The sequence below is a fragment of the Lissotriton helveticus genome, chromosome 11 (assembly GCF_964261635.1).
Source record: "Lissotriton helveticus chromosome 11, aLisHel1.1, whole genome shotgun sequence".
Classification (NCBI taxonomy): Eukaryota; Metazoa; Chordata; class Amphibia; order Caudata; family Salamandridae; genus Lissotriton; species Lissotriton helveticus.
In genome coordinates this window covers 802,988,778-803,060,866 of record NC_136072.1, presented here as the reverse complement: position 1 = coordinate 803,060,866, position 72,089 = coordinate 802,988,778, and the positions used below count along the sequence as shown (strand labels likewise).

General features: G+C 44.7%; 2 protein-coding genes across 2 annotated transcripts; both read left to right on the top strand.

The window, feature by feature from the left end:
- The first annotated feature begins 7,613 nt into the window (after window positions 1-7,613).
- On the top strand, window positions 7,614-9,482 carry LOC144790895 (uncharacterized). The gene is made up of 3 exons (XM_078665539.1): window positions 7,614-7,871; window positions 8,586-8,832; window positions 9,358-9,482. The coding sequence occupies exons 1-3, from the start codon at window positions 7,806-7,808 to the stop codon at window positions 9,480-9,482; spliced, it is 438 nt and encodes a 145-aa protein (XP_078521665.1). The 5' UTR covers window positions 7,614-7,805.
- A 38,536-nt stretch (window positions 9,483-48,018) lies between these two features.
- Window positions 48,019-56,985, top strand: LOC144791971 (interleukin-1 beta-like). Its single transcript, XM_078666832.1, has 7 exons — window positions 48,019-48,228; window positions 50,054-50,111; window positions 50,725-50,773; window positions 52,545-52,773; window positions 53,731-53,910; window positions 54,391-54,521; window positions 56,032-56,985. Exons 2-7 carry the CDS (start codon window positions 50,065-50,067, stop codon window positions 56,230-56,232), a joined length of 837 nt encoding a protein of 278 aa, XP_078522958.1. The 5' UTR covers window positions 48,019-48,228; window positions 50,054-50,064; the 3' UTR covers window positions 56,233-56,985.
- The last annotated feature ends 15,104 nt before the right edge of the window (window positions 56,986-72,089 follow it).

The following is a 72,089-nucleotide window of genomic DNA, read 5'->3' as shown; positions in this document are numbered from 1 at the left end:
ACACCAGGTCTCAAATGTGGCATTTTTGTGGACGCAAGTCAAAAAGGTCTTGGTGCTGTCCTTTGTCAATGGAGAGGTTCAGTAGAACATACCATTGGTTTTGCGTCAAAATCACTCAGCAATGCGGAATACAATTACAGCACCATTGAAAAAGAAGCCCTGGGTTGTGTCTGGGCTGTAGAAAAGTTTAAGATTTACATTTGGGGCTCTCAATTTTTGTTATACACTGACCACAAACCTTTAATACATCTTCTAAATGGGAATGGCACTGGTAAAGCCTCTTCAAGGTTAGTTAGAATCCTTTCCAAATTGAATGACTTCAATTTCAGCATTCACCACATTGCTGGAGGCAAAAATATGAGAGCTGATGCTCTCTCTAGATTACCATTAGAAAATAATAATGATGTACTTGGAAATGATATTGAGTGCGTTGTTGCCTCCTTGGAAGATTTAATTCTCTCTCCTCTTTCTATTTCTGAAGAGGATTGGCTCAAATACTACGCTGAAGATGAAACTCTTGTGGCAGTAAAAAACCTCATAATCTCAGGCTGGCCCAAAATTCGTTCTCTTCCGGCCTCTTTAAAATCCTTTGCACAGGTTTCTGAGGAATTGACAATTGTTAATGGAATCATTTTTAGGGATGACCGTTGCATTCCACCTTTAATTTTGCGCAAAAAGTTATTTTTCACTGCGCATCAAGGTCATTTAGGTGTAGGTGGGACCTCACGCAAATTAAAAGAGCATTTTTGGTGGCCAGCCATGGAAAAGAATGTAAATGATTGGATTGATACCTGTAGCATTTGTTTAGCTTCTGATAAGCACTGGAAGTTACGAAATGTATCATTACATAATGTTCCTATTCCTGATGACCCCTGGTTCAAATTGGCCATTGATTTTTCAGGACCCTTTGAAATTCTTCCTCAAAATCAACGTTACATTGTCTCTGTTATAGACTATTACTCCAAATGGTTTGATTTTGATTTTTGTACTAACCCTGATTCTGCTTCAGCCATAAGAATCTTACAAAGGATTTTTAGAATGGAAGGACCTCCCAAAGAAATTGTCCGCGACAATGGTTCGCATTTTTGCTCTAACGTTATGGAGGAATTCTTCAAGAAATTTGACATAAAACACTTGAGAGTAGCCCTATATTCTCCCACATCAAATGGTTTAATTGAACGAATGAATCGATTTTTAAAAGAAGGCATTCAGACTGCTTATTCGTGTAAAGAAAATGTAGAGATTTTTCTGAGAGAAAAAGTTTGGGCATACCTAATTACGCCACACTCCACCACAGGCTTATCACCTTTCAGATTACTTAGAAAAAGAAGCCCACATGGTACTGTTTGTCCTTCCTGGATTAAAAATCTAATTCCAGAGAAAACTGTTTGTTTAGCATGTTCTGACAAATTAAAATTTAAGAGTAATGTTGAGAAACAACAAGCTGTACAAACACGGAATTTTAATGCCAAAGTTGTTTCTAACCCTGAAATTTTTGCAGTAGGTGATTGGGTCATGTTTAAGTCTGTAGATAAAATTAAGAAAGGCCTTTCTAAATTTTCACTCCCTACTCAGGTACTTAAAGTGTCCAAAGGTTCTTTATTTTTAGATAAGAGAGGGTGGCGTAATAAACGTTCACTTGTCAAGTTAACTTCTGACCAAGCCAAGAGCATCCTCAGAACCAAGAGTGAAAATGAAAGTCATTCTGGATCTTTTCTTGATTTACCACAATTAGAATGTCCAACTCCTAGTGATATCTCTTCTTCTTCTCAAGTTACTCAAGTTTCTGATGAGGAAGCTTCACCTTCTATTGAGGTGTCACTTACTCTTACTGACGATGTTGAAAATGATGGTACTGCTTGTCAAGCTTCTGATAATGCATCTAGAACTCATAGAAACTGCTCTTTTCCCACTCGCTTTAGAGATTATTATTTTTGTTAAGTTTCATTTCTTGTGGTTAAGTTTTCTTTCGATTTCTTTATTTGATAAGAAGGGAGGAGATGTAGAGTTCGTAGAATTAAGTAAGTGTTTCAGATACTCACGTGCATAATATCCTTGTGTTACTCACGTGCATAGTTTCTCATGATGTACCTTATCACGCGCGTCTCTTGAAGAATGTTATCTTTCAAGAGACGCGTCTCTCGTGACAATGATTACCTGTAGGCTTCAACTGTGAGTTTGTCACTTCTACAGTTGGAGTTTACCGGGTGTGGATGTGCTCCTGTGGTGTGCGTTGGTTTATCTTAATAAACCCATTTAAAGACCTCAACAACGTCTCCTGAATATTACTTTCATCAAGGGAACCGTCTCTTTACATCATCTCCCTCTCCTCCATATGTAATATTCTGCCTGTCCCCCACCGCCTCAGTATGACAATGATCCCATCCCTCCAAATAGTGACGTCACGAGTTTTAAGAACTAGAACTCCACAAGTGACCTCGGGTGCAAGAGGACATGCCAGTAACGCCTGTTACCGACGCTGGTCCCCAGATCAGAAGGAGCGTACAGCAAGATACGGAGGAGAACCGAAGATGTCCGTGTGCGGTGGTGTTTCGGGGAAACCTTAGTTGGTGGAGTGTGCCTATCTTTGGCATAACCTCTGTATACCTTGCATTCAGTTTTTACACAATTAGAAATGGCTTAATTGTTTAATTTTCCAAATGTTCACTCTCTGCTTCCCACTCACCTTGATGCAGGAACCTAACTCACAGGTGGACTTGCACAAGCCTACGCACATCCGGTAGCGCCGGAAGTGACGTCATTGGAAGCACCAAGGAAAACCGTGAGGGAGCAATGGCGTTTTTAAGGGGTAATGTGGTGCGGCTTTGCTCTTTAATTTACCCGACTTTGCGCGCATACAACTGGAAGCAGGAAAATGACTGATTGTGACATATCGGGTAAGGAAACCGCAGGACCGGTTTAGAGCGAATTGGAACCTGGATTATTTATATGGTTACTCGCCCGTTTTTTTTCCTCATATCTGTGCTCACAAGTAGCCTAAACAATCAAGGTTTAGTGACTAAAAAAATCATGTTAACAAATGTTGAAAAGTGTGGGAAGGATTCAAAACGTTCTTTTGAACAGGTCTCTGCTCCGACGGGCCCACCGACATTAGTGACCCTGCAGATGCTAGCTAGCGCCTGGAAGGGGGTATTGCTGCTGCAGCACACCTGACGACCCACTGCTGGAGCGCCGCAGCGCTCAAAGGTGCTCAAGAATCGACAAATCATAGATTTATTTAAAGAGACTGAAAATCATCTGGGATCCCCCCCCCCCCTTCCAGGTTCTCCATGATCTCTTTTCTGGCTATTTAGGGTTCAACGTGGTAATGTTGTATCAGTAGATTATACACGTGTATACTCCCTTGTATTGTCTCTGGTTTCAGAATGTTTTCATTTTCTAGTGATGGCCTCCCCGACTGCACCAGATGGACACTGTCTGTGAAAGGCGGCCGATCATTACGTAATTTCTCCTAACATTTATCATTGCACGCCCACAGCACCGTACCCAGTACCTAAAATTCACAGGAACAATATTACACCAGGCAGTTATTTTCCATATTGCACAATAATGTTATCAATTCATTGACTTGCATATTTAAAAAAAAAGGGACGCTTAAGATGTTACATTCAGTATAAAATACACAAGGAAAGGTGAGCGAATCTTTTGAATTGGAAATGTACCCACGTGGGCCAGCTGTCTGCTACTTTGTGGTGTAAACTGCCTGTGGGAGGTATGGTAGGGTCAAAATACACGGTATACATTAGTACACACAAAAGAAGGGGAATGGATGGGTGAATGAATGGATGTTTGGCTGGAGGAACTTGATGGTATGGAAGGATGGGTGGGTGCGTAGGTTGGTGACTGATTGAACGCGTGGATGTATGATTAAGTATATTGAAATTGATGGGAGACAGAATGGATGCCTGGGTGGATGAATTCATGTTTGTCGTATGGATAAACAGGCAAATGTATGGATGGATGGGCGGACCGATGAACGGATGATTGGGTGGATGTATGTATGGATGAATGAATGCATGCCAACAGGAAGGATAGATGTCTATCTCTGTATTTAGCGGTTTCCTTTTCACTTGTTCTGTTCGGTGGTTGCCCAGCTTCAGGGCAATTTAATCCTGTCTTCATTGTGATACACAATGCACGTCTTGGCCAGCATGCTAATTTTTCGCGAAACTTTTAACAATGGTTTCCCAGTACTTTCAAACAAGAAAGGCAAGTTAGATAAAGGGCGTCAGTCTCTGTAACATAATTTTGTATGGCATTGTAGATTCACTAGCTATAAATACGTGTTGGAGAGGGACTCATACCCCCGCCCAGCCCCCCGCCTCCACCCCCTAAGTTTCAGGCTGCACAGAGACAGGGCGCAGGTCGAGGAAAGAGCGCAGCACCTCTCATGCTAATGGCTTTTAATAATAAAACAAGATAAACGCTAGTAGAACTGAAAATTAAAAGCCTTTTTTTTAAAGGTAAACACTATGGGCCTTATTTATGAAGGACTTGCGCCACCGGTGCGTCACTTTTAACATGGGAAAAAGTGACGCATCGGTGGCGCAAGGCTTTCATAAATGAGGCCCTATGTACAAGAGTAGTTCGAGGCTAAAAATTAAGTTGATATGCTGAGCTTAATTTGTCAGAGTTTTGCATTGGAGCAAACATAATTTAGTGCCGATAAATGGTGGCCTCAACACTGGTATGTACCCAGAAAATTAGGACATGGATTAGGAGCCAAAAAATCAGTGTCTGACTAAATTTTGAAACCATTACTAACAATAGGGCTCTACTTGTGAGACCTATTGCATTGCAAATGCTTGTTTATTTTAATTCCTGTGTTTGCTGAGGGAATACAATATAGGTTTTCGAATTTTGTACACTGAATTATGGAGGTTTTTAAGCCATGCTTAGACACTGCTTTATTTACACCCAAATACCCCTACAGTGTAATGAAGTCTGTAGCCGCCTTTCGGGAGTTTCCTTAGCTCTGGCTCTTAAATAAAAAGGCGATTGATGAAAGTAAGTAACACAGACCTCTCTACGTCATACCTCAGGATGAAAGGAGAGGCTAGTGATGGAGAAAGTAAATGACCAGCCACTTACAAAGGCATGAGAGGGGCTAGGCGAATGCTGATAGTGGGGTGAGGACACAAAGGAAGGTGGGCCCCCCAGGGAGAGGCAGATGGAGATAGGAGTAGACGCAGGGGAGCATAGGAGAGACTAAAGGAGACACAGAAACATAGGGAGAGTAAGACTGAGGTGACAAGAAAGTATTGCAAGACAGTAAGAGAGCAAAGTAGCCACAAGAGCATAGAGAAGGCATATGTGGGAGAGGGTAGCTAGAGTTGGCAGCGAGTCAGGGTGCCTCCATCAATGTTGCATGAACGTTGGTTTGTACTGGTTTTACTTCAATTGAAGGGGATATTCACTTCGTGTGGCCAGGTTCCCAGCGGATGTGTACATTCCAGCAATTTCCATATTCGCCAGCTGCTACTGAGGAGCTGCTACTGCAGTAGGCTGTTGTGTAGCTAAGGCAATACATAGGAGTGCAGGTCCACTCTACCATTCACCCTACGGAGGTATTTAAAATGAGTACCATTGAATTGGGTAACAATAAACATGTTATTCAGCACTAAGATACCCTTGGGTCAACGTGCACTTCTCAAATACATGTTATGTTGATGTTAACATGTGGTCGGCATATAGTGGTTTGTGTGTGGTACCACTAGGCTCAACATATCCATGCATTACTATGGCATTTGCCATACTGTCTACAATCTGATATGCTTCTTGTGAAATTGCAGAATGCTGTTACAATGACGCCAGTTGATTGACAGAGAGAGAGAGACAAAAATGTAATAAATACAAAAGGTCATGGTTAACACCAGGCCTAATTAGCAGCCCAATTAATAAAGAAAGTGTCAAAAGGGCACCCATGATATATGCAGTACAGATATACGGCTTTTGTGAATTCACAAACATTTACAGAAGTAGCCCAAGAAAAATAGTACTCCTAGAAAATATCTGTAAACTGCATTTTAGCATAAACATGCATGTGTAGATTTGTTCATGCGAAAATCTTAGTTTTGCAAGTTCACTTTCCCTCCAACCACCCTCTGGATAGAGGAAATAGTTTTTCCTCTCCTCTCCAATGATGTCTCTTTGCGGGGCATTCCTGCTGTACAATTGTGAATGGCATCGCAATCGTGCAGCAGGAATGACCCCACTAGGCACCAGGGATTCTTTTTATGTTGAAATGGAAGTGACTCCTTGGGCAAGGGTCGCTTTCAATGGTGGGAGTTTATTTGTACCTATCTTCTTCCCCCTCCCCTAGAGCCAGGGGATTGTTTTTATTGGGCATGGGGGCAATCCCTTAGGCAAGGATTGCCTCCTACTTTTTCTTGGTACTAGTGGCTGCTTTCTCCTCCTCCTCCCGGGGACAGATCAGCCCGTTTTTGTGGCCTTCTGTCCTGGGGGGAGGGAGGAGGGGCTTCACTAGAGCCAGGAATTCGTTTTTATAGTGTATTTACTCTAAATGAGTTTCATTTCCCTGCATGAATTTGTTTTTTTAATGGTGCATTAATAGCAGTATGTGTAGCTTTTGTTTTATTGAGTGTGAAAACCTTTTTTTGCATTTGTGCTCAATGTGTATTTTGTTGTCTTGTGAGTAATTGGTGTTGTTTTTTCTTTCTAGTCGGTTATTGTTGATTTTTGCTGTGTCTCTGCAGATTAGGTGCTGGTGAGTCTAGCTATCTCTGGTAAGTGAGTCGTATGGTTTAGGAGTATATAGATCTTTGTGATAAAGCCACACTTTGTTACTTGTTTTGCACAGTGTTGGTTGACTCCTTTCTTAGGGGGTCATTAGGATCGTGGATGGACTTGAGTCCCTCCACGACCCCTGAGTAGGAGGGAACGTCCGCATGGGCTGCGGCGTTCCCTCTGTGCAGATTAGGATGTGACCGCCAGGGTGGCGGTCACATCCTCTATTTTTAACATTGCGGCGGTTGCGGCTTCAAGCTGCACCCGCAGCAATGTTAAAAATGCACGTATTGCATTTGAATGTAGAAAGTGGCAGGCACCGCGCGGTGCCTGCCGCTTTCTGCATACAATGTGCACCCCCACCCCCCTTCACCTAGGGGGCCCGCAACGCAGTGAAGTTACACATGCTTTTCCACGGCGGAAAAGCCGCCGCGGAAAAGCATGTTTCTGTGCACATCCTAATGTGGCTGATGGTGTCTGAGAGACACCGTCACCATATTAGTGCTTTTCCGCCGCGGTTGTAAGCCAACCGCGGCGGGAAAGCTGCGGACGGAAACCAGGACCCACCAGCCACCCTAATGTGGCGGTGGGTCTTTGGTGGGTCCGCAGAGGATTTTTCGCATCCTCCGGGCCGGCGGTGGCTTCCGCCGGCCCGGAGGATGCGGAAAATCCTCCATCCTAATAAGCCCCGTGGTCAGGATTATGGCTAGCCACAGGATTACTGCTCAGCATGTTGTTGGTAACTTTGTGGGTCTTCCTCTGACCATGTTTCAGAGACTGATTCCCCATCACCCTGATTGTGACCGTCTTTTTAAGATTTGGCCGGTCATCCGACAACCAAGCAAATCTTAGATTGTTAGCCATGTACAAATGCCAAATTAACATCCAAAAACCATGACTTGTAATATATATATTTTTAGTATGTAACCTAACATAATGCCAAATAGGTAATAGTTGTGTTATATTGCAGACTGGTGACGTCCTGCTTTTGGACAATCCCGGGGAAGTTCTTTGTAAATGGCTGGTCGAAAATATAGATGAAGCTGGTCGGACAATCACTGAAGAGAGAGATTTTAAAGCTACGATTCTGTTCCAATCATCTGGTAAGCACAATAAGTAAACCTTTATAATAAGTTTGCAACTGCAGGATAATGGTACAAATTACCAACCTGTTTCAGTAAAAACCCAGATTTGTGATTAATTAATCCAATAATGGACAGTAAAAATGAACATGCATGTCCTCACATATGCCTTGGATTGCTCTCCAGAGACAAATGTAACACTTAAGGGCTGAAACGTTTAGCTTGTGGCACTACTACAAGGCAGCCATTTTTGGATGAACTATTTTATTTAGGCAACTTTTTTCAGGAGGTTCAAGTTCAGGCTTACAATGTGTACTGTCTATTAAGGACAACTTACTTGGTTATGGATAGATTGTACATTTGTCCTTTATTATCAATACCTCTTTATTTATATATTATGGCTAGTGTGTGAAGATATATTGCAAGTGGTCAATCTGTTTTGAAGTTTATATGTTAATATATATTTTTTCTCTTGAGTTTTTTTAGTGAAGAAACAGTGTCTAATGATTCAGGATATTTTTCAAGAGATAATTGCAAGCTATTCTGGCACTTTGAAATCTTTCTGCATGCAATGTTTTTAAATATGGCTGCTTTATACTGTTGGAGGGAACCTAGCAAATATTACATTGTTAGCCATGTATAGATGCCAACTCAAAAAACCACTCTTCCTATATATATTTTTTAATATGTAACCTAATATGATGGCAAATAGTTAATAGTTGTGTTATTTTGCAGACTGATACGCAGCAGTTGGTGAAGGACTCAAATGATCCTTCACGGTTCAAAGATGTTCTCGTTCCAAAGCGGAAATTGCACAAGCTCTTGGAGGAAGCCAAGGCAGCTCGGGACAGTGCAGGTTTTCTTCTCAATGGTATCAGCGAAATACTTTTTTCTCCAAAAGAACTTGCATCTGCAAAAGGTGTAACGAAGGCTCGTGCTGGAACAGCTGTCCTTGATGAGGAGAAGGTTGATGCATTATTTGGTAAGATATTACAAATGTTCAAAGTAACATTCATTCAATCTTGGATTGCGCAAATTCATTATTATACATGGTGCCTGGTGTTAAAGGTTGGCACGTGTGGTCTGGTATCTTATAATGTAAGATGACTCAATCATTACTCAACAGATGTCGGCAAGAAGAGCAATGGGGGTCTTGTAATTTATTAACAATTTGTGCTGAGTTTGTGCTTCAAATCTGGCACAAAGCTGTGAGTTGTGATTTTATTTCTAAATCTGTGGTCCAGGTGAGGGGCTCAAACTGGATGAATGGGTGATAGCAAACTGAACATATAAAATACTGTGCTTGCAGCTTTTATTTAGCCGCATGTGCCTCTTTGACCAAGTGCCCTTAATGTTACACTTATGAACCCTTGTAACCCTAACAATATCTCATCTGGCACTCTATATGAAATAATGGAACAAACTTTTTAAAGGAAGCTCAGCCCTATTAAAATCTAAAAATAGTCGTGGTAACATGATACTGATGTATGTTATTTTATTTTTCCAGAGTTTATGAAGTCTGTATGCAGTACCAACGGCTGGCCATCACTGGACTACAGAAGTATGAGAAGGAAGCTGGCGATAAAGATTTGCAATGCTAGGAGAGGATTAAAGAAAAAACTCAGAATCTAGAATCAAACGACTAAGTTGCTGGTTTCCGTTAAGCAATTTGTTCTGGTTGCAGTAGCCTGGCCTTTTTTCCCTCCTTTTTTTCCTGGACTTTTTCTGGATTTTTCCTCTTGTTCGGTATCCTGGCCCCCATGGGGCTAAATATGTGCTTGCGATAAATAAAATTACATGTTGACACATACCTTTTGAACATTTTTCATTTCACCACTGTTTGGTTTAGTCTTTTGCCACTGGTCACCATGTCAAACCGCTTCAAATAATGCTCTGTACCTCAAAATAAGGCAAGTCCCAGTGAGTCATGAGTATGGGAGTAGCAGCATGCATAAACAGTAGCGGCTCGTATAGGGCGTGCTGTGGGGAGGGGAAGGGTAGCAAACATGGACATACGCGGAACGGAGGAATGTAATTACTTTCCTTCGTTCTGTTGTATGTCCGTGGTTGCTACCCTGCCCCTCTCCGCCAGTGCCACCGCCCTGTTGCACGCCCTATGCAAGCCGCTACTGGTTGTTACGCTTATCTGAATGCAAAGTATAACATTCTTGCAGACCACTGTTTTTGTATGAAGGTGCTTGTGGTATTTCTGCAGCAGAAACCTAGCTAAAATTGCATTTTTCAGATTTATTTTAAACAGGTATCTACCTCTCACTGTAGAATTAAAAAGTAATCTTTCCAAAGCAGGAGAAAATTAGTCTGTGAATTAGGACCAGATTTAGAGAAGTTTTGTTTGGTTTGCTTGTTTTATAATGCAGACCTGAATCAAAATCCTTTTCAGGATTTACAAATCGAAGCAAATAGGTATTTGGTACAACACTCATCAAAAATGGGAAAGTTTCCACGAACAGTACCCTTCAGTACAAAACCCAGGCTAGACTCTCAGACAACATTGCATTCTAGTGTAGTGGTGTTAGAGAGAGGGATAGACATGCCACTTCCCTGCTCTCTCCCTGTTATGCAACACAGCCAATTAGGGTGCTGCACTACGTTCAGTGACAGTTTTATAAATCTGTGCCTTACTTTATAACTTGTGGCATTTCAAACTATTCTTGGTATTGTGTAAAAAAGGCATATTACATCAAAGTGGCCTGTTTTTGACAGGAAAGTACATCTAACAGGTGGTCTGCCAAATGTTTTTCTTACCAGCAAATCCATAGTCCTAAACTAGTAGGGAATACTGGCAGTAGGGGTAAAAAGCTGCTAACATGGAATTGTCAAGGTGTAATTCAACTGTAATAATTTATTAATGATTCTAAATTATTAATTAGATCATCTGGGAGTAATCCACTCTTAGCCTTCAGTTGGTTTAAAATAATCCAAGAGTATTTAAAGTAATCCATGCTCATTTTTGCGTTGGCATTAAATCATCCTAGCGTAATCAACACTGAAAATATAATGGGGCCAGTCTGATGTAATCAATATCCATCCTGAAGCTGTCATAGGATCATCCAGGAATAATCCACACTCATCCAGAAATTGTCATGGGATCATTCCAGAGTAATCCACTTCCATCCTGGAGCGGTTATAGGATCATCCTGGAATAATTGACAGTCATCCTTAAATTGTCTAGAGCCCATCCTGGAGTCATTATCACTCATCCTGATGCTGTCAATTAGTATTCGTGGAGTTGTAAAAGGTAATCACTCCCTGCCAGTGGAAGTCATCAGAACACCATCCTAGCGTAGTTTTTGTGATTACAGTAAGAGTCATCCCATTTAAATAATCAGCCCTGTGGGCAGATTTCAGGATGGCCTGGGATGACGTCCCCAGGAATGGCTGGCTGAAGTCATCGGATGACAGCAGAATCACTCCAGGATGATCTTCCTTTTTGACTAGGGCTAACATGGGCTCATGTTGAAATACTGCACAGCGGGCGCAGAGAGAGCAACTGGGCTTTGAAGAGAGGCCATCGAGTGAGAAGCTCCTGCAGCCGCCGGAAGTCTGGCAGGGAAAGCCTGGTTGTGGGCGGGGCTCACTTGAGGGAAAGAACAGCAAATGGAAGCCAGAGGTGACTGATCCTGGTTGTGAGTAGGCTCACTGCCACGAGAAGAGCCAGGCCGACGGAGACTTCAGTCCGTGGAGAGAGGCTCGCCCCGCCTTCCCAGCGTGGGAGGTTCTGCAGCACAAAGTGATCTGCCGAAGGCATGGGGCGAGCAACAAGTCTCACGGGCCCTGTGAAACCGTCCCCGGGGAAACCAGAGAAAGAGGGCTAGTCAGTGGCCCTAGGCAGGAGGACCATGTCGGGAAGTGAGCCCGTCCGGGTCCGGCTGCACCATGAGGAGGTCGCTTGGGTGGCAGTTCTCAGAGGAGGTGCCTCAGGCAAGTGAAAGCAGTAGCTTGATGCATCCCTTGCCCTGGATTCGGTGTGCTAGGCACCGGTGTCATTCGTTGTGGGGTTAGACCGGGGCGAGGCCTCGACGGAGGTCCCCAAGCCAGACATTCACACCCCTGTGGTAGATGGGCAGGTAGCCCAGAAGCCTACGCAGGGGGAGACAGTTGTGGCCTAATGGGAAATGTGCCTGGGTTGTGCCCTGAGGGAAGGGTACCTTGACATTCCCATTAAGGATCTTATGTAACTATGGTTACAGTGTCTGGGCTGCACCCTTAGTACCATAATGGTGGTCTGCACATGCCTAAGGTGGGCATGATATGATTAGATGATATGTGCACTCTAGAAGCGATTTATAGTGCACTGCTGATTAGGCACTGGTGTGGATATCTGTGGCAATAGGCCCACTGGCATGAGGTTTATGATATGTGTTCTACTGCAATTGTTTACTAAGGTGCACTGCTGACTAGATATATGCAAAACATGTTTTGACAAGTGCAATATTACCAGTAGCTACTGGTCTCTAACTGTAATGATTATGACAGTGGCCTGATTGGCTTAGTGATTTATGTAATCCCTGTGAAGTCATGACAAGTGCCTTGTGGCACAGTATATTATATGTGATTATGTTCTAATGTGTTTATGGATAATACTGTAGTATGGCCTGAGGCCTGCTTTGCGCCTATGTTATGGCTATTGAAGTTTAAACGCCATTTTACCTTTTGCTGCTTTTGCATACGATACTGCATAGCTGTTTTTGTACGTTAGTCTTCACGAAGGTCTATACATGAGAAAAGGTTTGTTTTCGGCATCTCTAGACTTACATCGTGCCCCTAGTCTGAACAGTGAGTGCTGAGCCGTCAAGGTTATCAAAACATGTGAGCTGTTTTTCGACATGTCCATGTAACGCTCTCTAGACACAACAGTTTGGCAGCTGTGAGCCAAGTAAGATTCTGGTGTCCTTATTATCGCACACTCGCCATGATTTCACACACTTGGAATATTCTCGTTTCCAGGGATGCAGAGAGATTATGCTGATCCAGATGTAATTTACTCTTACTGAGCGTAAAGGAAATGGGGTCCCCCAACACAAGCCCAAGAGACCTTCTTTAGTTTACAATACATAGTTCCTATATAGGGAGGGTGTTAAAACTAGGCGCTATAGGACCTGTTTTCAATATCATTGTAATATGATTCCTCCTTTTGTATTTTATGGTATTGTAACCATGCTGACCGTATTATTCTTAATCATATGTCTGCTTATGTTGGCTAAAATACTGCACATGAGATCACATTGTTAAAATAAATATTTTAACCTTACCGTGTCTCTTCTTTACTCCTGTTGTGGACTGGTATGAGAGTATAACAAAAGAGTGTTCTCACTTCCCACCATTCCTGAGATGGTCCTAAGTCACATGGTCTTGGTTGTCAAATCATTGGCTGCTTTGCTATAGGACGAAGAGCTAATGTGACACTGATGCTAGCTGGCTGGGTTTTTTTCAGGTACGAAGGTGAGTTTCTGGTACACCACAATTCACTAACGTCCTAGGTCTCTGTGCACAGTTCTGTGTATGAGCAGGATCCTTGCAACATGGCACCGCCAACGAGTGTGGTGTTATTGTGAGACAATTGAGTAGTGCTTATATCAATCTCCACCCCCTCACTATTGTTTCCGGTTGAAAGTAGTGACGGATAAAGCTACCTATAGTAACATAGGTATTTTCAAGCTTGATATTTTATAACAGTTTTCTATTGAATTACTACCCAGTTGTGCCATATATTATTGCATTGTACTTCTCTATTACTGTATCGATATGGCTGTTGATATTCCAGCACACAGTACCTGGGCTGTGCAATCTCATTTGCAGGACTACCTCGTTTCTTTAGAGGGACAGGCAGTGGTTTTTGTTGTCTCAGCTGATGCAGCATACCCGTTTGAGTTGTTCTACTCATGGGTTACTTTTCCTGCGGTAGATGCTGTGTCTGGTGTATTTTACACTTACACCCTTGCTGATGCTCCTGCAGCCTATGCTCCATATCAGACAGAAGAAATTCCGATTTCTGCTCGGCAGCATGTCGTTTGGTTTAATGGCGCCCTCCCACATATTATAACAGCGGTCAGACAAGGGCCGTTGTCGATCCCAGGTGCTACTTGGCCTGTTTTAGCTGCTTACACCCCGCATCCTCAGGCGGGTGCGTTAACAGCTCTGCAACTAAGAACCCTTTATGCCTCTGCGGTGTCAGTTATTAGGGGTCTGGTTTATTACATTACCCGCAACCTCCCGGGTGGGGCCCGAGTGGTGCGGCGCATCCAGCTGGTGGGGGCGGGCTGATGCTTAGTCCCATCATGGTTAATGCGATCATGGGCAAGCGTCCCCAGGATAAGGATGAGATGCCTTTTTGGATTGCCGAGAAATTCGACCAACTGGAAGCAGTATTCCCAAATACTACTCCTGTGGAGAAAGACAGGATTCTTACCATAAGTTTGCAGAAAGGCTTAGTGCCAGACATAAATGACTGTACAACTTGGGGTGTGATTTTTGCGGCAGTCTATACTAGGTGCTTCGGCACCCCGCAATGGCAGTCCTGCCCTCCGTCATTAAGCATGTTCAGGATGAACATGGGCCAGAGGCGGCTGTGGAGTTGGGAATGCGACTCATGGGAGCATTTGACATGGTCCACTATCTCGTCCTTGGAAATGTCAGGGGGATGCGGTTAGTTTCCAGGTGTCTAATGATTTGCGCGATGTCCCCAACGCCGACAAACCCCGTCAGTTACCAAAAATTATTACGGAGGCTTATAAGACCATAGGCCGTAATAGTTTGGGTGTTAAGCCTTTTGCTAAAAAACAAACACAGCAGCAAACTCAACAAGCATCATCTGATAAAGATGACCGCCCAAAAGTTCAGAAACAAAATTGGAGTAAGAACAAAAAACAGGGGAAACAGCAACAGAAACAGGGGTCCCGTCCTGCTTCAACTACACCTGCCTCTACTGAGCGTACATATGAGTTGCGTGACCGCAGTACTATTAAGTCACCGGATAGATTTAAGGTTCCTGAACAACGTTCTTCTCGCTCTTTGCATGAAACATCGGTCTCAAACACCGGTGGAGGAGGCGACGGCAGAGGTCGAGGTGCCCAACAGAGCCGTGAGCAGCCTCACAAGGCTGACGGAAAAGGCAAGCAAGACGAGTCACAGCGACAAAGACCCCAGATTCTAAAGAAGAAAGTTGCTGCTGTAACAGCGAGATATTCCAAATTCAAATTCAAATAATCTTTATTTCGATCATTTCAGATCATAAAAGATAAACACATAAGCATACTATAAAACATTAAGACGATTTCTGTATTACAGGTTTTTTTTTTTTTTTTAAGCCATGATTGGAATCTAAAAAAATATATGATTTAAGGTTAAGGGTTAGTAGAAAATGCCATATTGGAGTCTTTTATAATTCTTGCGCGTGCTCTCCACATTGCCGTCAGAAATTTGGCCATGGCAAAGACGGTTGTAGGTGATAAGTCTGTTTTTAGCACTCTATATGCTGGGGCATAGGTTCGGAAGCCCAAGTTCTTTAGGTATGGAGCCAACCAGTAGCTCCTAATTTTGCTGTACGCTCTACAAAAGAAAACCACGTGTAGCTCACTTTCCAGCTTGTAATTGCATGCTGGGCATGTGGCCAACTCAAGGTTACCATTCCAGGATTTGGTGAAGGCCCTCAGTGGTAGCGAGCCATATCTCCATTGCAGGAAAATCTTTCTTACATGCACAGGGGTCATGGCATCCAGAACATACTCAGGTCTGTAGGAGTCTTTTGCTTTCGTAAAAATGTCACTTAAAGACCCTTCTCTGATTGAACCCAGAGCTTTCTCGAGCATGAAATTGTAAAACAGTCTGGAGAGTTCTTTCCTTGGGAGGTTTGTGGCAGTTGTTTCAGGATTACACCACAACTCAGGGATTCCAAGTGTAGTACACATGTCCCGGATATAATTTAACCAAGGAATTTTGGACACATGTATTAGCCTGAGCAACTCCTGTAATTCGCTTCTGTAGTGGCCCAGATCCTGGCTGCTCCACAGACGTCTCCAGTAAGTCAAAGGTTTTAGGCCCAGTTCTTCAGTAATTGGGCGGAGTGCCAAGTCCATTCTCAAGGGGAGGAGGGGGCTACTCGATGGAAGAGCCGCTAGCTGTCTTATAAAATTATTTTCAGCGACCTGGATATTTTGTAGTGATGTGTGTCCCCATAGCTCTGCCCCGTAGGCAATACCTCCTCTAGCTTGCGCTTTATAGATGTGTATTGCCGGTGTCAGAGGTCGAAGATAGGATTTCTTGGCAATTCTGGAAATAGCTCCCGCCCTCTGAATTAATTTTATAGTGGCCTTTGATTTATGTTGCTGCCAGGTCAGAGACTGATTAAGTGTAATGCCCAGGTACTCGATTACTTGAACTCTTTCTAGAACTACAGATCCCAGACGGGGATTTGGGCAATTTTTGGGTTTTTTGCTGAGAATCATGAATTTGGTCTTGGAGGGGTTTATTTCTAGACCCCTTTTGTTACAGAAGTCCAAGAAACCGTCCAAAATTCTCTGCAGCCCCATTGGTGTTTTTGCCAACAGCAGGGTGTCGTCGGCGAACATAATCGCAGGCACCCTGCTGTTGTTTAATTGTGGAGCATCAACATTGGGGATCCTACTCAGATGTTCTATTACCCCATTTGTAAAAAGACAGAAAAGAGTCGGCGCCAACACGCATCCCTGCCTTACCCCTCGTTGGACAGGGAACCTATCTGTCAGCCTACCACCCTTTCCGTATCTTACACGGGCGTAATTATCTGTATGTAGCCTTATTAAAATGTGCAGAATATCGCCGGGGATACCCATATCCGCCAGTACTGCCCACAACCTGGCCCGTGGGACCAGGTCGAAGGCGGCACGGAGATCAACGAAAACCGCATACAGTGACCCCCCTTCTAGGTGTGTTGTCTTCCAGTACAGAATGTTAAGTCTAAGTAGCTGATCGACTGTTGAGACTCCCCTCCTAAATCCTGCCTGAAGAGGGCTTAAAATATCTGTCTCATCCATCCAGTTTTGGAGCCTATCAAGGATTAGTCTACCGAACAACTTTTGGGTCACATCGATGAGACTAATTGGACGGTAATTGGCTGGAAGCAGGGGCGACCCCTTTTTGAATATAGGGACCACCTCCGCTCCCAGCCAAGTGTCCGGTATTCTCATCCCCCCAGGACTGCATTAAACAATATCAACAGATAGGGTGCCCAAATATCAGGTTCTTGTTTAAAGAGATCACCCGGCACCCCATCAAGTCCTGGGGCCTTTCCAGAGGACAGCCCTGCTAATGCCACCCTTATGTCTTTAATGGTAAAAGGGACAGCACTATGCGTGTTATGAGTAGAGGGATTAATTATTGGTATCTCCTCGTTGTCTGAGGAATATAGCTGCTGGAAATGGTCCTGCCAGACGTTTGGAGCAATATTTGGTTCCACAGCCGAGGGGAGATCCCCACTTCCGTGGTTTATAATTCTCCAGAATCTACGGGAATCCCTTTCAGCTAGGGACTCCGATAGATTCTCCCAATGCTGAACGTCCCACTCAATTTTAGCGTTGGTTATGAGTGATTTGTAGGTCCTCCTTTTGAGTCGAATTTCCTCCCTTGAACCCCCCTCTTTTATCATGGTTAAGAGGTCCCGCTTTGCCAGTCTACAGGTATTATTATACCAGGTATTTTTGGGTACGCCCTGCGCTCTTGGACGTCCAATGCTTAGAAAATCAGCCTCAAGCTTCTTGGTTAGATTTAGATGTAACTGAGCTATATCCTCGCTAATATCTTTTGTAGAGTTAAGGCGCCATAACTCAAAAGCCTCATCTAGAATGGGAATAATCCCAGTATAGAGGGCGGCTAACTTTTCGGTACTGGAGGCAAGTTTTTCCCATCTTATCCGCCTTCGGTTGTTCTCCAGGAGGTGCCCCCCTCTCAATTCCTGTGCACATAGTGCAGTCTCCCCCAAGGGCGGGATGACATATTCTAACTCCAGGGCGTTATGGTCGCTGTCATCTCTATCTACTATTTTAAAATCCAATACCCTTTTCCACTCCTGCATTTGAACCAGAAGATAATCGAGTCTACTTTGCCTACCTGCCTTGTTGAATGTGCATTTAGAGGGAATGTCGGATCTGGTACGACCGTTGCACGCTCTCAGACCAAAGGTAAGGTTCAATGTATTTATTTGAACGGCCAACGGTGTCCAAGCTCTAGGTGGGGGTCCCTCTGTCTGGGGAACCTGCCAACTTGAATCCTCCTCTAGGGAGGGTCCATCAAGTAGGCCAGGTAAAGGCTCGAAATGTGAATTGAAGTCGCCCCCTATTAGATAAGACATATCCCCAGGGATGGTTTCTAAGATAGTCGACAATGACTCTATAGTTTTAGAAGTGGCCGCTCTTTGAACTGGTCTGGAATATATGTTTATAACTAATAATTTGAAAGGCCCTGGCCATTCCAATAATACTACCAGTATATCTTCTGAGTCTGCTGGGTATCTTGAGGCTGTACATCCTAGGTCTGACGCAACCCAGGTTGCCAGTCCTCCGGATGGTCGTCCTTTCCCAGCCCATAGAGCGGGGATTGAGAAAATCTGAAATCCCCTGTATGGTATCTCTTCTCTTGACCAAGTCTCTTGAAAGAGACATACGCTTTTTAGATCTACTAGCTCAGCCCATGAGTCCGATTCTATTTTGTTACTTATGCCTGCGACATTCCAGGAGAGGAATTTTAGGATTAGTGGGGCTATCTGTGTCGCTGCTTGGCTAGCCCTTAAGATGGTATTAGCTGTACGTGGGGCTGAGCCCATTTGAACTTCCTCAATTGTCGGGGCTTCTTGAGTGTTTTCCCTTTTGTTAGGTTCGTAATGGGAGTCTTGAGTCCCTCTACAGATTTTCTCCTCACTGGTAGTGAGGGATACTAGGTAGCCTTGATCAGGGCCTGCTGGACTCTCTTTTGCCCCTGCTACGGAAGCCGGCTGTCAATCCACCGTTTCTAGACAGTCATAACGGTTGGACAGTGATAAAAAAGGTGGCTGGTAAAATCTTGGGGGCCATGACTCCTCTCTCTCATAATTTCCCCTTCCCTTTCCTCTTCTCTGTACAGTTTCCCATCCCTGTGAATCACAGTATATGGGAGGGTAAATGGGGGGTGGGCGTGCATTGTCAAAGGGAATTCTCCTCCTTTCCTGGTTTCCCTCCCAGTTTCCCCTAAGGTCCGGATAGTAACCTCTCCTCTGTGCCTTAGGTGGATGATCACTAGGTGGATAGAAGAACGACAGAGGGACTGGTTGGATAGTGCTCCCTTCGTCCTCCAAAAAAGAACCACAAATGAATGGGACTGTACCTGGTTCTTTAAAACTCACCAGAATACAGTCGCCACTAATTGTTTTGGGACTCTTTCCCACCCATGAGACTCTTCTTGCCATGCCATCACTGGTCTTGCCTCTAGGAAGCGGCCTATGTGTTGAGAGCCAGTTAATTACTTTATTTTTCAACGACTCCCCTGTCTCATAAGAATCTGATTTCAATTCGGGAACCCCAATTAAAATAGCAGTATATGGTGCTACCTCCGGAGGAAGATTAACAGTGACTGTTCTTGGAGGTTTGGTTAGAAGCGTTTTTGGGTCAGGTGGATTATGGATGGTATTCAACTGAGATTTTGGGGGACTTTTGTGTTGCACATTTGTCTGAGTTATATTAGTTGCTGTTGGTACTTGATTTTGAATAACACTAGTTTGTTTATTGATAGCGCCTCCTGAAGTCACTGAAGTTGCCGAGTTAGATTTTAGTTTAGGTGATTGAATGCTAGTTGATTTAGAGTTTTTATCCCCCGCTAGAGTTGTTGTTCCTGTCTCAGCTGTTTTTGAGCTTTTGAGAGGGTCCAAATTATTCTTATGTTTCGGGTCCATGGGGCACGTTATGGAACAGGGAGCACCCGATTTCCAGCCCTCCATAACTTTTAGGGCAGTGTTCTCGATTTTAATTAATCTCGCCTCCATTTTTATCAGGCGAGCTTCTAAGGGACTTATGATTGATTTCAGGAGGTGGCCAATGTCCGCTAGTGTTATGTCCTCTTCCGTGGACTCGGAGTTATGTTCTACGGAAGAAGGTAGCAATTCAGTGGGAGTATCCCTAGACTGTACCTGGGGGGGATCAGTTGTTATCCTAGGCGGTGTTCTTTCCTGGTTATTATGATCTGTTCTAGTTGAATTTTGTGTTACCCCCGCATATTGCTTCGTTTTCTTTCCTTTCCTTTCCTTATTACTCTGTTTCCCAATCTTCCTCTTTTGTATAGCACCCTCCCTTCTCCCTCGGTCTGTGCTAGTTGACTTTGGTAGGTTAGGGGTATTGGTGGTAGTAATAGCAAGTTCATCCCCCGAAAATGGGGGACTTGAAGTGCTTATTTCAATGGCTTCCCTCGGTTCTGTGGTATTTGGAGGTTGGGTAATTTGTGTTAGGGGGAGGGACAAAAGACTCATATCATCTAAGTCACTCACTGTTCCTACAGAGAGATCTATACTGTTGGTTCGGTGCGCCCCCCCACATGCGCCAAGCTGGGAACTATCTACAGTCCGCCTATCCTCTGGGGTTTTCGACATTGCTATGATCCCCATCGAGGATCTTCTCACCCATTCAATCTCCTGCGAGATTCGTCTTTCCAAGAGGGTGATATCGTCAATCAGAAGGGAACCGGCCTTCAAAAAATAATCATCAATTTTGCCTTGGTTTGGGGCAGTTGTAGTAGGGGCATTGGCTGCCAGGGTAGCTTTACTCCTAGTCTCCATGTTACTCATAATGAGCTAGATAGCTCTTGAGGACCCAAGAAGTAGTAGAGGAATGATGAATTAAGAAGGGAGTATAACTTAGTACCTGGAGTAAGTGGGAGGACCCAGTCCAGTCTCTCCGGTCCTCGAACGGCCTCAAACGGCCCGCTCTTAGCCCGGTCTTCGCCCGCTTCTTCGTCCGCGCGCGTCCCGCGTTCGCGTTCAAGGCGGGGTTAAAATAGAGGAGGAGAGGAGGGGGCGGGAAGAGGAGCCAGGTGCGCGCGGTGGACGGCGCAAGCACTTCTGGACCTCGCAGTCCCGCTCCCTAGGCAGGTGACGTTTGTGGCTCTCCCCCAGCGATGGTGACCGAGCTGGTGTGCTCCCAGGTCACAGAAAAGGGTTCTCAAAGGGCTCCGCTGTACAAAGTGCCCCAGATACGGCCACAAGCAAGTCCACAGTCTTTTGCAAATCACGAGCGGCTCCCGCGCCAGCGGGGGCCGCGAGGAGTTTTTGAGCCTGCAGGAGGATCAGAGGGAGGAGGGGGTGGGAAGAGGAGCCAGGTGCGCGCGGTGGACGGCGCAAGTACTTCTGGACCTCGCAGTCCCGCTCCCTAGGCAGGTGACGTTTGTGGCTCTCCCCCAGCGATGGTGACCGAGCTGGTGTGCTCCCAGGTCACAGAAAAGGGTTCTCAAAGGGCTCCGCTGTACAAAGTGCCCCAGATACGGCCACAAGCAAGTCCACAGTCTTTTACAAATCACGAGCGGCACCCGCGCCAGCGGGGGCCGCGAGGAGTTTTTGAGCCTGCAGGAGGATCAGAGGGAGGAGGGGGCGGGAAGAGGAGCCAGGTGCGCGCGGTGGACGGCGCAAGCACTTCTGGACCTCGCAGTCCCGCTCCCTAGGCAGGTGACGTTTGTGGCTCTCCCCCAGCGATGGTGACCGAGCTGGTGTGCTCCCAGGTCACAGAAAAGGGTTCTCAAAGGGCTCCGCTGTACAAAGTGCCCCAGATACTGCCACAAGCAAGTCCACAGTCTTTTACAAATCACGAGCGGAGATAGTGAGAACGCAGCTTCGGAATCAGACATGGGCGCTGACACTGTTGGACAGCGCGGCGGAAATTACCATAGTGCGAGAGGCCCTGCGTTTACTACTGAAGGTGATAGCGACTGACACCTTCGTTGTACTTGAGAAAGCGGACACTAGAGTGGCTCCCCCTGACAGGCTTTATGAAAATGTCCTTGTAACTGAAGGTGACATAGAACGTACCATAAAAGGGGTATTTTGGGAAAATCTAACTACTACCTATGATATTTTGTTGGCGGAGGTCGACAGGCCCCCCTCCTTTTGTCCTAGCTGCTCCCAAAGGGGAGGAGGTAATCCTCCCTAGTTTCGCGCACACAGTGCCGAAAGCGCAGGTGCTGCATTTTGCAGAAGATTGGGCTAAGGCGCTTGCGTTGTACCATACTCACTGTGGGTGGGACAAATTTTCCCCTCGACATGAGATTCCTTTGCGGTCAATGCCACAGCCTCAACCTCAATAACCCATGCGACGTCAGGCAAAGGCTTCCGTTGCGGAAATCCTTGAACAATTGGAATATCAAGATATAATTGAAACGTCTGTGTCTCTGATGAATAACCCCCTTTTTACTGTGACCAAACCAGATGGTTCGTACCGTTTGTTATTGGATTACCGCCACTTAAACTCACATTGTCGTACGTGCGCGGTGAAGAATTCTCACAGTTCTGCTCTTGTGGGTAGTCTTGTGCGTTAAAGGTTCAAAACCTCACTTGACATATCCAATGTTTTTTTTGCCCACAATCTGTCCCCACTTAGTAGTCAATGGACAGCTTTTACCAGTGGTGGCAAACAGCGCCACTTTCGCCGTTTGGCTATGGGCTATAAGAACAGTCCGGGCGTATTTGCCGCTCGTGTTGTCTCTCTCTTGGAGGGTATCAACACGGATGCATGTTCGTATGTGGATGACATTTATCTCACAGACGACTAATTATGGCCGCATCTGTGCCGAGTGAACCGCATAATTTGCAATTTTGCAGATTTTGGCTACAAATTTTACTTTGCGAAATCACACAATGCAGAGTGCACAGTGTTGTTCCTGGGCTACGAGCTCAACAATGAAGGTCGAGGTTTGGCTCCTCACTTCCTGGAGAAATGCACACTTTTGCAAGCTCCCACAACACTAAAGAAACTACGATCATTACTGGGCTTTTTGAATTTCGGGCGTACCTACATTCCAGAATATGCCCAGCGTATCAAGCCTCTATACGCTTTGATACAACCGTCTTTTTCCAAATCGTGCTGCTGCCTGAACATTCAGCAATCTTTGCAGGCTGATCTACCTGAATCTAAATTCTTGTTAACAAGTGATAACCACACCAACCTGGTGATCAGAATCGTGGTAGGGGCGGTGGGTTTCACATACCTCACTTTTAATGAGGGTGACACAGTCCCTATTGCTTACAAGTCACACTTGTACACTTCGGCTGAGTTGCGATTTTCCACTGTGGAAAAAGTTTTGACAGCAGTGCAAATGGAAATTCTTAAAGAACGTGAACTGTCGCAGGGAAAACGCATTTTTGTTGTTACTCCGTATCCTGCCTTAGAGGCAGTGACAAAAGCCAGTGTACCAAATTCCAAAGCTTTGCACCCTCGGTGGATACAATGGGCCACGTCCTTGACATCCCCGGATGTCTAGTTCATTTTTTATTCCTCACTGCAGACTCAAGAGTACTTGCAGTATGAATTTGTTCATCCTGCTCCTCTGACTCTGCGCCCTCTTGAGGATTTCCGTTGTATCATTTACACTGGCGGAAGCGCGCAAGCGGCTACGGATTAAAAGCGTGCATTTTCTTCGGGCTGCGCAATTGTGGTTGGTGCTATGGTGGATGGTGAATTCAAGTCCGATGTCGTGCATACTCAGACATTAGGGGACTGTGCCGCCCAATGGGCAGAGCTCTGTGCTCTGATGTTTGCATTGAAGTATACGGACCCCAGTGTGACCACTCTAATTGTAAGTGACTCTTACTACTGTGTTCAATCCTACAATGACAATCTACCCTTCTGGACTCAAAATGATTATCGTGACTCCAAGGGGCGCACAATAAAACATAAAATTATCTGGGTTTGAGTGGCTCAGCTTAAAGAGCGTCTGCCACTTGCCTTTGTGATTCATACTCTGGGTCATCAGCGTGTTGGAGTTCACGCTGTTGGCAACTGTCTCACAGACGAGGCTGCGAAGACAGCAGTTGCAACATATGCAGGTCACTGTACCAGCAGGAGTATACATATCTCTGAGGCCGATCCATAGGACAGCGCCAGTGCAAGCGCCTGCATCCCTAGAAATTATCGCCATTAAGGGAAGAATCGTTTTACCCCTTGGAATCACACTTACCTGTACAAAGAGCGCCACTGTGTGCATCTCGTTCCTTCCCTCTTCTGCTACTCCTTGTTTGAGCTTACTACGGATCTATTGGACCGGCCTGTATATACACGTTTGCCTGCTTACTACACCCTTCTAAGGGCTCCTGGCTGGGACCCCTGTGAGTCTTTTTTGTTCACCTTTACTACACGGTGTCCCCACTTTTTTGCTACAAAGCAGCGCAAGCCCCCTTCAGGTGTCCCCACACTGACAAGTCCTGAGGAGACCCTACATCCACCATGGGTCAAAACGTCGTCGGCAGTTGAAAAGAGGCAGACCGTGAACAATAGTTGCTTAAACTTCCAACTGTTGTACATTATTGTTATGTTATGTTATGTTATATGATCTTCTATAGCGCACGGCTGCCCCAGCAAAGGGACGTCCCGGCGCTTTCCTGGACACATTTGACTTGGTCGTCTCTTTCTTATGAAAACCAAATGAAAAATAGAAACCTTCATTTTTCGATATGTTATCTATCTTTCACGATAGAAGTGTAGGTTCTTTCAAATACCCACTCGGGACACACCGTCACTTGGTATATTTTGTATGTAAATATTTCATATATTATGTGTAAAAAATTATTGATCTATGTTGGTATAAACTACGGAAATGTTTTGACAAAATTGACCCAATGTGTAGTCAGCTTCTTTCTTTGACATCTAACACACCACAAACATTGCCATTGTGCATAAATACTTATTATAAGTGTTTTAATATCTATCCACTGGAGCTGCTGTTGTTTTCTTAATGCAACATATGCAGTAGCAGCGACTACACGTTCCAAAAGTAAAATTGATGATGACATCTTGGCAGCTATTGCCGCAACAGAGAAAGGAGGTAATTACCCTAAGGGTTTCCCTTCTAAATACTCTTATCATTTAAGCCCTGATAAAGTTCCGTATGTGAGAATTAACAACGTTGGTGGCAGGTTAATACCCAACGCAGACCGCAGGCAGGCTTTGATTACTGCAGCCCACGCAGGGATGGCTTTGGCGCATGCCGGCGTGTCAGCTACTGTTTCTCTTCTCCAGCAGCGATATTGGTGGCGGGGTTTGTACAAACAAACGCGTGATTATGTCCTTCAATGTGGCATTTGTCAGCAAATTAAGCCTTCTTCTGCTGCACGCCCGCACCCAAACTCAGTTGTACATATCTAATAAACCACTTGTGTGTGTTTAATTAGATCACTTCGGTCCTTTCTCATCTGATACTGCTTATAAGTACATCTTAGTAGCAGTTGACTCTTGCACACGCTTTCTGTGGCTGTGGCCTCAAAGGAGTGCTGATTCCGGGACTGTCGATAGGGATTTGTGTGTCTTTGTAGGAATTTTTGTGTGTGGTACCTTCCATTTGGACCAGGGTCCAGCGTTCGCCTCTAAGGCGTACAAGGATGTCATGGCTTCATTGGGGGACCAGGTCAAATTTTCATCTCCATACCGGCCTGAGGGTAATAGTGTTGTGGAGCGGATGAACCGTGACTTAAAGCAATCCTTGACAGCGAAGGTATTAGGTACTAGCAGAGACTGGCTTAACCACCTCAATAGCGTACAAAGTGCACTAAATAATCTCCCTAGAAGGTCTCTGGGTGGGCTGACCCCACACAAAATGCTCTTTGGCATCAAAATGTTTGTTCCGGACCTTGATGGTCTAGAAATGGTGGCGGCAGCCACATCCTTTGAAGTAGATGGACATTCTAATGTTTTGCAGAACCTAAAAAAGACCAGAGACAGTCTTGCAAAGGAACACTTGCCCTCCACATCTGATGCTGCGTTGCAGATTCCGGTAGTCGGCGGGCTACCCCAAGTTGGAGAACTGGTCAGAGAGAAGATCGACAACAAGAAAGAATTTGGTCCTTCCTATCGAGCTCCAGTTGCCATGCTTGGCGTGCAGGGTACAAGAACAGTCATTTTACCTCCTCTTCCTGGGCGAAAGGGGAACAGGTACATCTCCATTGACAATGTCAAACCACACAGGGTGGCCGATTCTTTATAGTATGACGCCTGCGGGTTCGTGTCCAGCAATGGTGCGATACTCTGTTTTGATCCCGGATCCTGACATCGGGCCTGATGTTGTCATTGAAATGCGTCCACTTACGAATCCTATATTGAGTCTACCTGCTGGTGATCCTCTTAATGACACTGAATATACTTACCCCACTGACTTGTCTATGCCTGATTTGGAGACCCGTGAGGGTAATCAGTCCCATTTTTCATTTGACACTGGCTCATCCACATCTAAGTCCCCTTCAAAAATTTCAATTTTTGCTACTTGGTTTTAAAAAAAAAATTTGATTCCCCCTTGGACTTACATTTGGCTGGTACTTTTTGCAATTTTTTTATTCATGTCCATCGGACTTGTGGTGTATTTTTTCTGTTTTATTAATGGACACTACGTTCAAGAAAGAACTTCAATTAGACTGATTGATGGAACTTTGGCCCCCCACTCCTCTTCGCACAAAATGTAGAGGGACCTGACATTTGTGAATAAAACTACTTGGCCCGTTTTAGATGGGATTGTATGGGATGCTGTAAAGTTCCAGATTCATGGTCCCACAGGGGTTATTAATGTTCCCAATGTACGTGTTTCTATGGGGGATGTGTTAAAAACAGAATATTTGCTCTGATGATTGGGATGTCCAGGCCGTAGAGGCTTTGTTTTCTGATTTGAAATATTATGCTGCCTTTGATGCTGAAGATTTATATTTAGAGCCTACAAACTATGGTGATTTGTACCGTTACCACCATTTTGGCAATCACTTTCTGCATAAAACAAATTTGTTTAGAAATGTGGTTAACTACACACAGTGGTAACATTGTTCCGCACAAGTGGAAGGCAGCTCAAAAACGCTTTTGAAAAAGTTCTTTTATTTTACTGATTTTAATCAATCCAACCCTGATGCATTTTATTTTATTTCAAGTTGACTGAGAAGTCCTCTTCCAAGGTTAGACTTACCCACACTAAATTACTGTATTCAAAGTCCTTTATTGACCAGTTGGCTGTTGGAGGCTATGAATTGTGGAAAGATACAATTGATCTTAAATTGGTTTGGATTCTAAAAGTTGGCAAGTGCAAGGTACTGAGGCTTTGCATCGTGCATGTCTCATCCCAAGCCATATGTTGTTTCTGAATGCCACTATTTCACAAACCACATGCGTTGGATTGGCTACTTCCAAAAAATTCAATGCTCCTTCATTTCCTGATTTGGGTGAATTTCCCCACTGGAATAATTACACCACTGCTTCCCTTAGTGATTTACGTGATTTACGAACCCTGTTAAAAAGTTCCTCTTTTAATGTCACAAGCATTAATCCCGAAAGCTGGTTGCTATGGCAAAAAAGTGCAGATTTCTGCAAGCACCGTCTGACCCCTGGCTATACAGAGGTTAGGGTAGATCTCCGTTTTCAGACTCAACATTCAGTCACCACCTATTCTGTAGGCAAATTATGTCAGAGTTGGCTCAGACACTCGACCTTAGCATCTGTTAAGTTGCATTTGTCCAAGTTGACTCACACCGTCGACTTAAATGATTTTGTTAAAGGTCGACACAGCAGGCAGATTGAAAAGATGAATATATGCTGCTTACAACGAGGTTTGGAAACTATCACAGATTGAAGCTGCTTCTAGGCTCAGAGCTATAGATCAGATCAATTTAGAAAAAGTGCTTGCCGTTGTAGATAATAGCATTAACACCCTTTCCTCCCGCATTTACACATTGGACAATATTGTTTCATCTGTTGTTGATATTGTGCAAGAAGACGTTGCAGTACTGTATCATGGGCAGAATCAATTGCGTTCTGTTACGCAGTTTGCTTGGACTCCTCAGACGGTGAAAAATGGCAAAGTGCCATGGGATTACATGAACATGAGTTTGTTGTTCTTGCCTTTAATTTGACTGTTAAACAACAATTTATGTCAATGAAGGATGCCACGTTTTCACTGTCGCATATTGAAAAACTGGAGCCATTACCATTTTCAGTGGCCGAATCGAATTCTGCAGTTTGGCTCATCCATGGGTTAATAACTCTACCTTTTCCCCTGTTTAAATTTGAGTCTTGCATGAAACACTATGCCATAGGTATCTTTGAACCTTTAGGTAGTGCTTATCTTCATGAAGTTTGGAATCTCCCATTCACATATAGGTGCTTGAGGGAAGGAAAGGAAGTTTATTTGAAAGGTGAAGATTGCACATCCACACGAGTTCATTCATTAGAATGTAGAAATCTGCAATTGCACGGTTCTTGCAATGTCCTGGCGCCAAATCTTGCATGTGTTTTGAAAGGCACCCACACCCCAGCTATTACACCAACTTTCACACTGCTTGCAAACGGTCGTTATTTATTAATAAATAATGAAGATTGTTGTGGTATGCTTGCCGGTATTCCATATATTGTTACAGTTTCCCAGTGTGTGGTTTGCTGGTAGAATGTCTTGTTTCCTCCTCCACATGGGAGCTCCATGTTTCCATCTGGCCTTCTATTCCGACCTTGAAAGCAGAGTTCAACAAGATGAGTCGAATAAGAGCTATTTTGTCCAGAAGGAAGTCCCCCTTGCATCTGCGCGTGAGGCATTCGTCCTTAACGTTGCAAATACTCGTACTGAGGTGAATGCCTTTTTAAAAACAGACCTGCCCCTGCATTTCAGTGCTTTGATTCACACAATCTTTAATGCCTCGTTGACCACTGGCCTGGCACACTTTTTTAAAGTAGTATGTTCTGGTCTTGTGACCTCATTTCAAACTATATTTGGAGTGATCCCTGCATTTTTTCATTCGATTCTTTCGAGTGTATTCAGCGGTTTGCCGTTAGTTCTCGCATTGGCAGCAGGCATACTGCTGTTAATTTGTTTACTCCAGAATGGATGCCCAATCTGTGCCCCACGATGACCTGCCCCAGCTGCTTCAGCTTCGTAACTGGTTGCTAGAATAATAAGGATCGCTGCCTCTAGCAACTCCGAGTGTGGGGTATGGTTTATCTTTCCGGTTCTCATCTTCACTTGCGTGCAGCTTGTTTCCCATTGCCTGGATTGTGGATTTGAATAGGCCCTGGATTTGTGTTTCTGCAACACGGTGTCTCCTGACCTGGATTTTAATCTACTAATGAGTCCCTTAGTTGCACATGAAATAGATTGTTCTAGTTTCGGGATTATGGCCTGCGCAGCGGCTCATGGGGTTCTAGGCAACTGGAACATTTGGACTGCGGCCCATGACTTTCTGGCGTGCAAATATCTTGAAGTAAGCCCGAGTTGTCCTCTGATAGTGCTAGAGGCTCCGGCGAAGAGCATGTATGTTCATTTCCATTACTTAATTGGATGGCTGAAATGTTCATGGATGATGACAACGACTTCCTATTGGAGGCGGTTGCAACGTATGGTGCCTATACGCTGTTAGATTTAGGTGTGAATTTTTCTGCTTCATAAACCCGTACTGAACTCGTGAGGGATTTTTTTTCTCCACTGTTACTGCATTAATGTTTACTTAATTTTTGAGGTCTTTTTAAACACCATGCCACCTGTGATTGTTTTCACTAACATGGTTTCTTTTTAATTCGGATTTTACTCCCAATTATGAAGTTTGGCTACATTTCTCAACTTGGTTCTGTATCATTCGAACTCGAACTCTGCGTTCTATGAATCTTGCCCCCTTTATTGTGTGTTTCCCAAACAAGGCAGGGTGTAGTATGGCCTGAGGCCTGCTTTGCATGCGTGTTATGTTAGCATGGCTTATTAGAAGTTTAAACGCCATTTTATCATTTGCTGCTTTTGCACACAACACTGCATAGCTGTTTTTGTATGTTAGGCTTCACGAAGGTCTATACATGAGAAAAGGTTTGTTTTTGGCATCTCTACACTTACATCGTGCCCCTAGTCTGAACAGCGAGTGCCGAGCCGTCAAGGTTATCAAAACATGTTAGCAGTTTTTTTACATGTCTGTGTAACGCTCTCTAGACACAACCATTTGGCAGCTGTTGAGGTTCTTTAATTTTGACTCCATCTTACATTTGTCGTCATTTTTGTGTTGCCTTTACACAGGCTGCTCTATTCATGAAGTGTCTCTGCCCTTTGGACTGCAACGTGTAGAAAACCCCCTCTGTCCTTGTTTTGAAAACCAATCTCAGACACCAGCTGGCCTAACTGCATACAGACATGTCCTGCCATTACTGATTGACCTATAACAGAAGGTACTCTGTGCACAGGGATTCTGGGGATTCTCTGTCTCTGCAGCCCAGTATATTTCTGATCTTCCTGATTTTGATCCTCCACATGATGTCACTCCTGACTGAGAACCTTTTTGGCGTGAGTATTCCAAAAAAAAGGACCGTTAGGTCATTTAGAACTTGGCAGTTAGAATTTGGACAACCTTTTGATTGGTAAGAGTAAGGTAGTTCAGTAACGCTTACTGTAGCTTTGGAATCTTGGAATTTGTGTTGGCCAACTTTTGATTTGTTTGGATTTGATATGCAAATTGCAATTTGTGTAGACAGGTAATGAGGAAATGTTTCTCTATTTGGTTTTGTTGAATGGTGCACGTACGAAAAGTACATTAAGCACTACTTTGATTATAATATTGTATATTCTGCAATTTTTTTGGCATGCCTGTTTCAAAGCTCACATCGAAGAATGTGTTGCTTTATTTGGAAGGTACCATAGTGTGATGTGAAATTAATTAGCCGGCTCTCCTAGAAGGAATACCTAAATAGGTTTAGGTATACAAACATATTTCTTCCTTGGTGATTCTGTATCCCCAGGGAATTAAAATATGGACATAATACATACAAGGATCCTTTCTTCTGTGCAATTTTATGAATGAAGATATGCAGAGCGATTTTTGGTGTTCTGCTAGCCAAAGCTAGTGAATTGAGTGTATTTTCGTTTCTTGGACATACATCAGTCTGTTGGACTGTTTTTGCAGTCTTTTGAAACACAATTGAGAAGCGTTTCTTGTAAATATGACTTACAACTAGTATTTACAAATGGTTTGGTTTAAGTACAGTCTGTGGGCTGTCCTTTGTTTTTGTTCTGAGTATTGGTTTGTGGGTTAAATGTGTGTTTAAATGTCTATGTGGTTTTCCCATTAGTGCAATTTCTGTAAGTGAATAGCGATGGCACTATTCACGAAATAAATGGCTAAAGCGCGCCGTATTGTGTGTCCTGAGTGTTTGACCCCTTTCTGTTTATGTCTGAAATGAGCTCAATGTCTGTTCGTGGTTTTTCTTGATGTTTTCAGTCTATTAAGCAAAATATCTACATGCTTAAAAACTAAAATTTAAATTCACATTCACTAGGAATAAAAAAGCCTCAAAATCGAAATTGTGTGTTTTGTAGAAAAATAAACTTATAGTATTTTTTACTTACCTACATTGTGTTAGATATTAACAGGCAAACACCTCAGCTGAAGTAAATTTTTGCTGAACTCAAACCATATTATAGAACACGCATTGATATGTTTTAGTTTGAAAAAGACTGCCAGCATGCTCATGTTACAAACATTGAGAGACAAGCTAAATAAACAGGAATATTTATTCAGCCAGGACTTTGCCCTGAGTTGCACGGGTGAAACTTTGCATTTCAGAATGTTGTTTTAAAAAGGTTCCAAAACTAAGGTTCATTATTTTGTATTATAGGAAGACATTTCAATTAAGGGTTTTCCTCTCTTTAAGCATTTCTCTAAGCATATTCTTGGTTCTATTGCTAAATAATAATTAACCCATGTAATGAAGAAACATTTAAAAAAAAGAAAGAAACCGTAACAGATGCTGAAACAAGATAAGGCATGTATAAGGAAACTAAAAAGTTAACGATGTCTTCAACATTGATTGGCAATCTCAGATAAAGATCAATCAGGGAAATTGGCTTTGCGAGGTCAGTTTCAGGTGAAGAGGTCAGTTTCTTGCAGTGTATTTCAGAGTAAACCTGGTTAATGTGTACATGAACTGGGGAGGCCAGGCCACCTTGTTCGTCAGACTACCTTTTGCAGGCCTACGTGGCACAGCGCAAAAAAAAAAAAAAGAAAATGAAGTCAGATTCGAGGAATTACAGAACCTTAATATGTGGAATTATCAAAAATGATTGGGTTGATTACAAATAATTATTAATTAAGCAAAAGAAATATTAAAAATAAGTGCTACAAAATTCGTTTTTTACTATTCATGAAGCTTAATACTTATACTGTGACCTCCTAGCATTATACTTTAATTTAAGTTATGTTATACTGCATAATGAGGACATTAGCATATAGAATTTCACTTGGCGCAGGCGTAAAAAAACCTCATTTTTCTCAGGATTTGCATGAGATATGTCTAATGTCCAATCTCTGCAATTTGTAAAGAACATTCTGAGGATGATTAATATGTATCACAATTGTAGGATCTTTATTTTTAAGTGCCCCAAATATTAAAGTCGAATTTGGGTAAAATTTGGGCATTCTTGCCATTTACAATAGCTTTAAAGTGCTTTAGGCTTCAGTAAATGCATACATTTAGGTATAATACAAATTTGAAGGTTGTTCTCATTTGGGTTTGCTTTTAAATGGCTCAGTGAGCCAATGTGCCCGGTGCAGAGGTTTGAGTTTAATATCAGGGTAGAAGGTTTTAACTTTGGCTGGACCTAACTGAGACCTTCATCCATTTAAGGTTGATGAAATGAGTACCATTGCAAAGAAGCATTTGTTCTAAAAACTGGTATGTGTGTTATTATGTTCTGCGAATTATTCACAGTAACTGTTTTAATAATCTAAGTATAGAAATAAATTGTAGCCCCTAACAGGAGTAATATATATATCATGTGTTTTTAAATAGGGTTGGTTATTGCAGGTTAGAAAGAGGTGGGAAGGCTTTTTGTCTCTTTGTCAGCCTTAGAGTAAGGAAGAGGGAGAGGGCTGAGGAGCCCGCAAGGCAGGTTTTGACCTTAAGGTCAGTGAGGTGGGAGTTAGGAGTAAGTGTAAACAGATGGAGAAATGATTGCTAGAAAAAGCAGGGCCTCAAAGGTGGTTGGCGCACGGGACACGCAGAGTGTCTGTGAAAGACTTTTATTTTTGAAAATAAAAATTAAGGTGGTTTAGCATGTTTACAAAAGATGGTTGGTTACAGTTGGTATTTTGTGTGTTATGTGCAGTGTCAGCAGTATGTTGAAAAAAAAGATGTGTTTTTTTTATTATGACTTCTTTGAAAAGAAATGTTAGTGCATTTTTTCATGATTTTGCATTTTATCCTTTTATGAGTTGTTCCTGCTGGTCCTGTGTGTCAGAAGAGACAAAGTGAGTTGTATTTGACAGCCAAATCTCCACTAACTGGTGATCTGCTGTCAAAAGGAGGGTGAGGATTTTAAACATGACAAATTAAGCAGGCCCGAATATTGGGTTTTGGGTTTCAGGTTCAAATAATATAATAATAAATGAGTTTATAAAGCGCCTGGTGACGCCTTCCCGGCGTGTCCCCGCGCTGTGGAGAGAGTAGCTGGATGCAGAGACCAAAATCATAGGGTGTACAGGTGGGTTTTTAAGTTTTTTCTAAAACTGTTTTCTGTTTCAGCTAATCTGATGTGCGTGGGAAGGGTATTCCAGTGTTTAGCCGCCAGAGCGCGGAAAGAGCGACCACCCATCCTGGCCTTCTTTACGCGAGGAATTTTAAGGAGACCCTTCCCCATTGAGCGGAGAGCTCTATTTGGCTCATAGGGTATGGCTAAGTCTTTGAGATAATCAGGAGCTGTCCCGGAGATGATCCTGTAGCTAATGAGTAGTGCCTTAAAGAGAATTCTTTTTCTAATGGGGAGCCAATGAAGGGCATCCAAGGCGGATTTAGAAGGAGCTCTCTTGGGTAGTTTAAGGACTAGCCGTGCTGCCGTGTTCTGTAAGACTTGAAGCTTTTTCTTGTTCTTTTCCGTTGTCCCTAAAAGGAGCACATTGCCGTAATCAAAACGGGAGGTGACTAGTGATTGGGTCAGGGTACGTCTGGCCTCTAGCGGGAGAAGGTCTAGAGTGCGATTTAGAGTTTTTAACACCCCGAAACATTTCCCTACCACTTTGTTGACATGACTATCAAAGGAGAGTCTGGGGTCAACCCAAACTCCTAGATTCTTGGCTTCCACGGCAGGGGTGGGTAGAGGTCCCAGGCAGGACGGCCACCATTCCTGAGTCCAGCTGGTATCGCTGCCACCTATCACAAGAACCTCTGTTTTGGAGCCGTTAAGTTTTAGGCAGTGTTGGTTCATCCAACCTGCCAGCTCCTGCATGCAGTTTTTGAAGTTAATTGCAGCTAAGGTCGGGGCTTGGGATAGCGAGATGAGCAGTTGGGTATCGTCGGCATACGATACTAAATTTATGCCATACGATTGTACCACATCTGCAAGAGGAGCCATATACAGATTGAACAGGGTCGGACTCAGGGCAGAGCCCTGAGGTACCCCCTGTTCAAGAGCAATGCTGTCTGAAAGAAACGCTCCTCTTTGGACCTGAAAGCTGCGTCCCAGGAGGAAAGCTTTGAGCCAGCCTAGTGCTGTCTTGGTGACCCCAGCTTCGTTTAGACACTGTAGCAAGATGGAGTGAGCTACAGTGTCAAACGCGGCGCTGAGGTCCAGCATGATGAGTGCCATAATATGACCCTCATCTGCTCCTGCCCGAAGAGTTTCAGTCGCTCTTAGAAGGGCTGTCTCCGTGGAGTAATTAGTTCTAAACCCAGATTGGGAACCGTGCAGGGAGTGGTTGGATTCAAGGTGGGCCATCAGTTGTTTATTTACAATTTTTTCGCTCACTTTGGCAAGATAGGGGAGAAGGGAAATAGGTCGGAGATTTTCTAAAATATCCTGGCTGATGTTAGGTTTCTTTTTTATGGGCAGAACTATCGCTTTTTTCCAGTCATCTGGAAGACAGGCCGAGGAGAAGGATAGTTGAATAACATGCCTGAAGTATGGTTCCAGTACTTGTAGGCTCGTGGCTAAAACCTTGGGTGGGGCTGGGTCCCGGGGGGAGCCGGATTTAACGCTCTTGCATATCTTTATGAGCATTTCTGTAGGCGGTACAGAGAAGTAGGAAAGACTTTGCGCCGTGGGATCAATTTCTGCACTCTCCTTAAAATCGTGGCCAGAAGTCGGCAGATCAGAGAAGTTGGCATAAATATTGGTAATTTTCCTGGAAAAGTACTGGGCTATGTTGTTGCAAGTTTCAGTTGAGTCATTGCAGGACTGATTCTCGTTGGTGAACACCGATATTTCTTTAAAAATTTTATAAAGCTCTTTAGAGGAGTTCTCTGCCTCCCCTATGCGAGTTTTGTAGTGGAGAGCTTTGGAGGAGCGTATTTTTCTATAGTACTGTTTTTGTGCATTTTTGTACTGTGTTTTATTTGTAGGGCAGCAGTTGACGCGCCACTCACGCTCCAGTTTTTTACAGGCTGATTTAGCAGCCTGAAGTTCAGGCGTAAACCAAGGACTAGATTTCCTAGCATTTTTAAGATTTTTGACTTCCCGAATGGGAGCAATGGTGTCCAAGGCTTGTCGAATGTGGTTCTGCAAGAGACTGCTGGCAGTATCGCAGTCTGTGCCACCCAAGGAACCTCCTGTATTGAGTAACTTATTAAAGCTCTCATAAGAGAAGTTTTTCCAGTTACGCCGTAGGTATCGATGGTTACAAACTGGTTTGGGACCAGGATCGGATAGTGAAAGAACAAATGGGATAATGAAGTGATCAGTCCAGGGAACCGGAATAGGGCATTGGACCTGAACACCGGAGCCATTCATAAAGATAGGGTCTAAAAGATGGCCAAGTCTGTGGGTGGGATCACTGTTAATAAGATCGAGCTGTAGAGAGAGCATTTCAGACCTAATGTCCGTAGCTTCAGTATCATGGGGATCGTCAAAATGGACGTTCATGTCCCCCAGCACAATCAGTCTGTTTTTCCTAATTGCTAAGTGTGCTGTGGCTTCTGTCAGGCTAGTTGTAAAATCATACAGTCTGCCCGGGGGCCTGTATACGAGAATTCCTGACATAGAGAGTTGAGGGCCAAAGATTATAGTGAAGGAGCCAGCTTCACAATGGTCAATTGTGATGGGAGATAGGGAACAGATAATTGGAGATCTAGTGGCTATAGCAATTCCTCCTCCCCTACCCTCCTTTCTATCAATTCTGGAAAGGGAATAGCCAGGGGGCATTGCCTCAATGATGTCAGGGTCAGAGAATTCGCCTAACCACGTCTCAGTTAAGAACAAAACATCTAGTCCATCATCCTCAAGTAGGTGATAGATTTGAATGCTGTGTTTGCTGAGTGACCGACAGTTGATAAGGCCAGCCTTAGCCTGCTTAGTGATGGGATTCTCAGTGTACCGCATAATTGGCGTGAATGTACACGAAGGGCAGCTATGTAACGAAAGTGCCTCCATCTTGTGTTTACATAGAAGGGGGACATCAGGGCATAGATCTAGCAGTACCTGCCTGTCGTAGCGCAGCGGTAGTGGCTGAGAGGAGCATGGAGTCCCAGCCCCGCGCCCCGTCCTGGCGCGGACGGGCGCAGACGGGCATAAAGTGCATGCAATGGTGTTGTGCGTCACCGCTTATTTACATATGCTATTGGACTTTGTCTATGCTTTTTGTGCTTGATATACAGCGCGTATATCTGATGGCTTGGCATGTGTGTGTTTTTTTATTTTATGCATGTTTTTGTTTTATGTTGCTGCTTTAGATACTATTACAAGTTCACCTGTGTTGTGAAGGGTTCTACATGACGATGTATATCGCTGCACAACAGTTGGGTGAATTTGTGCTGATACTAAATTTCACAGATATGATTTTTCATGCTGTGAACAAGACAGACAACACTTCACCAGTGTATGTCAAATTTGGCTATATAGTATTGAAGTAAAATAAAAGAGATATACAGGATCAAAGTGTGTCACCTGCAATTAGTCACGATACTGTCCTCTTCCCTTAAAGGAAAGGCAGCCCTAGATTTATGTTTCCTTGATTGGACCTATGGATGAAATTATAGATTTGTGGCTCTTGCTAAAGGTGACCTAAACTTTTCATGTTTTCCCTGAAAAAGGAATTGGAACATTAGCTGAGATTACTGTATATGGTGTAGGGGCCAGCGGTAGAGTTAAAATTTGTGTACTATTTTTACTTTTGTGCATCACCCATACTCTTGGTATTATGTCACAAACTTGACTATCACCCGAGTAATTTTTTTTGTTTTTCCTATAGATTTTTCTTTTGCCGCTTCTCCCCTGACTGATGTTGCATTGTGCCTAGTTATTGGGGATTTTAGCTGTGTCCTAGTTCCATTTCCCTTTTCCATATTCCTTTCACCAGTTAGCCCTTTTATTATTTGGTGTATTGTTTAGGTTCACGCTTCCAGACTGCAGTAATGTACCAGGGACCCCCATATAATGTATAAATTCCTTTTTATATGACCACACTGGTTTTCAAGAATTTTCTTTAGGCCTACTTTGATGTTTTCCAGTCTGACTGTCAGGGTAGTGATGGACTGGTTAACTGACTCAATACTATAGTAAGACAAGTTTTCCACCTCAATAGGAGACACCTTACGTTTTTTTGAATATGACAAGTTCAATGCCTATTCTAATTTGGTTTTTAGTTCCTTTTTTCTGCTGCTTTAATTTTTGATGGATCAGATGTATTTTAATAATGGAAATACCAGGACTCTCTAGGTCTTGTCTTTTGTTTCCACATCTTGATCATTAGCTTTTGTATTGCATAGTCCACCTGATGCACAATTATTAAAGGGAGGTACCTACATGTCCCTGATAATATGTATTATGTGGTCTCTCTTTTGAGGTGTTCTAGATAAGGAATTTAGGAACACCTATATGTAATCATTGAGAGACACAAAATTTGTTTACCCCATTAGACGATGCCACCATATGTGAAGACATCCATTCAGATAGAATTCCTATGTTGCTATCTACCCTTAGATGGCAGAGGATAATGAAGGATACCCAATTGAAGAGATTAGAAGTATTGCTTTTAAGAATGACAGTGTATTCTAGCCCAGAAATGTCCCATGACGTATGGCCACTCCTTTGAAGATTTCAGGCCACCTGCTTGCAGTCCCCTTGTTATACAATGAACTGTTTTTGTACTTAATTGAAGGAAACTAACAACTGTGTCACATTTCCTACGTCACTAGGTTCTGCGGGATTAAGTCATAATAACCTGCGGAACTCACCCACAATACTATCAGTGACAGCTATAGATGAAAAGTCCCAGCACCCAGAAAGTAGCAAGGCTGGGAAGTGATCGCCAGCGCACCATCAATGGTATCTTCAAAGTATTGTGCTTGCTTCATCAGAAGGCGTTGAACATCAGAGAAGAAGGAGGATCTGGTTTTGCCACAGAACCAGAATTTCAGTGCAAAAGAGCAAAAGAGAAGGATTCCTGTTGTTTTGAGGCTTCAGTTTTCCACCTGTCATGTGCTGGTAACCTCTGACAGTGTGCAGCCCCTTGAGCCCCTTGGCCTGAGTTTTGGCCACACACCCCCTTTTCTTTGCTCCAACGGAAAGGCAGTGCACCGGAGGATCCAGGATTGGCAAAAGGCACTACATTGTGTTACCTATGATTGAATAAAAGAGCAGCCCAAGCATCCTCTGACACTGAAATGAGAGTGTTGGAGCCTGAAAGTGTTGCTGAGTGTGAAAGTCTGTTGCTCTTTCCCGATTAATAGACTTGGGTCTGCACGAGATGATCTGTGCCCATGATCAATGAAGAGCACAATATCTGTAGCGCCTGCAGCACAGGAAATATTGGTGCACTGCATTGAGACATTGAGACTTTAAAATGAGCTGTGAGTGTTTGCCAGGAAGGCACTCCAACGGATACTGAGAAGCACCATTTTTATGAAAGGCCTGAATGAAGAGGCCCATGCGGAAGAAAACAACAGAAGCAGATTTGATGGACAATAGAAGCCTGCCAGAGAGGCTTGGACGGACTCTGGGTATTTCCCGAGCGATTGCATAGAATGGGTGTTTGGAGACTGATTCTTATTGTTTTACTGGCATTGTCAATAGTCACTGAAATAACTAGGAGCCCTGAAAATGTTTGCAAAATAATTTTAGGATTTGCTTTTGCCTAGGGATGAAAAAAAAATGATGATAAACCTGTTTGTAATAGTGGTCATTACTTTCTTCTGTTATCTAAATGTTAAATGCTTTGTTCTCTTTGTATTCCTGCTGATAGCTTACATATTCTTGTTTTTATAAAATGAGTAGAATGCTCACCTAGCAATGAATTAGGATTTGCCTGTGAAATGGCAAAAGGAGGGCCTGAGGTTCTTTAATTTTGACTCCATCTTACATTTGTCGTCATTTTTGTGTTGCCTTTACACAGGCTGCTCTATTCATGAAGTGTCTCTGCCCTTTGGACTGCAACATGTAGAAAACCCCCTCTGTCCTTGTTTTGAAAACCAATCTCAGACACCAGCTGGCCTAACTGCATACAGACATGTCCTGCATTACTGATTGACCTATAAGTGCTGTAATTGATTGACTTATGGGTTGGGCAGAAACACGACGTAAGGGGGACGTTCTGGTTACATGATGCCTTGTTTTAAATGTTTTTCTATTGGCTAATATTTTGCAGATCTTGTATGTCCATATTAGGTATTTTGCATGCTTGCAAAAGCTAGGACTGCCCCTTACTTTTGTGCTGAGTTTGTAACCCTAAGCATATAAAAGGCCTCTGTGTTCTGTACTCTTTAGACTGCCTCATTCAGTTGCTAAAGGCTACTGTGTGACGTAGTCTCACTTAATTAAGTTTAATAAAGATGTCTTTTCATATTTCAGCTACTGTGCCAAGTTCTTTGGATTAGTGAGACCCCTGAGAATGAAGATTACAGTTCTTCACTGTGAGCAAGTAAGATTCTGGCGTCCCTATCATCACACACTTGGAAGATTCTCGTTTCCAGGGATGCATAGAGACTATGCTGATCCAGATGTAATTTACTCTTACTGAGCGGAAAGGTAATGGGGTCCCCCAACACAAGCCCAAGAGACCTTCTTTAGATTATAATACATAGTTCCTATATAAGGTGGGTGTTAAAACTATGCGCTATAGGACCTTTTTTCAATATCATTGTAATATGATTCCTCCATTTGTATTTTATGGAATTGTAACCATGCTGACCATATTATTCTTAATCATATGTCTGCTTATGTTGGCTGAAATACTGCACATGAGATCACGTTGTTAAAATAAATATTTTAACCTTACCGTATCTCTTCTTAACTCCTGTTGTTGACTGGTATGAGAGTATAACAAAAGAGTGATCTCACTTCCCACCATTCCGGAGATGGTCCCAAGTCGCATGTTCTAGGTTGTCTAATCATTAGTTGCTTTGCTATAGGACGAAGAGCTAATGTGACACTGATGCTAGCTGGTTGGGGTTTTTCTAGGTTCGAAGGTGAGTTTCTGGTACACCACAATTCACTGACGTCCTAGGTCTCTGTGCACAGTTCTGTGTATGAGCAGGATCCTTGCAACAATACAAAGACTATTTTTATACACCCTTGTGTGGAGTTTGTTTTGTGGTGGGCTAGTGTATCACTGCTGTGTGAGTGTGTTGCACAAACACTTTCCACATTACCTCTGGGATAAGCCTGACTCCTCTGCTAAGCTACCAAGGAGGTGAGCAGGGGCTATCTTCAGCATGTAACTCCCTTGCCCTGACAAGAGTGGTGGGTTCTTGCTGGCTTAGGTGCATACCCTAGCCAGCCAGAAAGCACATTTCTAACACAGATATAATGATCAACACAAGTGTACTGTACAAATGATTTGCTTGTTTTCTGTAGAAGACATTAATGATAGTAGACCTGGAAAGGTTCAACTGTTCCACAGGTTTAGATGTATGTATACCATGTCATGGAAAGGAAGGTTAGTGAAAGAACTTGACCTGCATTAAAAAGCACTGTTTTCTACGTTCCAAGTCTTAGATGCAATTACATGGTACTCTTAGGGGCATATTTACAAGTCCCATTTGCCACCGGAGTGTCGCTTTTTTTCACACTGCGGTGGCGTAGCACCATTTCCCATATTGACAAGGTGGGGTTAAGCCACTTAACATGGCTTTACGCGACCTTGCAAATATGCCCCTTTCCACTGCAGTACTCAGCAACAAAGGAAAGTGCAATGGGTGTTGCAGTGAGCGTTCCACAGCAACAACCATTGCTTTTTTATACTGCCCCAGATTTACAAGGCTGAGGAAGCACCAAAAACTAACCCCAGGAAATACCTGGTCTTAGCATGGCAATATGAGGAAAAAGTATCAATGTCTTCTTCTTGTTTGCTCTTTCTATGTGTGCTGCATTATACAGCACACATAGAAAGAGTAAATTGCCATTATTGATTGTTTATATGCAGGAAGGTGTCCCTTCCTGCACATAAACAATCACCTCTGCAGCACAGGCTCCCTTGCAACACAGTGGAAGGAAGCCTGCAGCTTTTTTCTGCGCCAGCGCTAGGCGAAATACAGGGGTGCGCCATATTCTTGTGTATACAGCACTTCCTTGCGGTTAAAAAATGTTGGAGTGTGCCATCGCCAAATTTGGCGTAGCACTGCGCTCCGACATTTTTTGGTAAATATGCCCATTAGTTTCTAAATCAAATGATAAGGTGAACTTGTTTTGAACATTATTGATCCATCTACCTTTCCATTTCATAAGTTATTTCATATTGATAATGACTGATTTCAACTTGACTAGCTCCATCATTCAACACTATTTGATAGCTTCTAAATCAATGCTACATTATCTTAATTGTATATCTGAAGATACTACCTGAAACAATGTATGCAGCTGCATTTTCAATATGATTTGAAGTATTTCTGTTTATAGGTTACTTCTTTTGTATGTGTAGAGATTTTCCAGCCTCTGTGTGTGATGTAAGTAACCGAAAGTTAGATGCTTCACTTCCTGTGATAGCACCAAGTCAAAGGTCATGCAATGTCACTTCCTTTGATTTCATGGGGGGTCGAAAGGGCAGGTGATATCACTTCCTGTGATTTCACCAGGTCAAAGCTTGTGTGATTTTACTTCCTGTGACATCATGGGGCGGGTCACAGAGCAGCTGATGTCACTTCCTGTGAGGACAACAGGTCAAAGTTCATGTGATCACAAGGCTTGAGATGTCACTTCTGCCACCCCTGGCATTTTGATGACTCTACCTCCATGTGCACAGCATTGTCATTGCTGCAGCCTGTCTCCCTCCAATAGAATACCAGCTACCCGCTCGTGCCGCCACGGGACGCATCAAGACACCTCTGCCTATTAGTCTCTGAGTCACAAGTCCAGTGACAAGTCACTTCGGTGGGATGATGTCTCGGTGGTAGCCATTGGGCACTCCCTCTCCTGACGTTAGTGAATAAAGCTGCTGCTGTGCTGTGTCGGAAATCTAGGCTAATATTGTTACAATGTAGCTAGCAGATCAGCCGGCCCCAATAAGCCTGCTGGGAGGATCGAGCATGCCACGGCGCACTGGCACTTTACCAGCTATGAGTTTCAGTCAGCAATTGGGAATTAAATAGCAGCGCTGCGGCTAGTTTTCACAAAATGTGCGGGCAGTTATATTTACAAAAGAACATGATGTGTGCATTGACGAAGCCATCCCTGTCTTCTGTAAATCTTCAGTGCCCATAATGGACCCCAAGCAGTGTGTTATATAATAACAATAAACAAATCCAATAAATAAATTAATTCAAGAGAGAATCTGAGAAACAGCAGTTAATATTTGGAACAATCAGTCCACAAACTGAGGCCACGCTCACAAAATGCTTCGGAAGACACAATGCGTTGGAAGTTGGAATAGCAAATATGGAGCGATTGAGCAGACAGATTGCAGACGTGCATTCCTAGAGAGTGCATTTGTTAAAGTAAACAAGAAAATGCATCAGGATTAACAAGATGACAGGGCATGTTGGAACAACCAGTGCAAGGTTGTCAACATTTTTCAACTTGCTCGTTCCAAAGAAACTGCAATGCGCATTGAGTGGGGTGTGTACAAGAGTATGTGGCGCTCCACAGCTCCTTTACTTACCATGGCAGCATTAACCACGGCACCCGCGTTAACGTTTGCATAGTGATGCAGGTTGCAACTTTTTAGGTTTCGCCTGGCGTCCGCTGAGCAGCAGCGTTCGCGCAGGCGAAATCTTATGTTAGAACAGTATGTGGCTTTGTCCCGCCTCTCTCTTCCATTGGCTAGCTCCATAAATGGAGGCTAGCCATTGGAAGAGAGATCTGTCCGTCATTGTCTGAGGCGATTCGTGGGCGTTCCGGCGATTTTTTCCCTCTCCGCCCCTTTTAAAATGTCATGCAGTGGTGGGCGGTGGTTTATTTATTTATTTATTTATTTTAGGTTTTTTTGGGTCATTCCTCCAGGCCGACCGCCGCCGGAAGAAGTCCTGGTGAGTGCTCCCCTCCCCTCCCGCTGTCCGTGTGCCCGTTCCGCCCCCCCCCTCCCGCTGTCCGTGTGCCCGTTCCCGCCCCCCCTCCCGTGCCCGTTCCTGCCCCACCCCCCCTCCCGCTGTCCGTGTCTCCGGTGGGAGTGGAGTCTGATTGCTGCTGAACTCTGGTTCTTCCGTAAACAATTTTAAACATAGTGTTTGGCTGCCAGCGGTTTCCATAACTACATCGTCACTCCTGTGTGTGTGTTTTTTTATCTTTGATAAGAGCATAATTAACAAAGCTTTTTGAAGTGTCCCCCTTCCTTAAACAGTTCTGCTGACTCAAAAATCTAGTTAGGTTTCGCCTGGCTGCTGGAACTTTAAAAAAGGCAGCAAGCTGTGGTCGGCTGGTAGTTCGATTTGGATGAACATATGGCATTAAAAAGGAGCACAGCTGGAGGTAGCCTTTCCATCGCAGTGAAATAAGAGCAGCTGACTCTCCAGCTTGCAGTGTAATTAGCAAACAGAGCACTGCCTGCCTCTCCCTCCCCCCTCTCGCGCTCTCCCTCACTCACACACTTGCTGTCCCGCCCCACCCTCCCGCTGTCCGTGTCTCCGGTGGGAGTAGAGTCTGATTGCTGCTGAACTCTGGTTCTTCCGTAAACAATTTTTAAACATAGTGTTTGGCTGCCAGCAGTTTCCATAACTACTTCGTCACTCCTGTGTGTGTGTTTTTTTATCTTTAAGAAGAGCGTAATTAACAAAGCTTTTTGAAGTGTCCCCCTTCCTTAGACTGTTCTGTTGACTCAAAAATCTAGTTAGGTTTCGCCTGGCTGCTGGAACTTTAAAAAAGGCAGCAAGCTGTGGTCGGCTGATAGCTCGATTTGGATGAACATATGGCATTAAAAAGGAGCACAGCTGGAGGTAGCATTTCCATCGCAGTGAAATAAGAGCAGCTGACTCTCCAGTTTGCAGTGTAATTAGCAAACCGAGCACTGCCTGCCTCTCCCCTCTCGCGCTCTCCCTCACTCACACACTTGCTATTCTTCCCTCCCTGTTTCACATCTCCAGAGTCCAGGCTCCGGCCACCCCAAGCCTGCCCGGGTGTTATTCCAGGAGCACGCACAGCCTCTGGGGAGGTAAGCTCTGGGGAACAATGCACCTGCTGTGGGGCAGCTGTGTCGCAGTCAGCTGCCTTCGGCCATGCTAACTTTTTTTTAGGGCTTTAACAGCAAACACATCTCGGCTCAGAAGTAGGGAAAAAATGAATACATGTTTACCTAGTGCGGAATTATGATTATTTTTAAGGAAAACTTGCTGCGTCTCCACATTGGTGCTTAAAAACCGCTATAGCCCCCGCCCCCCCTCTTTCGCAGGCGAGCTGGCGTGCATTCTCTGAGGAAGTTGTGGGACTGGCTGCGTGTTGCTGCTTTATTCATCTCCATGGTGCCCTGGTGTCTGCATGTGTACAATAGTTAATCTGTGCCGGGTTAATACAGATGTCAGGGCGCATTTAGCGCCCGCTCGCAAACGTGAATACGGTTTGTTTGTCAAATGATTTTATTTTTTAAGGGCATGGGGAAGTTTAGTTTGTACCAGCGACTTAGGAATGCGATCCAATTGGATTTTAAGTTAAACTTTTTGTTCCGTTGTATATTTTTTTTTATTTGAATAATGAGACGTGTTATTTGTGGCTAATGAAACCCTAACAATACAATTTGAAGAGAATGTTTTTGATCAAATTGGTAGCGAAGTGGGTAATTAATTTGAGCGTATATATAACATTGTATGAGGCGTTAGATGTAATACGAATTTGCTTTTTACTTTGGAAATGTTGAGGGAGGAGTGACACAAGACAGTAAACAATTTTAAACATAAGATTAGGGTGATGGGGTGGGTTTCAGATTTTCAAAGCAGAGGGAGAGTGTGCTTTTGTGTTTTTGTAACAATTCCTTGTAAAAGCGGACATTCACCTAAGCATACCAGACAGAAAACCTCTGTTCCCAACCATTTTCCAGAAAATGTATTTATTAGGGGTGTAACTCTCCCAACTCCCCGAAGCTACGCCCCTGCTAACTGGCGACGTTAACATAAGAGATAAAGTTTTGAAGAAGAATATGTTAATACACAAGTGAACGTAAATGACCAGCATCAAGGCTTGTTTCGTTAGGATGTAACTCTGTTCGCTGTGCCACTTTTGCAGGTGTAGGAGTGACCAGCACCTTTGTGAGGAGATAATGGGGCAGCACTTACAAAACATATCTTAAGCGTGAACAACATCGAGGCCACGAGTGGAAACACACTCACTCACTCTCACACACAAACTCTCACACACACTCACTTGTTTTTGCAGCGAGATTGCTGACGTTTCTTTTATTTGCAATGTCAAGATTAGGGAGAGCTCCCCAGGGCCTGGGCGCATGACGACTTCTCCACAAATTGTTCTGTGGAAGAGACACAAGGGGGCACTGTGCTTGCTTCCCTGCCCCATGGCTGTGCTTGCTTCCCTGCCCCATGGCTGTGCTTGCTTCCCTGCCCCCTGGCTGCGCTTGCTTCCCTGCCCCCTGGCTGCGCTTGCTTCCCTGCTCCCTGGCTGTGCTTGCTTCCCTGCCCCCTGGCTGCGCTTGCTTCCCTGCCCCCTGGCTGCGCTTGCTTCCCTGCCCCCTTGCTGCGCTTGCTTCCCTGCCCCCTGGCTGTGCTTGCTTCCCTGCCCCCTGGCTGCGCTTGCTTCCCTGCCCCCTGGCTGCGCTTGCTTCCCTGCCCCCTCGCTGCGCTTGCTTCCCTGTCCCCTCGCTGCGCTTGCTTCCCTGCCCCCTCGCTGTGCTTGCTCTCCTAGGTGTGTGTGTGTGGCTCTGGGTGTGTGTGTGTGTGTGGCTTTGGGTGGGTGTGGCTCTGGGTGTGTGGGTGTGTGTGGCTCTGGGTGTGTGGGTGTGTGTGGCTCTAGGTGTGTGGGTGTGTGTGGCTCTGGGTGTGTGGGTGTGTGGCTCTGGGTGTGTGGGTGTGTGTGGCTCTGGGTGTGTGGGTGTGTGTGGCTCTGTGTGTGTGTGTGTGGCTCTGGGTGTGTGTGTGTGTGTGTGGCTCTGGGTGTGGGTGGGTGTGTGGCTCTGGGTGTGTGGGTGTGTGTGTGGCTCTGGGTGTGTGGGTGTGTGTGTGGCTCTGTTGTGGGTGTGTGTGTGGCTCTGGGTGTGTGTGTGTGTGGCTCTGGGTGTGTGTGTGCCTCTGGGTGTGTGTGTGGCTGTGTGTGTGTGTGTGGCTCTGGGTGTGTGTGTGTGTGTGTGTGTGTGTGGCTCTGGGTGTGTGTGTGTGTGTGGCTCTGGTGTGTGTGGGTGGCTGGCTCTGGGTGTGTGTGTGTGGTAATACTTGCTGTCTGCTGAGCTCGTCCAGTAGGGTACAATAGGTCTTACATTTGCGAGAGATTAAGCTGTTGGCAATGTAAATTACAATGCCATTTATTTATCTGTTTTCAAAACCAACACATAAATAACATTTTTGTCATTTACAATGCCAATAGCTCTAACTTTTGCAAAAGCGAAACCGTTGCATTGTAAATGCTTGTTTGGCATTGTTAAGGCTTTGCGCTCCTGACGGTGCATTCCACGAAAACCAGTGAAAAAATAAAACAAATTGGCGACAAGGAGAAACGTTGTACTAAATCTGTTCTTCTTAATTGGTTGCAAAGTTTGCATTTTAAAATATAGGGTTAAAGCACCTTGTAACGCTCACGGTATTATGTAACACGTCATTTACATTGATTTACACACATAATTTATTGTCAATGTGTAATGTGTTCATGTAATGTAATGTGCTCAGACATCTTTTCTTTGGGATGAGTAGCTCTAAAAAAGAAATAAAACAAAAAATAGCAGTATTTAAATTGTTATTTGTGTAAATACTGGGTTAGATCAGCACATCTGACATTCTTACAGTGCATGCATATCTCTTATAAACAATGTCAAAAGCATGCCTCTCTTAAGTACCTGTGAAGTGATAACAAGCCATTGCATTTGCATTTAAGTGTAATGCTCCAAATAGCTCCCAGACAGAATAATGGAACAACAAGAGTCCTGATTGCCCCTTAAATTCGGCATTTGTTTTGGGCCCAGCTGGAATTCAAAACTACAAAGCCCCTCACCTGCAAATTGCTGCTGGGAGGAAAGCAGACAATTTACAGGACCTGCTGAACGTGTCCCAGTGTCTGAAAATGCCAACCTGAAAAAGCACCGCATATTTCAGTGGGGCCCAACATCTTGGCAGAGTGGACGGTGTCAACACTGTGAAAAGAGTGGGTAGGCGTCCACACCTAGACCTGTGCCCCCCTGCAACAGATGATGGGTATGACTCCTTGATGAACTGTGCAAACACTTCTGAGAGCAGCCCGGGGCCTCTCCCTTTCGGAGACGACACGCTTCACTTCTCTCTGCACTTACCAGTTCCTTTATTATTGAAACTGGCGTTGTACGCGGGTTCATTGCCGGGCAGAGCTTCCCTTGCGTAAACACTTCCTGCTCCAGCCCCGGGCAGGAGGAAATTCCCAGGGCGGGCTGGGTTTACAATATAAGAAGGAGGGGTGAGTGGCGGGACTCAGATTCAAGCTAGGGGCGCACACAGACACGCAGGCTCGCTGCAGAGGAGGCAGCAAAGAGCAGAACCGGACAGGCCGACGCTAAAGCACCTTTCTCTCAGGAAAAGGTGGACGCACAGACCCTCTTCAGACAGACGAGCGCGTGAGAGAAAAAAAGCAAAGCACCCCTTGGAACCAGCAGAATCCAGCCCTTGGTTCTCAGTCAACAGAAGAAGTCCATACAGTAAGTATTGTGCACGACTTGAGATATGGGTGCTTTTCCAATAGCCCAGCTACTGAGGGATTCATATGTTATGACGTCGGGGAGGGTAGACGTCAAGCACGTTGAGGACGCACTGCGAACCCAATGTTTCAACCCCCTGCTTCCTGCAATTAGAGAGGGGGTAACAAACATCTGGATTTACTGGGACCTCAATGTTTCTAGACTGCTCGCCTTAGACCACTTGTGTTTTCTTTTTAGGTGATGAGCTTCGAGCGTTCTGAAGGGACCGGGGGACCCTTGCATGTTTGAGGTCTCACGTGCTCCTAATGTGCACCACAGTACCTCTTTTTAAGAGAAGTTCAGTGAGCATGTTTAGGACGCCAAATTACTCGAGTCCTTCACTTTTACAAATTGCAAATATAAATGTAAATGTGTTTGTATTTATATAGCGCACTTCTACCCAGAGGTCTCGTAGCGCTGTATTCATACCGCTGTGGAACCCATCCTGGCTTTCCTGTGAAATGTGCACTCCTGGGCACCCCCAGGGGGAAGCCAGGCATCCAAGCGCTGCTAGGGCCGTTGTGGAGATTAAGCAAGCTATTGCCCAGAGTCACAGAGTGGGACCCATGATTAGACTAGGCACAGAGGCGAGAATTATCAGGTCATGGGAAATTGAGTCCAAGAACTGCTGAGGCGGGAATTGAACCCTGGTCCCGGGCCAGACCTCTGCATCAGGGTCTGCCACTCTAACCATTGAGCCTCGCTTCTCCACAAAAAGTGACCCCGGGTTCGAAATGTACAAAGTGCGGATAAATAGCATATATTATGGGGTTTTTGTTACCAGTGAAATTAGGAATCATGCACGTTTGTTTTTTGCTTATTAAAAATCTACATGAGCCGCTATGTACCAAACGGTTTCTCGAGGGAAAACATGCTGACACAAAACTCGAAAATATATATTCTTCTTCATGCAGAGAGGCTTTTAATTATATCTCGATGTCTATTGGTTTGTGCTAGGGTTATTCACAAATTGAGCTGCTCAATACACCGTACTGTTTGGGATATTGCCTTTCTTTTCTGCAAGTGTCCCCCATATTTTCAATATAACCTGGCACGGAGGGGGGGGGCGTACAGCGTGCCTTATAACCCCAATACCTGTGCCCTTTTTGGCCAGTCAGCGGGGATTCCTACCCTTTGATCTGACCGCCGGGATGTCCCCTAAACCAGTCCTTATGGGTCCATGGCAGCTGTTCTGTTTCAATTTTGCTTGTATACATCTGCCTAAAAGTAGTCCACTTCAGTCCAAGCGTTTTCAATTCTGCTATACTTTCATATGTTGTATTTATTTTTGTTGTCAATGTTATCAATATTGTTCCAAAATTAGGTACATCACAGTTAGACATCATTTTTATTTTCATTACTTTTAAACTGTTCATGCTTATTACATTTTTATAATAATAATGAAATGAATGCTTGCCAATTTTAAGTTAACTGAATTTTCTAATGCTAGTTATTATATTTAACCCCTGTGAGGGTAGAGCAGTTACCAGTCCTGCAAGAAGGCTGTTTATTAAATATTGATATTGTTATTGTCCTACAGGACAAAGCAGGCCATTGCAATACAGTGAGGCTGCTTCAATTTTCAGAAGTATGTCGGGGACAACAGTCTTTTCACCATGTCTACGGGGCTATACCTGTTGAAGGACTGGTTTACCATATCTAGTGCAAGCCTTTATTTTGTGAAGTTATCGAGGAGGAGTATGCATGTTAAAAGGACTTCAGATGACATTAGTTGTATGGTCAGTGGATCAACATATCTTTACGGTTTTGTGTTGTTTACCTGCAGGAACCGCCAAAATGTCGCTGGTGCCAGAGATGGACGCAGAGCTGATGGAGAGCTACAGGTACTAAAGTGTCCTTACCTTCTAGTGCCTGACTACATAGTGCACATGTACCAGCCCACCTTCCCCTGTCGGTACAGACCTCTTTAGCAAGGAGGTTCCAGATCATTGGAACTTCCATGGGCAGGTACTAGAGCAGGAACATGCCTTGGCACAGGAAATTTTGAGGATATACTTGATTGTTGAAAATTTACTCATAAACCTAATAACTGTGCACTTAAAAGAATGTCAAGCAGCCTGGGGCCATACAGCACCAGCTGCAGATATCTGTTTGTAGCTAGCAGAACTCAGGCCCCCCATTCCAGTAAGATAACTCAGAGGGTTTATTCCAGCCACATAAAATAGGTGATTGGGTCAATGTACATGCAGCAGAGTTCCAGCCTGTGGCCTGGGGGTCTCGACGTCTGATCCCAGTAGCACGTCCAGTTCCTCCAACGGAGCATTATCTATCACCTCCAGGTTACCGCACAAATCTTGTTAGGGCCCTGGTTTGTAAATCCTTCCACGGCTGCGAAAATTGCCATTAGTGATATGGGTTATAATGGCATATATTCATGCATAATAGAAAATTAAATCACACAAAGTACTAATATTTCTCATTCTGATATGTTTACAGTGAATCGTATGACAACTTCTATGAAGCATACGGTATCTGTGACATGATGGTAAGTGTTTCAGCAGTATCTTAAAATGTTGTGGACTTATTGCTTACTTTAAATATTAATGTAGGATTTACAAACCGATTATGGCCCACATGCATCAAAGCAAAAACCGGTCGCAAACGGGCAGATTCTCAGAATCTGACCCTTTGCGACCAGTATTTTTGCATTTGGGATGCATCATCCCAAATGCAAACATTGCAATTTAAGTAATCTCTAAATTGTGATCATTTAAAGTGCCATTGCATTTAAGAAATCGCAAATTGAGATTCTATAAATACAATGCATTAAAGTAAAAAACTAGCGATTTCGCTAATAGGGGGAGCAAATTACCATGAAGTTGAACTTCATGGTAATTTGCAAAAACGTTGAAAAATGCACTAAAGTGCATTTTTCGAAGGTTAAATTTTACACAAACACATGTACACACACACATGTCCTTGGAGCATGTTTGTGTGTAAGATGTACTCATATGCAGATTTCAGGGGTGCAACAGGGTGTCCTTTTGACACCCTGGCACCCTTGAGATTGCATTCTCAATTTACGATTCTCTAATTGATTATCGTAAATTGAGAATGTCTACCCATTCATTCCAATGGGCCTCTAGGCCCATAGGAATGAATGGGGAGGTATTCCTTAATTGCGACTCACAATTTGCGAGTCGCAATTAAGGAATGTTTAGAAATCGCTATTTTTTAAGCATTTTCTACATGCATAGCCTTTTGCTATTCTTTATTAGCCAATCCTTATTTTTCACTAATAAGGAATAGCAAATGGCATTGTTGATGCATGTGCCAGTATATTACCGCAAGGGTAATACGCATTACCCTCGCCACCCCCCGGGTTGTCTTTTGGCACCACAACACTCGGAGTACCTTGAAACACTCCTCTGAGAACCTGACGCGCTTTACGAATCCCTTCGTTCATTCATTCATTCATGCCCTCTAGCCAAAAGCCATCCTTCTATCACAGATTCAAAATCTGCAATCATGTTAAAACATGAAATATTTCATGAACGGTTGGAAAACAGCCTAAAGTGAAGGAAGAGGAATGAAGGTTTTAACATGCATGATCATAAGTCCCTTGAGTCCACTAGATCGGGAGTGTGCACTCTAGATCAGGAGAAAGCACTCTCTCCTGGTTTGAGAGTTGCTTTCCTAGCCTTATTTGGAGGCGTGGAGGACTTGCTTATTGTGGGGGCGCGATGCCCAATCAGGCATATTTGAGTGTGGCACAGTTTTCTTTGTTTTCTGGCATCCTTCTTCTCCGCTGGGGCATTTTGCAAATAAGTCATTTTTAGTGAGGCAAAATGGTTGCTGCAGGAATGTTTCCCAGTAATAGGGCTTCCCCTGTTGTCAAGTGAAGTAAAGCAGTACCCTTTGCTAAAGCTATTCTAGTACTCCTAGCCGGAAGTTTCACCACTGTATGACGTCATGGACCATACAGTACCATGGGCTCTGTTACTATGTCACACACATGCTGTGACACCAAAGGGCCATGTCAGTGTATCATCCACACCCTCTTACCAGTCTCCTAAGGCTCCCAGACTGCTAAGACTCTACCAGGCTGTGCCAGCACCCCTTTTGCCCACTTAGACTCAGGAACAGGAGAGTAAACTGGTGCCCTACATACGATTGGTGAATGAATTACAACTTTTGTGTAGCAAAGGTAACCAATTTTCATGCATGCTTTCCGATCTGGCGCCCTGCAGTGACGTTAAACTGTGCACTGCCCTATTTCTCAGTCAGTAATGTCTCACTCTTCTTCATGCCCACAGGCCTCCAAGGTAGATGCCAGCTGGGGCACCTGCCCAGGGGACCGCACCAGCTGCAGGCCATCCATCAGGGTGAAGGTGACCAACCTGAAGGAGCCCTCTGCCTTCCGCAGAGCAGTGGTGGTCGTGGTGGCGATGGAGAAGATGAGGCGAGGGGTGTTCAACGCCGCTGACGGGTGTCACTTCGGAGACAGCGATCTCCTGGAGATCTTTGGCAGCATCCTGGTGGAAGGTAAGATGTCACCTGCAAAAGATGGATTTTACTTCAAGATTGGGATTGAGTAATTTGTGATTAGATCACTTCATTAGATTTAGTACAACAGGTATTCTTTAGCCTTAAAATGAATGTGATTACTTTCAAATTAAAGCAAGAACTGGATTCGTTTTGAAGTGCGCACACTCTGTTAAGTAAAACAAACAAAAAAATCCTCTGGTCTATACAAAGTTAACTGGGAATCGACAAAGGCTGGCTATGAAAAAGGCGTCCCTTTAAATGATGTTTCCCTCACCCACCAGAGGTGGCATGCTTCATCATTGGGAATCCTCCTCGCAACATGAAGCCTAGTCATGATGTGGGCTACAACCCCCTCGTTGCGAGGGAGGACTCAGGGACGTTTTTGTAAGAGGTTTATGCTTTATTATCTCGGTTCCCCAAGTGCTCTTACGTGGATCCAAAATCACTTGATCTCTCATCTCTGTAGATGTAGGCATGACAACACATTGTCCCAAGTCACAAAGAATGTGCAGATGCAGTCCATAATGCACTAAAACAGTAATCCAAAACTGATTACTTTTGTGCTATAGTAACTAGACACTTAGCAATCAGTTGTTTTTCGATGCTGAACCATTGGATCTGCAAAATTTGAACTGGGTAAAGTTCCACCCCAAAAAATCTCCATTCGGGGGGGGGGGCTTCTGTCGAGGGTTAAGGAATATGTGAAGAGGAATTCCAGAAGGGGTGGTGTTTTCTGCCACATGAGGGCTCGCCCTAGGTGCTGAAAGAGGGACTCTTTTCCGCTTCAAGGCAGTGGCTCACTTCCGAAGCTGCAGGGCTCCTTTTCACCTCAGTCTGCTCTGTAATGCTGTATTTCCAAAGAGGACCAGGCTCAGAAGGATTCTTCTCAGCTGCTGGTCCACTCCTTTTCCAGGGGCCTCGCACTCACTATGTCTGTTTCCCACCTCTTTTCAGATGACATTCACGTCCAGACGTTCGAGCGCACGTTTATGGCCGAATCAGTGTACCGGTATTTCTCCAGCACCGTGCAGGGCATTACTGACACCGACAACAAGTCTCTCGCCCTGAATGAGTTCTCTGGCCAGGCCCAGCTAGTGGCCCTCCACCTGCAGGGGCCCAACGTTGAACGTCAAGGTGAGGAGCCGTGCGTTGACGCATGAATGAATGATTGACCAACTTGTAAAGCATGAACAATTGCCCAAAGGCCTCAATGTGTTAAATCGGTGCCACTGTCAGAGAGATGGAAGTATCAACCCTCTAAAGAAAGCTAAAGGGCAAAGAGCCATTTCTTTAAAGATTCATTAAACCAAGGAAGAGGGCTGGCATTAACCCCCAGAAGTGTGAGCCTTTCTCAAACTGCTATTAAGATAACTTGTGGGGTGAAAGAATGGAATAGGCCATTAGTTTCACAGCTATGAATTTGATTTCAAGGATATTTAATATGATTTGCAGTGTGAACTCTGGCATATCACTGGCATTTATGCCTTCTTTGGTTACATGGGGGTCATGTGGAGTTCATACGTGACGGTGCTGTAATAACCTGGCACCCAGCTAATTTTTACAAAAAGGGCCTTGCTATTAACCACTCTCTCCTCTTTCTCCTCTCCTCTGTAGTAAAGCTGAACATGTCTTTTTACACTTCACCTCCTGGGGACAAGAAGCGGCCTGTGACCTTGGGCATCGTGGGAAAACAGCTCTACCTGTCCTGCGTGATGGTTGGATCGACGCCTGAGCTACGTTTGGAGGTGAGCAGGGAAGGGCTGGTGCTCAAAAAAACTCCTGCTTGTGTGCAGTTAGCGCTGCAAGGCGATACTCCTGCACAGTTGTGCCATTAACTTACCCTTACTTCAAGTCCCCACCCCTTCCATGTACTCCTGACTTTGTATCCCCCAAGGCCTCCTTGTAATTCAAGGCTCAAAGTTAATCGTCCTCTGTCTACATTCTGATCTCCACATTTCAAGTGCTTCATCTCAGACAATACCTGTCACAAAGATCTGTTCAGGTCAGAGAAGATGTGAGCTCTATGGAGGTCTGTAATTGGTGTAGTTGGAGAATTGTTCATATTTGGCAAGAACAAAAGACTGTCTTCCCTACCCTGTGTTCTTCTACCTGCACCTTAAGCTATATCCTCTGGAACCCCCAATGACCCCCCACTGTTTTAAGGAACACCCTTACACATATCCCAGTTCTCCCTGCACCAAGAAGTCCTCCACACTTTAGGTCCTGCCGATACCCTCTGCAGTTGGTGTTCCACATTGCAGGCATCTTACCTACACCTGGTGGTTTATACCTTCATGCATCCCCTTAACGTCCACACTTGTGCTGACTGTATCCCCTCTTTTCATCCGACGTGGCCACTTCCCTCTCCTACATGGGGTTGCCAGGATTTCATCAGCTCCCATCCCTTCAGCCAACTTCAGTACTACCTTCAGATACTCAACCTCTTCTGAACTCCATGCAGTGACCAAAAAACTCCACGTCGCTACGCGGAGTTCAGCAAGCGGCGAAGTGCCTTACATCACACCATTTGTGCTGATTTTTAGCGCCAGGTGTTTGTCCCCACACGCAGTGCAAGCGGGCGCTCCTTCTTTCTGCCACTCCAGTAGATATTCTACTCGAGCAGCAGCTTCCTCAACATGCACAGAAAGGTTCTCGCAGGAGGTGATCTAGATTAATATTTTCTTCACTCGTACTCACCAACTTGCAAGTGAGAAAAAACTCTGCAATGCTCCGCAGAGTTTTTTGTAACTCCATGCTCTACGCGGCACTGTTAAATTCTCAGAGCAGAGCGGAATTTCACACCCAGGCCTACTATGAACCTTGTGGACCACTTTGAGAGGCCTACAACACCTTCTGCACTTTAATGTCTATACTTTAACATCCACGAGCCAGGGGCCCGCCTCTTCTTTCCCACGAGGCCTACTCTGCAGGTGCTCCAGGATCCCCACCGCACCTTGAATTCCACACATATGGGGTCCACCCCCCCCCCCCCATTACTGCAAGACCCACACTTCAGGTGTCCTATCATTCCCACTGCATCCTCAGGTAGATACGTTATCTGCGTTTGCCCAAGTCCCTCTTTTTGTGGCACTGACCTATAATGCCGCCTGCTCTTCTGCATCTGAAAGTCGGGTCTCCACACACTAAATGCCCAATTACCCATTTATGCACCCCTCAGAACTGTTTTAAGGTTATCAGATGATACTCTTCTCCACTCCAGGCCCATCTAACCTTATGCTCTTTTTCTTCCCACAGGAAGTGAGTGGGATCTTGACCGCCATCAAAAGCGATCTCCTGCGCTTCCTTTTCTTCAAGGCGGATGAGTCCTACAGTAGCTCTTTCGAGTCAGCCTCATGCCCCGGGTGGTTCATCAGCACCTCTCGGAACCCGAACGAACCGGTAACAGTGAGCACCTCCCAGAGCGGCATCCAGAACTTCAAGCTCTTTAACGAATAAGAGGCTGCCCTTCGGACACCACACCGTATGTACTAAGTACAGAGCAAGTAAAGGCGACACGGACTGTTCCAATAGCAGTAAGACACTCTGGAGAAAGACCGCGTTGATGTATGTACCAAGTACATGTCAAGTTCCTGAGGCTCGAAAGGTTCCCAAACGTGTATGTCACACATACGACTCTGAGGACCGGTTTTGCTGTATTTTCTATGAATTTTAAAGAACAAAAGGGAAAGTGCACCCATTTCCAGATCTTTTTTTGTCTCATATCCGAGAAACGCTTATTTCTCAGTGGGTGCAGATTCTATTGGTGTAGCAAGTGCAGTGTCACCAGGGCGCAGAGGCCTGAGGGACTCACTGAACCCTGATTATTGCTGTAATGTATCATTGAAACAGCAGCCAGGGGCCCATATGCTGCCAGCAGGGTTAAAGACACAGAGGCTACGCTACTGTATCCATGCCACGGAGTGACGTGATGAGCACTGATTCCAGAGGAATTAAACAAAAAAAAACATTTCCAAGCTTTTGACCATCTGTGAGCGTTGTCGGAGCGCACTTCTAGTTCCTAACTGTCTCCTGTCAACAAAGACAACATTACCGACATTTTGAAGATTCAAAAGAAGTAATGTATACATGTGTATTGATAGAGACACATGCTGTGACCTCATCTGTGTATTTATAACATAATTTTTTATATGTATTTATTATTAATATTGTATTTATAGTTATTTAAAATGAATAAATACATTTTCTATACATGCGGTGGTTATGTGTTAATGGATTCTCCTGTGGCAGCATTGAAATGGCAAATACTAGAGTAATGAACGATGTCTGCTTCCCCTTCTCAGGGGTTGACATCGCTGGTCCATGAGCTCCTTTTGGATTGTGGAAGTCTTGGGGAAGGACTGATATTAGCTCTCAGTTTTTTTTGTTTTACTTTGAATTACGTCCTTTTGCTCGTGCAAATGAGCACATCCACCTCGAAAATAGTCCCCGTCAGTAACAAGGCTGGTGGGACAATCTCTGCTTTAATTTCCTCTTAAATTTGAGATTGTAATTTATTTCTGAGATGGATATTTACTTACTTTTGTTTGCAAACTTATGCATTCCATCCTTACCCAGGCACATTTTTACTTTTTATTACTTTTAAACGTTTAATGCCTATTGCTTGCTTGTCAATGCTTGTTTTCTTTCTTAGCTGTTGTGTGATTTTGGCCAACTAGGACTCTTCAAGTTGTTGGGTTAGTCCTGAGTAGTTCCAGGTCCTGTATATACTTACTAAACACAAAAGTTAATGTGCTAAATATGCAGAATCTAGGGGCATATTAGCAAGGGCAATATCGCCGCTTTAGCAGGACTTTTTCCTGCTAAAGCGACAATATTTTTATCGCCCTATCAGCAAGCTGTCGCTATCAGCCGTTAGCGACAGCTTTTAGGCGATAGCGACCGATTTGGGGTCCGCTTTCCATCTCAGCGATATTTATAGCTAATGACATGCAAGGTGGGCGTACCCAAACTGTTAGCGACTGAAAGCAGTCACTAGCACAGCCGTTCGCCTATTAGCAAAGCAGGCTTAGCGATAAAAAAAGTCACTCTAAGCGCGATTATCGCTAGAATCTAACGCCTGCTAAAAGGATGACTTACCTGTGTATTCAATGGGAGGTGGATTGTCAGGTTAAGCCCCCATTGGGGTTAATGCATGAATATCGCTTGATTTCCTGGATATTTTAGCACAAAGGTGAAAAACGTTGCTAAAGGCATGTTTTCTCTGCTAACATATCCAGCGATAGGCAGCGATAAAAGAAATGCGCTAATTGCTTGCTAATATGCCCCTAGTTCTTAAGTGTTATCAAATGTCGGTAAATATTCAATTGGCATTTCTTCAAATAAATTCCTATCATGCCATTAAATACAACCACGCACCACATAATTCAACTCCACTGCATGTCACTCCCACACACACAATTCCATTCCTTATAATTCCACTCAATGATACACAATCCCATTCCATATAATTCCAGTACACTCAATTCCCTATAATTACTCTCTCCACATTATTCCACTGCACACCATGCCACACAATTCTGCCACATAATTCAACCACACAACTCAACACCACACATTTTCACACCACTCAGTTCCACAACAAAACATTGCAATCCAATCCACATAATTCCACTCAACACCACATACATCCACTCCACAACACATAGCTAAAAGAAATTTGGGCTTATTTTTTAGCCCATTGCGACACTTTTGCGCCACTGCTGCATCACTTTTCGTGACACAGCAGCGGCATAAACAATATGCAACGTTGTGCCATATTTACAAGGTGGCGCATCTAAGCAGATGTGCCACTTTGTAAATTCCTGCGCCACATTATACGTGCGCCAGGTATAAAGTATGCAGGGCGGGCGTGCCCCCGCATCAAAGCCTTGTAGAAGTGGCACATTGAAATCTATAAGATTTCAGTGCGCCTCTTCTAGGCCACTTCTAAGACTTACTGCTTCCTCCTGCTCCCCATGCCTTTTCATAGTCAATTGGTGCACCTCCTTATATTGCCACATGTTCTTCCTGCTGGGGGAAAAATACAAGTCTTCGTGTGAGTCTTAGGCATTCTTGTTGATTTTAAACACATGTATCTGAAAATGTGTCAATGGCTACAACCTCATCTACATATTGATGATATGTGTCCGTAAATAACGTTAATAACAAACCATCAGTGTAGTTTAGATCTTATCAAAGAAGAAGACATGTTGGAGCCCACTATTCCTCGGTGACATCTAAAAGGCTTGTATTCTTGAGGCCACCCAACGCTTCAGTATTCCCCACAACCCTAATATACAGAGAGAAGACAACACAAGAAAGCATTCCCATCAATAATGAGTATCAGATAATCAATTACCGGCTCTACAAACCCTTTGGAGCACATGGACACAACAACCTCCTATAGGACATGGGAGCTTTGTAGCCAACATCCACACTACATCCTTCCATATCATGTACGAGGCAGAAATCATGCTTATGATGTTTAAATAAACACGTTACCATAACCCTGTGGAGAAAGGAAAGATACATATTGTTTCCTTGCATTCACCTATATTTTCTCATCTCCACCCAAATGGTCAATAGAAAATGGAAACCAAATGTCTGTAGGATGGTGGATTGCTCCTGAAAATGGGCCTGATTGTATAGGAACACAGGAAGTTTGCACCATTGTCCGATTAACGGGGTCATCATGCATATCTATCATGCCCGCCATAGATCGTAGTCATACACCAAAATGTGCTCTCACCTTAATACAGGTGTTCAGACGCGTAGGTGCATCATAAGGTAAATTGTATAAACTGGAAATTCGAATAACTCAAGCTAAATACTATGAAACAAAAATTTCCTCAGCCAACAACACCCCAAAAGAAATGTTTAGAACTTTTAAATCAATCACTACCCCGATATCATCAACACCCCCTGAAGCTGACCCACTCAAACGCTGTAATGACATAGCAGAATTTTTTCATACAAAAATTCAATCCATCTACCTAACCATTCCCTCGCCCACCACCGCGCTTATTCCCATCCAGATAATAAGAGGGGACAGTTAGCAACCAGGTTAGAAGCCTTCACTCCCATGGGCCTGGACTCGCTAATGATTCTTCTGAATAAACTAAAGTCAGGTTCCCCAAAAGACATGGCTCCACCTACTGCTCTAAATTTAGTCTCCCATACAGTTGCCCCCTCCATTCTAGAACTCATCAACCTTTCCTTAAGAACAGGGAAGGTTCCATCTTTATGGAAGCAAGCCATGGTCAGAGCACTACTGAAAAAGACAGGAGCCGACCCAGAAGTGCTCTCCAATTACCGCCCCATTTCCTTGTTACCAGGAATTGCAAAAATAACAGAAAAATATGTGAACAGTATATTGTCCTCCTATCTAGAGGAGAGTGGCGGCTTTCACTCCACTCTAACTGGCTTTAGACCACAGCAAGGCACAGAGACAGCCTTGATCGCTGTCACGTAGGAAGCCAGAAAAATTATAGACACAGGAGGTTCAGCGGCCATCATCCTCCTAGACCTAAGTGCAGCCTTCGACACCGTTAACCACCACCTGCTTATCTCTAGGGTTAGAGAAGCGGGGGTAACGGGGGTTGCACTTGGCTGGCTGAAATCCTTCCTTGAGGGCCGCTCATTCCAGGTCTTTGAGGAAGACTTTTCCTCCAAAAGCTTGCCCCTGAATTGTGGGGTGCCACAGGGCTCATCTCTGAGCCCCACCCTTTTTAATCTTTATATGAGTCCCCTGGCCAAAATTGTTGAGCCCTTTGGCATCCGAATCGTCACATACGCGGACGACACCCAACTGATAGTATCCCTTAACCAACCGGGACACAACCCAGACAATCTAGCCAATTGTCTTATAAATATCTTAGCCTGGATGGAACGCTCCTTCTTGCAACGGAGCTAAAACAGAAGTGGTGCTCTTGGGAAAACCCCTTCCACAGGGGCACACTCCTATTTGGCCTAATTGTCTGTGCACTTCACCCACCCCCAAGGATCAGATAAAGAGCCTAGGAGTCTGGCTGGACAATAAGCTAAACATGGAAGTCCAAGCTTAGAAGGTTGCAGGGTGCTGCTTTGGACTGCTCAGGATGAGGAGGAAAGTATTTCCGCTACTAACCTGGGAAACCAAGAAATTGGTGGTTCAAGCATTAATTCTTTCCCGTTTGGCTACGCTAATGCTTTTTATGCTGGGTCACCACGGGCCACAATAAGGAGACTCCAGGTAGTCCAGAATTGTGCAGCCAGAATGCTTTTGAAGATTCCCCGTAGAGAGTCAGCAAGAGCAGCAATAACCTCCCTTCATTGGCTACCTGTCGCCGAGAGGATCTCGTTCAAAGTCCTCTGTATCACTCATAAAATCATGACCAAGAAAAGCCAGACTATCCTACAGTCACTCATTGCCCCATATCACCCCAACAGAGCTCTTCGCTCTGTAAACAAATGTCTAGCCACTGTTCCGAGAATCTACAGGACCAGAAGTGGGGGCCAACGCTTCTCATACGTGGCCTCCAAAAGATGGAACACTCTCCCCGACTACATTCGTCTGGAAGAAAACCATTTGGCTTTTCGTTAGCAGCTAAAAACATTTTTATATCCATCCAGCTAAAGTGGACCCTCTCTCAACAGGTCCTTAGCGCTGGGAGGCCTTATGGTAGCCATGCGCTTTACAAGTGCCTTTTTTCATTTCATTTCATTTCATCAACTAGCAGACCTTGTTGACTGGTTTTTGCAACACAGCGACACCAGAACTGGCTTTTGTTAGACTGAATTTTAACATTGTATTTTAAATGTATGTTTGTGCTTTTATGAGTCTAATACTCGAATAAAGCCTTTTGTACTGTACTTTGTTAGACTGATCTCTTTCTTTCTAAACTGAACAATGATCAGCAGAAAGGTAATATTTGTGGCAACATATTTACTTTTTTGATGCTATATGTCATTACAGGAAAGAGAATCTCTCTGCCTGTTTCTACACATTCTGTGCTACATTCTTTCAATCTCAATTACACTAAACTGATTCTAATGAATTTTTGCCTGAAATTAGTAGTTGGTGTGTTTAATGTCACATTACAGATTCTACTTTTTCCTTCATATCTGAAACCATACTATCTCTTTCATATGAAGTAGCAAGACACCAATAATTTAAACCTTTTTCGGGAAGGGTGATGGTGTGAACATGTATTATAAGGAATAAAATACCATCTGCTGTATTTTAGATGGATATTGCAAGACACCTCATAGCTCCATCCATACTAATATTATAAAGAGAGAACCCAAACCTTTGAGGCGGATAATCTCAGTAACCACAGCACCAATCACAACACCCAATACAGCTTTGGAAAGGGCAGTTGCAGCAGAAGGACATAGGCTATGCAGACGGCCACCATATATATATATTTTTTGCAGAGTTTTATATAGCGCAAACTTGACCCGAACTGAATCAGATATCAGAGCGCTTTACATAGCACCAGTTACGTTACATGAGGACACACATTCATTATTGTTAGGCACGGGGAGGTTAAGTGATTTGCCCAGAATCACAGGATGTTTGGCGTCGTTACCAAGACTCAAACCCAGATCCCCAGGTCCGAGGTCGAGCGCCTTAGCCGTTAGGCCAACTCCTCTATACATTGAAAAGGTAAAAGAACCGTGCCAGCAAAGTAGTCCCTTGTGGGCGTGTCTGCGTTGTGCTGTGGGCGTGGGCTGGGGGCGTGACTAACGCTGGGGGCGTGTGGTACGGCCATCACATCGTGGGCTGTGGGCGTGTGCTGGGGGGGGCGTGAGAAAAACTGGGGGCATGACAAACGCTGGGGGCGTGTGTCTGCCCTTCATGCCATGTGAGTCGTACATACAAGCGCCAATTACGTTTCTGCGCAGCATCAAGGGGCATGCTGGGGGCGTGACACGCTGGGGGCGTGAGAAACGCTGGGGGCGTGTGTCCGGCCTTCATGCCATGTGAACGCAATTGCGCCGCATCAAGGGGCACGCTGGGGGCGTGAGAAACACTGGGGGCGTGTGCTACGTTCCGCCCTTCATGCCATGTGAGTCGTACATTAATCAGAAGATCGTCTGCTGTGGCCGTGTGCTGGGGGCGTGACAAACGTGTTCACCTGGAGGCCTGGTAAGTAACGTTACTGCAGCCTCTCCTGCGCGTTCTTACTGAACTCTCTCATTCAATGAAATTGCACGCGCCTGCTACCATCAACCAGGGCTCTAGCCGGGCTCAGGCGGCGGATCAGTACACTAATTACACGCGCCTGATAACATCAACCAGGGCTGCAGCTGGGCCTCAAGCGGGGGAACACACGCCTGCTAACATCAAACAGGCCTGCATCTGGGCCTCAAGCGGGGGAACACGCAAATGAGCGGGGACAATTACTGCAGCCTCTCCTACTCGCTGTCACCCAACTCTCTCATTAAACGGATTTACCCGCGGCTGATAACTCTCATATTCAACGACATTACACGCGCCTGCTAACATCAACCAGGGCTGTAGCAGGGCTCAGGCGGTGGATCACTTCACCAATTACACGCGCCTGCTAACATCAACCAGGGCTGCAGCTGGGCCTTCTCCATCCCTATTCTAATGAAACAAAAAATGTTGTCTACCGCGAGATTTTAAAATAAATTGCCCTTGCCAAATACACACATTACACACATTCTATTTCATACCCGGACAACGTTGGGACGGGCTGCGAGTAATTTTATAAAGGAATTGGCCATTGGCTTGTTCCCCTACATGTCACGGAACGGAACTTGTCAGTGACTTATAATATCCTTATGATGTACAGCAGCGGGTATTTTATCCCATATATGATATTACATAATGGGACGAAGATTAAAAAGACAATTACACTAGAAGGGCTTCTCGGGTGTATACAGCAGTGCACCCTGCCAATCCAGGACTAAAGAGCACCCACAACTATGCTGATATATTTCAGCGCTGATGAGTGCTGCAACAAGCTATTCCTGCACTGAGAACCCCTGCAGCAATTGCTTTCATTATGGGATCCACACACAGCTGTCCCAGTCCACCTCTGTCCTGTCACAGTGAATACCCAACTTTTCCAGGGCAGAGACCCACACTGCCCTAATCGTGCTCTCTACTAGAGGGATTGACACCTCCTGCTCCACGGGCTGAATTGCAGTCATATATGAATGAAGCCTTCCATTGGCGAGACAAGCTTTGCCCTCTCCCAGATCTACCTACAGCTCTCAGTTTGTAGGGAAGGGATCAACAAGGTGGACTGACTTTTTGTAAACACACCAATGTGGCTTCTGGTCACACCCCAGCACCAAACAAGTAGATAAATGAAGGTATTCAGACCTGGATGTTTTCATACGGGCTGCATAATGCACGGAGCAAGTGTACGTAGCGACTCAGTGCGTCCTTCTCTAGTAGGGCTTAGACCCCAACCTCACCAATAAATGTAGTAAACAAATCTAGACAAACTTTGAATCGAATTGCACCATTTTTCTATAAAACTAGCAAAAAAAATATAGGTTTTCAGGGCAGTTATAGAAAGAAACCAACACAATATTACTATATTCTCGTGTCTTCTAGCTGAGCATCCTTAATTCTTTGCAATATGGAATCATGCTTGTTTCTGTAAAAATTAGCTGCTCCTTCCTCTCGGCTGGTTGAAATTATTGTTGCACTTGGTGGTATGGGCCCTAACGCAATCAAGGCAATGGGCCTCATTCCCCCAATTTGATAGTATGACACTCACAATTGGGGTGCAACAGGTGCAGCATATGTATTGGCCCTGGGGCAACTGCATCTGCTACTCTATAGCTAATGGCTACATCCCTGATGGTTGAGCACCTTCCCCAGTCCTGAAAGCATGAGGCCACTGTTGCAAGCTCGATGGTGCTTTCCTGTGTGACCAATAGATCTTGGCAAGCCACTGAAAACTCAGCCTGGCTCTTGTTCAACTAGAAGTCCTCTTGGATTATACATCCAAAAACCAAATTAGCCTTCAAGTAGCTTCTCCTGCCCACCTTTTAATCTTAATCAGAAAGCTACCTCCCCCACATGCCACTCCTGCAGAAAAAGAGGTGCTGTGCAGTGTTAATGTTGCAGATGGGCTGAAAGTCAAGACCCTCCAGAGAGCTGTGAAAGTGCTCAGACAGGTATGGTAGGCTAATGATTATTCTTTGAGTACTTCCACAATACTCTGTAGGGTCTCGATGATCACCCTTCTAAAATACCTGCCTCGATATAAAAGGTAATGACACATGCAAAAAGCCTGCAGGGTGTGGGCTCTGTGGGAAAGTCGTCCTGCAGCTGAGATGTGGTCTTCACTTGTATCATGTGAACTCCAAGGGGCTTTGAACTGCCTTCAACTGAAGCGTCGAGCCTCTCCTGAAATCTCCTAAACTTGATCAGGGGATATCACCGTTAAAACAGAGTAACCACCCACCTCCTTAACTTTGTATTTTTTTCCTGAATGTTTTTTTGGGTTCATCGTGATTTAGGATATAAAAACATGCATTTATCGTCCTAATGTAGTTCATTAAAGAATTAAAGACAATGCACAAACTTTAATGAAAAATGGGAGAGAGAAAGAGATAAAGAGCCAATGAGTTGGAATTGACTAGGTTTAGACAAATTGCAGGCATTCCTCCCATCACCCTTTGTGTGTTTGATGAAACACCCTAAGTGGCCTAAGGTATGCACACACGTGGGTCTTCGTCTCAGTGTGCCACTGGAACCAAGCTGCACCCAAACTGAAGAGGCCCGAATAGGCCGAAACTAGTCTTGGGTTGCCTGTGCTCCAATGCAGAGAGGACCTGGCTTGGCAGTTCAGGCTGGACTGTTCCAATTAGAACAGGACCATGGCTGATTTGCATTTGGCTGTGTTTAATCTGAGGTGGCATGGTGGGCTAAATGTTGCTATTGCTTGGATAAATTGCAAGCGTACCCTCCATCACGTTTTGTGCATTTGAGAGAAATGGATGGAATGAACAACGTGAGACCAGGAAAACTGGGATCAATGCTGGATTTCCCGTTTATTTAAACTGTGCTATCCTGAGGGCTTACATTATTTCACTGTGTCTTCTTTTCCTTTATTGTCACATTTGAAAGTACATTGAAAAACATCTGTTCAGGATGTGTTCTGTATAAAAACCTCTCTTGTATCAAGTTTTATAAACTATAGTGTTGCTCCATCTACAATTACAACCTAAAGCCACATATACACGTGGCAACTGAATTGCTGCTTGCTCACTAATAGCATCAGGATGCAGAAGGCCCTGACTGTTTCTACGTCCATGTTTAGAACCAATCACTAAATGCCATTCAGTGAATGATGCAATCTAATGTACTAAAAAGAAACACTTCTGCATGTCGAAAGAAGTACACTTTTTTTTATGAATTTTGAAGTCTCCTATATTTTAACACCATGCATGATTTACTATATATATGCCGTTTGCTCGGTTTGTGTTACAGCTCCTAAAGGTAAGATAAACCACTAGCTTGACTCTGGCTCTGTTCTCTCTGTTAATTTACTGGCTTGCCCACCTCTTTATTGGCCCTTCTGTACTCATTAAAACAAGCCTTAGCAATGCCAATAGGCCGCAACTTCGAGAACTATTAGCCTTGCCAATATCTTTTAGCCCTGTTCTGCAGCAGAGCAGATGCTATGCAGCATGGCCGAAAGGAAAACAAGCATTTTTAATGCAATAGGTCTCGCATTTACGAGAGTTTAAGCTATTGGCAAGTGACCATACCTTTTATTCATGTTTTAAAAACCAACATGTAAATAAAAGGCACTGTCATTTACAATGCCAATAGCTCAAACTCTCGCTAATGCGAGACCTCTTGCATTTCAAATGCTTGTTTGTTCTATGCCATAGAACCAAACTATTGCTAGTACAGGTGAGGGATGTAGTAAGACATCCGGCTCGACCCCAACAATGTTGCAAAGTGAACTTCCTGGGCGGGGCACGGGCCAGGAAATATAAAATAAACATGATGTCAGCGCTCGTGGCTGATGGCACAGAACCAGCAAACTGTGTGGTTGTCTGTTATTCACTGCGTGTCACATCAGGCCTGAAGCCTGTCCACCCCCATATTCCTGAACCCCCTCCCCCTTGGTATATCGCCCTGCTACATTGGCGACAAGGGTAACCGGTGAACTGACGGCGTGACGGCGGCATGTGCCTAGTCAGCCTACCAGAGGAGTCGGTTTGGTGGGCTGCCGTGTGGAGCAGAGCGGCACTGCAGGTCATCTGTGCGGGCCGCGTGGCAAACAGCGGCAAGGTGACACAGGCGAAAGAGGTGCGGTGTCACATTAAGCGCAACGGCAGGAAGAAGAGCTGAGTTTGAGTGCTGTGTATCAGAGTGCGAGGCGAAGTACCAAGAGTGCGTGTGGAACGCGATACTGGCGGTGAAGGGGGCGGCAGTTCATACAGCGAGGGCAAGGCGAGTGAGCAGTGGGGGTGAAGTGAAGGCGTGGCAGTGACGGGGAAGCAGGCAACAGGGAGACTCGACGCAAGGCCTCAGCAGGCGAAAAAAAAAACGAAAACTAAAAAAACACAAAAGAATCATCACGCTGAACACAATTTAAGTAAATGTAAGTGAGAGAGGCACATGCCACAGAGACACTAGATCATACCAGTCTCACAATTCCATACAGAGAGGCACAGTTCAAAGTGGGACTGGAGATGGATACCACCTGGCGCAGCGTGAGCACATGCAAGGAGAACCAAAGAGAGGATAGCCACACAGGAACGCCAGCACGCGCTGAGACCCGGGGTGAGCAGGCCGCGCCAAGATAAGTGAAAGTGCAGTGAAAGACCGGGTGGAGACCAGTAAAATGTCAGTGCAGGCAGATTGAGGGATGCAAGAGTCTGCGGAGCAAGGCACATGCACTACACTCAATGCATTACCACCATTCAGAAAACTGGCGGATCCTGCCACAGCGGCGCCAAGATGGTGCAAATGGATTGGGCTACTGGAGAATTACTTCATCGCCGTGCGCCAAACAAATGGGGCCATCAAAAGGTCCACCATGTTACACATAGGTGGGGACGAACTCTATGAGCTATTCTAGGATCTGCCCGACACTAGTGATAGAAACGACTATGAGAAGGCCGTAAGGGCCCTTGACCGCTACTTTTATCCGCAGGTGAATCCGAATTTTGAACACTTTAAGCTGCGATAGGCGAAGCAAAGGGAGGAGGAGTCAGTTGGCATGTATATTGCACGTCTGCAAAAACTAGCAAGTTCATGCACAGGAATAGATAAGCAGCTATAGTTAACGTTCACTGTTAATCAAAGGGCGCAAGTCATCAGACCTAAGGAAACTAATTCTGCGACAACCCGGAATATCGCTGGATGACATTCTCGTGCTGTGGAGATCCCATGAATTGGCGGATGCACGTCCGGGGGAAATGGAGTCCGTGCTAGCACGAAATCATCAGGTCTCCCACAGGCACATCTGGTCGCAGTCAAGGAGGAGAGGGTAGAGGTCATCCAAAAAGGGGCAGGAAGAGGTGCTGCAGGCGCGCGCCCAGGAGGAAGAGGTTGTGGAAGCTGTGGGCTGGACAGTCAACCACCATGGGAATGCTCGGCACAAGGAAAAATGTGGCACTACGCAAAAGTATGCACAAGTGTGACAAGAGCACCTATCCCAGGAAACAAACCAGAGAAATTTGGGCCCAACATGCACATGGTGCATATGGCGGAGGCTACCGACGACATAGAAAATCAGTGCCAGATGATGAAAATCACAGAAGATGATGAGGTGTTCATCATTTCATACACGGGAAGGATGAATCCAAGAAGGAGACAACCACCTATGTGCCAAATATTCATAGGGGACAACAGGATCACGGCGCGCATAGATACAGGGGCATCGGTGAACATTATGGATGCTGAGCAGTACAGACAACTCAATCCAAGACCGCCATTACATTACACAAGGGCAAGAATTTTCATGTATGGGGGAGACATGCCTATTCCCCTACAGGGCGTGATTGAGGTGGAAGTAACCCACGGTGATATCCGCGACAATGAAGTTTCACATAACCAGAGACAGCACGGAAACGCTGCTGGGCTACCATTCGGGGGAGGATCTCGGGTTGGTCATGTTCGTAAAACAAGTACACCAGTTGCATGCAAAGGACATCATAGCGGAGTTTCCAGGACTATTTGAAGGGTTAGGCTGCCTAAAAGTAGTAAAAGTCAAACTACACATCGACAAAACGATCAAGCCGGTAGCCCTGAGACACAGACGGGTGCCATTCCGCCTGCGGTCATTGGTTGAGGCTGAGTTGGAGAAGGTAGAAAAGGTGGGAGTTTTCGAGAAAGTCTCAGGCCCCACACCATGGGTATCCCCACTTGTCATTGCACTGAAGCCCAAACAACCAGGGGCTATTCGCTTATGCGTGGATCTGCACTTACCAAACAAGGCCATAAGGAGGTAAAGGCCACCATAGACGAGATAGTAGCTGACCTTAATGGAGCAAAGTGGTTCTCGAAAGTCAATCTTAACTTGGGATATCACCAGCTACTACTGGATGAAGGGAGTCGCTATATCACCACTTTTTCCACCCACGTCAGATTAAGAAGATTCAACCGGCTCAGCTTTGGGGTGTTGACAGCTGTGGAAGTCTTTCAGGACGCCATTCGTGAAGCCTTGTCTGGATTGGTGGGGGTTATAAATGTGAGGTACGATGTGCTGATTTTCTCTAACTCCCTGGAAGAACACCATGGACGACTGAGGGCAACGCTGCAAAGGCTCGTGGAACAAGGACTGACACTCCACAAAGAGAAATGCAATTTCATACCAATGAGGTTGATTTCTTCAGGTATAAATTCTCTAAACACGGACTACACGGGGACCCAGTGAAGGTGGAAACCATTCGGCTGCAATGACACCCCAGAACCAGACAGAAATGAGGAGTTTTCTGGGTATGGCAAAGTATTGCAGCCGATTCATTCCACACCTGACCACACTTTCAGAGCCCATGAGAGCGCTAAGCAAAAAGAATGTGAAGTGACAGTGGACCAGTGAGGCTGCAAAGGCATTTCATGACGTAAAAGGGGCGCTGCTACAGGAAGCAACCGTGACATACTTCAAACCAGGAAACCCCACAGAACAGGTAGTGGACGCTAGCCTGGTGGGGCTGCGGGCAGTACTCCTTCAGTAGGGCATCAGGGAAGAGTGGACACCCATAGCGTATGCCAGTAGGGCGCTAACAGCAGTGGAGACAAAGTAAGCTCAGATTGGAAGGGAGGTGTTAGCCAATCGATGGGCGTGTCCGCATTTTGACATTTGCCTGTGCGGACACAAATTCAAAGTAGTGACAGACCACAAACCACTGGTACCACTGTTTGGAGGGACTGCAAGAAGTGGACCTCCGCGCATTAAAAGATGGGCAGTCCAGATCCAACATTACAAACTTGAGGTGGTGTATAAGCCAGCTGCCAACAATCCAGCGGACCACTTATCTTGACATCCCCTGGCATCTGATCCAGATGGGCAGCGAGAGGTGGATTGTGGCGCTGAATCTTTTGTCAAGCAGGTCACGGAGGCGGCCTGTCTCAGAGCCCTATCCTTAGAGGAGAATATGGCGGCCACAGAAGAGAAGGCGTGGCTATCGGCAGTCAAGGAGGCCCTGCGCAATCACCTATGGAACAATTTCCTGGACCAACACTAAGAAACATAAAATCTCGGACTTCCGGTCTGCCTTCGGCAGACCGGATATTACCTCGACCTAAAAAGGTGTGGTTAGATGGCCTACCTAGAATTCAGTTTTACCTTTGTGTTTTTCACATTGCATCGTAATTTCCAGACATCTATAGATGACTGACTATGAAAACTGTTGTGGAGGGGCATGCTTTATAATTGTTTCCCAGGCAGCTAATACTTTGCAGCCCTGTATTCAGAGGCGCAACTAGAGCGACATTTCAGGGGGGTGGGGGGGAGCTAAGAAATTTTTTTGTGTGGGGCTGAAACTTTAAACAATAGGCTGAATGGTGCGGTAGGGGCTCTTGGAAGCGGTAAAACAACAACAAAGCCTCATTCACATGCACATGGTCTTTAAAAGACCTGTGAAGTGCTCGGGTGCGGCTGTGTGCGTGCCCGGGAGCTGTCTGGGCCCGGGCTGACACTCACGACTGGGGGGGGGGGGAAGCTGAAGCCCTTTGATTTCAATAGGTGTTGCGCCCCTGCCCGTATTCTCAATGGTCGTGAGTTCGGTTAGCCTAGGAGAAGCCCTCATTGTTTGAGGTTGGAGGTCCGTGAAGTGCTTATCACACAGGTCATGCATGTGTGATGAGGGACGTCTGTGTCACAAGCACCTGTATCTTTTTCCCATAACATACTGAACCCAACCACTTCGTCTCTGAGAGGGGGCCCTGGCCCATAGCTGATGAAAATCTCTGAGGTTTGAGTGGGATGAGAATCTCCTCACTCCGTGCTGGCAGGGCCGTAGGGTTTCAGTTACAACTCTGGCTATCCGGTGAGCAACATGCAATGGGACTGAAAGAAGGACCACAACTCCCAGAATGCATTGTTAGAAGATGAATTCATAGTGCAGGACTGGAAGACTGCCTTGTTGGCCCCTCTGCCCGTTGTTTAATGTGCCATATTTTCTATATGTACCTTCTTGTGCAGCGACCAGCAAAATAACAGGGTGGCTCGGATCACGCTCAATAAAACATCTGTAAATAGGGAAATAACGTCAGTTATTAAAGCCGCCGAGCGATGGATTTAGGGGTGATAAGTTGCATTTACTGAGCGCCTTGAGTCGTTTCAGTTCGTGGTGAACACTGTACAAAACAAGCATTGGCATAGCCAATAGGTCTCGCCTTTGGGACCTTATAAGTGTTTAGCCATGCAGCAGTTGAGATTGTTGCACCAAGGATATTGTGCTGCATAACTAAATACTTATACGGTCCCAAAGGCGAGACCTATTGGCTATGCCAATGCTTGTTAGCTTCTGTCCCATTCTGGCTCTGTTTAGTAAACTGCCTTCTCCCGTGCCGGATACACTACCAAACTTTTTTGCATTTCTTTTTCCATTGGAAGTAAACCAAAAGAAGAAAAAGCAAGGTCACACCAGAAAGGAGTAAAGTAACATAAAAGGCAATTTGGTTTATATTTTTTTTAAAAGTCCCAGCGAAATAAACGATGTTAATGAGAGCGTATGCTCTATTTGCTAATGTATTTAATATACGGAACGGCACCAAAAATGAGGAATACTGCCCTCCCAGAAGTGCAGCGGACCGCATTTACCTATTCACAATCTTGAGATCTAACTAATCGCACTGTGCCTCAATGCAGCATCCAGCC

Coding starts and splice junctions, on each gene's coding strand:
- LOC144790895 (XM_078665539.1), top strand. CDS start 7,806: ATGAAGCTGGTCGGACAATCACTGAAGAGAGAGATTTTAAAGCTACGA. Junction 7,872..8,585: donor GATTCTGTTCCAATCATCTG/GTAAGCACAATA, acceptor GTTATTTTGCAG/ACTGATACGCAGCAGTTGGT. Junction 8,833..9,357: donor GAAGGTTGATGCATTATTTG/GTAAGATATTAC, acceptor TTATTTTTCCAG/AGTTTATGAAGTCTGTATGC.
- LOC144791971 (XM_078666832.1), top strand. CDS start 50,065: ATGTCGCTGGTGCCAGAGATGGACGCAGAGCTGATGGAGAGCTACAG. Junction 50,112..50,724: donor GAGCTGATGGAGAGCTACAG/GTACTAAAGTGT, acceptor ATATGTTTACAG/TGAATCGTATGACAACTTCT. Junction 50,774..52,544: donor ACGGTATCTGTGACATGATG/GTAAGTGTTTCA, acceptor TCATGCCCACAG/GCCTCCAAGGTAGATGCCAG.